The 70888-nt window shown below is 33.5% G+C and overlaps 8 protein-coding genes, 1 non-coding gene and 2 pseudogenes across 14 annotated transcripts; 8 read left to right on the plus strand and 3 right to left on the minus strand.

The window, feature by feature from the left end:
* The first annotated feature begins 2903 nt into the window (after nt 1–2903).
* LOC120275813 lies at nt 2904–6662 on the plus strand. 2 transcript variants are annotated; one of them, XM_039282523.1, is made up of 2 exons: nt 2904–2989; nt 3528–6662. In XM_039282523.1, the coding sequence occupies exon 2, from the start codon at nt 3599–3601 to the stop codon at nt 6548–6550; it is 2952 nt and encodes a 983-aa protein (XP_039138457.1). In that variant the 5' UTR covers nt 2904–2989; nt 3528–3598; the 3' UTR covers nt 6551–6662. The 2 variants fall into 2 exon arrangements, with proteins under 2 accessions (XP_039138457.1, XP_039138458.1); XM_039282524.1 differs by having other exon boundaries at nt 2909–2938.
* Nucleotides 6663–7020: 358 nt separating this feature from the next.
* TRNAL-CAA lies at nt 7021–7104 on the plus strand. The gene has a single exon. It is a non-coding gene; the product is annotated as a tRNA-Leu (tRNA).
* Nucleotides 7105–10832: 3728 nt separating this feature from the next.
* LOC120276454 (bifunctional L-3-cyanoalanine synthase/cysteine synthase 2, mitochondrial) lies at nt 10833–16003 on the plus strand. The gene is made up of 10 exons (XM_039283207.1): nt 10833–11069; nt 11611–11720; nt 13440–13497; nt 13659–13922; nt 14568–14705; nt 14823–14874; nt 14963–15042; nt 15131–15190; nt 15513–15593; nt 15715–16003. The coding sequence occupies exons 1-10, from the start codon at nt 10890–10892 to the stop codon at nt 15811–15813; spliced, it is 1122 nt and encodes a 373-aa protein (XP_039139141.1). The 5' UTR covers nt 10833–10889; the 3' UTR covers nt 15814–16003.
* A 2198-nt stretch (nt 16004–18201) lies between these two features.
* Nucleotides 18202–29149, plus strand: LOC120276453 (puromycin-sensitive aminopeptidase). Its single transcript, XM_039283206.1, is given in 35 exon segments — nt 18202–18278; nt 18549–18640; nt 19755–19829; nt 20450–20491; nt 20734–20874; nt 21174–21249; nt 21429–21505; nt 22198–22311; nt 22380–22454; nt 22647–22754; nt 22863–23075; nt 23165–23226; nt 23335–23362; nt 23442–23528; nt 23634–23659; nt 23882–23945; nt 24050–24130; nt 25165–25212; nt 25317–25335; nt 25501–25505; nt 25668–25679; nt 25802–25858; nt 25997–26106; nt 26190–26270; nt 26414–26588; nt 26965–27113; nt 27201–27339; nt 27418–27564; nt 27845–27926; nt 28029–28204; nt 28290–28352; nt 28354–28401; nt 28484–28600; nt 28668–28739; nt 28926–29149. Coding segments are annotated over 34 exon segments (2931 nt in total). The 5' UTR covers nt 18202–18278; nt 18549–18559; the 3' UTR covers nt 29007–29149.
* Nucleotides 29150–30578: 1429 nt separating this feature from the next.
* Nucleotides 30579–33138, plus strand: LOC120275857. Its single transcript, XM_039282576.1, has 3 exons — nt 30579–30916; nt 32619–32747; nt 32846–33138. The coding sequence occupies exons 1-3, from the start codon at nt 30593–30595 to the stop codon at nt 33005–33007; spliced, it is 615 nt and encodes a 204-aa protein (XP_039138510.1). The 5' UTR covers nt 30579–30592; the 3' UTR covers nt 33008–33138.
* A 1113-nt stretch (nt 33139–34251) lies between these two features.
* On the plus strand, nt 34252–36435 carry LOC120275750 (annotated as a pseudogene).
* Nucleotides 36436–36765: 330 nt separating this feature from the next.
* LOC120275753 (mitochondrial inner membrane protease subunit 2) lies at nt 36766–39308 on the minus strand. Of its 3 annotated transcripts, none has more exons than XM_039282442.1 (5): nt 39268–39308; nt 38353–38520; nt 38183–38255; nt 37928–38093; nt 36766–36873 (listed from the first exon to the last, which is right to left on the minus strand). In XM_039282442.1, the coding sequence occupies exons 2-5, from the start codon at nt 38516–38518 to the stop codon at nt 36766–36768; spliced, it is 513 nt and encodes a 170-aa protein (XP_039138376.1). In that variant the 5' UTR covers nt 38519–38520; nt 39268–39308. The 3 variants fall into 3 exon arrangements, with proteins under 3 accessions (XP_039138376.1, XP_039138378.1, XP_039138377.1); XM_039282444.1 differs by lacking the exon at nt 36766–36873 and adding an exon at nt 36907–37314; XM_039282443.1 differs by lacking the exon at nt 36766–36873 and adding an exon at nt 37334–37667.
* A 784-nt stretch (nt 39309–40092) lies between these two features.
* On the plus strand, nt 40093–42649 carry LOC120275748 (BTB/POZ domain-containing protein At5g41330). 3 transcript variants are annotated; one of them, XR_005541147.1, is made up of 3 exons: nt 40093–41597; nt 41881–41938; nt 42262–42649. XR_005541147.1 is itself a non-coding variant. In XM_039282437.1 (2 exons), exon 1 carries the CDS (start codon nt 40211–40213, stop codon nt 41549–41551), a length of 1341 nt encoding a protein of 446 aa, XP_039138371.1. In that variant the 5' UTR covers nt 40093–40210; the 3' UTR covers nt 41552–41597; nt 42262–42649. The 3 variants fall into 3 exon arrangements, 2 of the variants coding, with proteins under 2 accessions (XP_039138371.1, XP_039138372.1); XM_039282437.1 differs by lacking the exon at nt 41881–41938; XM_039282438.1 differs by lacking the exon at nt 42262–42649 and having other exon boundaries at nt 41881–42236.
* A 515-nt stretch (nt 42650–43164) lies between these two features.
* LOC120275752 (uncharacterized protein SYNPCC7002_A1590) lies at nt 43165–45690 on the minus strand. The gene is made up of 6 exons (XM_039282440.1): nt 45500–45690; nt 45230–45420; nt 45095–45140; nt 43813–43898; nt 43609–43725; nt 43165–43386 (listed from the first exon to the last, which is right to left on the minus strand). Exons 1-6 carry the CDS (start codon nt 45663–45665, stop codon nt 43315–43317), a joined length of 678 nt encoding a protein of 225 aa, XP_039138374.1. The 5' UTR covers nt 45666–45690; the 3' UTR covers nt 43165–43314.
* Nucleotides 45691–47434: 1744 nt separating this feature from the next.
* LOC120275751 (pheophorbide a oxygenase, chloroplastic) lies at nt 47435–51353 on the minus strand (the record flags this gene model as incomplete). The annotated part of the gene is made up of 7 exons (XM_039282439.1): nt 47435–47780; nt 48089–48367; nt 48696–48855; nt 49448–49584; nt 50413–50539; nt 50626–50861; nt 50934–51353. Coding segments are annotated over 7 exons (1614 nt in total), but the record flags the coding sequence as incomplete, so codon positions are not given.
* A 19162-nt stretch (nt 51354–70515) lies between these two features.
* The window catches only part of LOC120275583, a 3485-nt pseudogene continuing 3112 nt past the window's right edge, over nt 70516–70888 (plus strand).

Below are 70888 nucleotides of genomic sequence, written 5' to 3' on the forward strand. Positions count from 1 at the left end.
ATCTTCCAGCTTAGTTGCTGTACTTATTTTAAAACCAAGAGTTTATGGTTCTCATTATGTGGTTGACTGCTTTACAGATGTAGTCTAACATGAGAGCCACCACCTTCCAACATGGCTCAAGAACCAAGATATTAATCAATATATATATACATATTGGACTTTGTTTTTACATTTATATCCCTTGCTAAAAATATAACTGATATTTTAAGTATAATATTGATATGTCTTTCTACATATGTTTGTCAATTTGATGCTCAAACACAGGAAAGGTGAGTGAATTAATTTTTATACTAGAGAAATAAGGAGAAAAGTTTGAAATAAATAATCAAGTTTTGTGTTAGTTCAGGAATGATATATGATTGATTTTTCCTAATTTAGAGACTTAATGATTTTTTTTTAAGTGATAAGCGTTGTTAGTCAAAGAACATGCATGCACCGGTTTCAATGACTTGCAGATTTATTAGAGATAAATCCCTTTTATGCAAACTGGAGTGGAGGAAAAGTACTCTTTGGACAGTCTTTTCACTGGGTTTTTTGTGCATTGTGAGTTGAGGGGCTCGAACTCCAAAGTCATAATTCATAAGGCACGGTGGGTATCACTAGGGTATGCCCAAGTTCCTTAATGAAGGATTTCATGAACTAAGTTGATTAAAAAAATATTTACATTAACTTATATATATATATATATATATAATAGATATAAAACATTTTTAAACTAGAGAAATAAGGAGAAAAGTTTGAAATAAATAATCAAACTTTGTATTAATTCAGGAATGATATATGATTGATTTTTCGTAATTTAGAGATTTAATAAATTTTGCTTTTATGAAAGTGGCAAGCAATATTAATTATAGGATATTGAGGTACTAGTTACGGTGACTTATAAACTTTTTAGGGATAAATCTCCTATTATGCGATTCTGGATAGGAGGAAAAGTACTCCTTGCACAGACCTCCAATATTTCATGACTTAAATTGATTAAAAAGTTGTATATATATATATATAGAAAAATTCATAATTATTTATATTTAAAAATATTAGAGATACATTAAGCATATATAAGTACTCAAAAATTGATTTGATATCTAAAAAACATTATCATCAAAGCGAAAAAATAAAAATAAAAAGAGTAAAAAGAAAGAAAGGAGGCTAATATATATATTGTTATGAGAAAAAACCACTTCAATGAAGAGAGAAAAAATAGCTTTGTATATACATGTACCAATAAATAAATAAATAAATAAATAATCATCCAAGAATGGTGGCCATATGCATAACCTTATATTTTTAAGGGGGTATATAAGTAATTTTGTTAAGATTATTTTAGGTAGAACATTTTGAATCTCATTCAAGTATGAAGGAGATTAATGAATGAATAGTGTGTATGAAATTTCAAGGAGGCATACACATTTAGGGTTCTTTATTAGGGGACCCTCTTCCTAACTGTGTGCCATGTGTGTCTCTTAATCTTAAATTCATTGAGCTTTACTAGTGTACAAAAGATGCATGTGTTCTCAAGGCAGAAGCATCTTCCCTCCATCCTTAAATTGCTTGTTTTAGGATTTTTAAATTTTCAGTTGGATCGAAGAATACAAAGTATATAACACCTAAATATACACTATAATTGTAAATTATATCGTGCTAGTACATAACATATAATTCGAACAAATAATTAAGACTGAGTATTTCACTGATTTTTATAATTATTTTTTTATTAATATATGATTTTTTTCTCTCATTTTATTTTTATCAGACGAATGAATACTATGCATATATTTACAGATGATGAAAAAATATTTGTATTATCACATCAATAAGCATAATCATATAGGTGAAAAAAAAAATAATTTTTCCACATAATGTATTACAAATAAAATAAAATAAACTAAATAAAAGTATTGAAATTATGAACTTAATATTCTTAAAAATAACCATTTTTATTATATCTTCTTAATAAAAATATCTTAAATGACAACATGTCAAATATTCAATTAAAACATAAATAAGATACAGGATGAAATTAAACTCTCGATCTTGAAAAATAAGATAAAAATGAAATACCAACTAAACTAGATCAATTTTATGTCGATTTATTTTAATTTATTAGTTTAAAAACAGAAAACAAAAAACAAAAAACAAAAATTCTATCAAAAAAGAAACTGATGTTAGAATGTGAAACAAGAGTTTGAAAGTCAAACATTGTGGGAGTTAAATCAGAATAATGAATGCATATTGTGGAGTTTAGTGCACCTGTCTTTGTCCTTGCACTATATAACTTTTTTCACTTTTCTCTGAAACTTTTCTTCTGATCACTCATCCACTAGACTTTCTCAAGAGACAAAAACAAACATATATAACTGATTTCATTCTTTCATTGTGTTATGTTTCTTTTCAATGGACCACTGAGTTTAATTTTAAAATTTTTATATATTGTTGGTCAAAATATCAAAATAGCCCCTCTATTTTATATTTTTTTGCTTTTTTTAGTCCCTCTAATATAAAATATATTTTTTTTGGTCTCGTATTTTCACATTTTTATTTTTTTGGTCTTTATAATTGACGGATCTGCCTTTTGATCCTTCCAGCTGATAAATTGGAGAGACAAAAAAAAGAAAAATATATAAATATGAGGACCAAAAAGAGCGGATTTTACAACTAAAGGATGAAAATGTATAAATACGAGGACTAAAAAGGTGAATTTTATATTAGAGGGACTAAAAAGGATGAAATCGTAAAATAGAAATGACCATTTTGATATTTACACCCGTGAGTTATTGGTGTAAATTATTATTGATTTGTAATTTCTTTGTTTTTCAGGGGGGTTTGTGTAATATGGGATCTGATCTTGAAATATATATATATATATATAAAGAGAAGAGTTGCTTTTGCTTTGAAGGTTTGAGAGAAGAAGAAGAAGAAGAAGGAATTTTTCTTTTTGGTGAGTTTTCGATTTTATTTTTGCAGGAAAAGAAGGAATTGGAGAAAAAATGTGAGTTTATTCTGTTTCTTTTTAATCAAAATCTTAACTTTTTGCATGATTGTGAAGTTTTTTTGTTGTGTTTGTTTGAGTGTTTGTTTTTTGTGTGTTTGATTCTTGGAATGTGTTTGTTACTGCTGGGACTATTGAAAAGTTTGGATTTTTTAATGAATAGAAATGAGAAGTTTGTGATCTTTGAGTTTGGTGGTCTTTGTTTGCTGAAAAACTTCAGATCTGGAACTTAGTTGATGGATTTTTTTAGGTTTCATTGATGAATGTTCTGTGTTTCTCTTGTTGAATGTGAATTTCTGGACTGTAGATACCAAAAGATTTGATTTTTATTACTATTTAAGTGTTTTTATTTGGTGTTTATGTGTTGATTTCTTTTATTAGAATGCTATAAGTTTCAATTTGGGTTTATTATTTTTCTCCCAAAAATGCTTGTGAGACGGTGAACTAGATCTTTAGGGATTGGAAAACCTCAGTGTTTGCTAATAGAATTAGATCTTGTTCTAGTGTTTTCATTGAATGAATTCATTTGATGTTTCAGAGGGTATCCTTGTATAGAATGCATGGAAATTCCAAGATTTTGAGAGCTGGATACCGAATGAAAATGGATATATGGAGCTTGAACAAGAAAGCTCCAAGCTGCCCGGCGCTTTATCCGCCACGGCCTCAAGAAATCTCTCGTCGTCTTCTTCGGCATTTGTATCTGCAAGTCAGTCTCCGTTCTTCTCTCCACGCTCTCCCCAGTTCAATGTATCTGAGATAATCCGATCAGACGATGCAAACTCTTCAACCTGCAATGTTACAAGTGGTGATCCTCTTAGTTCCAGTGCTTTAATCCGACGATTGGAATCTTCGTCCAATGCCAAATTTCTGGCATCTGATTCCCCTTGTAATCCAATTTGCGATGCCGATGTTTGTAGTGGTCAAGGAACAAGTAATGCTGATACGAGGCGACGAGAGAAACAGAAGAAAATTTTGAGAAGTCCCGGGAAGTGTTCACTTGCTCCGTCTTCAACATCGGTTTCTTCAACTAGCAGGATAAGGAGTTGTGATGTGTACATAGGCTTTCATGGCCGGAAACCATCTTTGCTTCGATTTGTTAAATGGCTTCGCGCGGAGTTGGAAATGCAAGGGATTTGCTGTTTTGCATCGGATACAGCTCGATGCAGGAATTCCCGGAGCCATGATGCTGTGGAAAGGATGATGAATTCGGCTTCGTTTGGAGTTGTGATTCTTACAAAGAAGTCGTTTGGGAATCCTTACAGCATTGAGGAACTCAGGAACTTCTTGGGCAGGAAGACTTTGGTTCCTATATTTTTTGATTTGAGTTTTGTCGATTGTCTCGCCAGAGATATAATTGAGCGGAGGGGAGAATTGTGGGAGAGGCATGGTGGTGAATTGTGGATGCTTTATGGTGGAGTAGAGAAGGAATGGCGAGACGCTGTGGAAGGGCTTTCGAGAGTGATAGACTTGCAGTTGGAGGCGAATGATGGTAATTTGAGGGAATGTATATTCAAAACGGTGACACTTTTGGCTACAAGAATGGGACGGCGAAACATGGTTGATCAGGTGAACAGGTGGAGGGAGCAGTCGGAAAAGGAGGAGTTTCCTTTTCCTCGAAATGAAGAATTTGTCGGACGGATAAAAGAACTCTCTGAGCTTGAGCTTATTCTGTTTGGAGATGTCAGTGGTGATGCTGAAAGAGAATACTTTGAACTCAAAACAAAGCATAAGCGAAAGAGTTTGAAGATTGGGAAGGCTGAGCACCGGCGAGAAGAAGAAAGTACTAAAGATCAGCAGTCCGAGAGCAGTAACAAAGGGAAAGATCCGATCATTTGGATGAAGTCTGACAAGGAAATTGAGATGCAGAGAGTGGTTGGTGGCACTCCGCAGAGGAGTTTCCGAACTTTTAGAACGAAAAGTGGAGGGAAATATAGAAGGAAAAGATCGGTGAAAATCTTGTATGGGAAAGGCATTGCTTGTGTTTCGGGAGACTCGGGGATTGGAAAGACTGAATTGGTTTTGGAATATGCTTACCGGTTCTCACAAAGGTACAAGATGGTTCTTTGGGTCGGTGGCGAAACAAGATACATTAGGCAGAGCTATTTGAATCTTCGTACTTTTTTGGAAGTCGATTTGAGCACTGAAAATCACTCTCTTGAAAAAGGGAAAGGGAAGTGTTTCGAAGAGCAAGAAGAGGATGCCATTGCCAAAGTACGGAAGGAGCTCATGCGCGACATTCCTTTCTTAGTTGTGATCGATAATTTGGAGAATGAGAAGGACTGGTGGGATCAAAAGGTTGTGATGGATCTTCTCCCTCGATTCGGTGGTGAGACTCACTTCATAATTACAACTCGCCTTCCTAAGATAATGAACTTGGAGCCAATGAAACTTTCATACTTATCGGGTATGGAGGCGATGACTCTGATGAAGGGAAGTGTCAAGGACTACCCAATTATGGAAATTGATGCTCTCCGTGTGATCGAAGAGAAACTCGGCAGGCTTACACTTGGTCTTGGAATTGTTGGAGCGATACTTTCCGAGCTCCCGATCACTCCAAGCAGACTCCTCGACACTATAAACAAAATGCCAGTCAGAGATTTGGTGTGGTCTGATCGACAATCTGTAATTCTCAGACGCCCGCCTTTTCTCATGCAACTTATCGATGTTTGTCTTTCGATATTTGATCATGCAGATGGGCCGCGGAGCTTAGCGAGCAGAATGGTTCAGGTGAGCGGTTGGTTTGCTCCAGCCGCTATTCCAATCCCGCTTTTAGCAATGGCCGCACACAAAGTTCCCGGGAAGCATCATGGCGCTCGAGTCTGGAAAAAATTCCTCCGAGCAATAACTTGCAGCTTCACATCATCTCGAATCAAAAGGTCAGAATTCGAAGCATCTTCAATGCTGACAAGATTTGGCATTGCAAAAACCTGCACCAAACCTGACAGCGTCCAATTTCACGAGATCATAAAGCTGTATGCTCGGAAAAGAGGATCAATTCGAGTAGCTCAAGCCGTCGTTCAAGCAATTTGCCTCAGAAGCTCACTATCTCTATGTTTCGAACACCAATGGGCAGCATGCTTCATGCTCTTCGGTTTCAGTACCGATCCGGCGATCGTGCAGTTAAAACCATCAGAATTGTTGTTCTTTGTCAAGCGTGTCGCTCTACCTCTCGCCATTCACACATTCATCACATTCTCTCGTTGCGCTGCCGCATTAGAATTACTTCGTCTTTCCACCGATGCTTTAGAAAATGCCGCAGAAGCCATGGTCACACAAGCAGTAAAATGGCTTAAACGATCTTATTGCTTTACCGGACCGATACATTCCGATGTTCGATACACATATCTTTGGCAAGAATTGGCACTGTTGAAAGCTACATTACTAGAAACAAGAGCGAAACTAATGCTTCGAGGCGGGCAATACAGCATCGGCGAAGACCTTATTCAGAATGCAATATTTATCAGATCATCGATACACGGCGACCATCATCCTGACACGATATCGGCTCGCGAAACTCTTAGTAAACTCACTCGTCTTCTCACAAACTTTCAAGTTACTTGACTCTTTTTGTAAAATTTTCCTTCATAGTTAGCAATGTATTCTTTGATTCAGTTTCTCTTCAAATAATAGCAAAGTTTTCAGAAACATTTTTGTTTCATCTCTTTAATTGAAACTTATTTTTTCCTAAATTTGATTCAAAGTTGTATATGATCTTTTTGCATAGATGGTTAATTTCACTTTTTGAGAAAATTGCTTGCATAATCTTGTAGGAGTTGGTAATTGCTTTCAGGCTGTTGTAAGTATTATATTTGTGCATATACTGCTATAAAACACTATTAATTGTTTGTATACCTCTGTTGTTAAAAATCAAATTTTTTTTAAAAAAAATCTGTAACTATTAAAAATCAATTAATGTGCTTTGTTTTTGAAAAACTATCAATTTTATTTGATAGGAATTTAATTTTTTTAAAAATTAAATGGTATGATTTATATTTAGTTTTATAATTTACATTTTATCGTTAACCAAAAGAGTCAGGATGGCCGAGTGGTCTAAGGCGCCAGACTCAAGTTCTGGTCCTCGTGAGAGGGCGTGGGTTCAAATCCCACTTCTGACATAATTTTTAGTTTAAAACCTAAAGCTTTTTTGTATGTACATTTATATCAATTAAAGTTATTTTCTTAGTTTTTTTATTTCTTAATTATTTTAAATAATCATTTTTATTGTTTTATTTACAACATGGTCTTTTGTAGTTTATAGTTTTATTATTTTAAAAATAAAACATGTTTTTTTTAAGATAAGCAGTTAGACCGTTAAAAGAATTAAAGGCATGCATAAGTTTTAGAGAAGCAAATAAAGAGGTCCACGTACATGTGGATGCTAGAATTATCTACATATAACTATATTACTCATTTTTCCAAAATTGTGAAAAAACCATAATTCGAAATCAAACCACATTTGAAAGGTTTTAATAGGACTCAACCACCAATAAAACGATTTCCTCGTTATTTTAAAAATAAAATATTAGACAATGATTTCTATTGCTCATAAGTCAAACAAAATATTAGCACTTATAAATAAAATAAAAATTTGATGAGTTATTCCATCAAAAATAATTAAAAAGAAAATAATACCAAATCATTCATGTCTTTGATTTCTTTTTATGTGACATATGAGCCGACATTAATACTTTTTTTTTTCTACTCTTCAAATTTATCTACGTTTCTTTAACTAATTTAATGTTTTAATAATTTTATTAATTTATGTAATTAATGCAATTTATGAGTATCCATAAAAAAGTAATAATATAAATAATTTGAAGACAATTAAAAAAATTTATAATTAATATAAATATATACATATTTTTGTTTGAAAATTTAATGTAGTAGATAATCAAGTTTTTATTGCCTATTTGGTATTCATTAGATTTTATAACTTAAAGTTTGATATTATGTTGTTATATAAAAAATTAAATAAAATTTCTAAAGACTTACTTTATATTTCATTTTGAGGATACATTTTAATAGAAATATCAAAAATATCTCTAGTCCCTAGTGACGATGAGGGTGCGATGGGGTGACACTAAATGCAATCTTACAGATATAGTCACAAAAAAGACCGAACTAATTATAACTTAATTTTGATCATAAGGTTCTAAAACTACCCAAGCCTTTTTGGTTTTTTTCTATTCATTAATTTTAATGAAATTTATTATTCAATATCTAATAGTTAATTCAGTTTAAATTTAATTTGATGATATGTGTACATGAAATCATGTAAACACTTGATTTATATTATTATCTTCATAAAACATACCAGAATAACTCTAATAACACTAAAATATATTGATATTTTAGATAGAATTGAGACATTTGATTCCCTTTAGTGGGCAAAGCCATGGATTCTACTTCCGGGAATTAACTTGATTCAATTTAGACTTTGGGAAAATACTAGTGGAAAAAACTAGAGAAAAAAATATTTTAAAAATGATGGAAAGAAAAAAGTAAATGAAAAGGTTACAAAAGCCGGCTTTTAATTAGTCAAAGTGTCAAACACAAAAGAACAATCCCTCACATCCAAACTTAATACATATAAATAAAAATTTTTGGGTCTTTGCTTCATCCAAAGAAAATTGGATTGTAACTCTTTCATTTGGTTTGGATTCTTATTATTATTATTATTATTATTATTTGACAAATGCAAACTAGTGTGTATGCAGTCAGGGACATACATGTGCACGGGATAATATCAGTTTGCATGTACACCCTCACGCGGCTGACATGGTTATTGAGTTGTAAGCTCATTTTCACAGCTGGGGACCTTTGCCACTATTGCACATTTTAAATTCGGACAATAAAAACCTTAAAAACCAAGTCTTACACAATGGGTCAATACTTCTAGATCAAAGACACTAGGTAGTTGGTTTGTATTTAAAGTACGGACTTATTCTATATACTAAAATGTATAAGTTTTAATTAATAAATTTAAATAATTGGACTATGTCTAACTGATATTATTATTTTTAGTCAATTTAAACCAATTTTATTAAAAAAATCAGAAAAAAAATGGGGATGAGTTTTAAGGGATATGTTTTAAGTTTTGTATTATTAACCACAGATTTTGTTTATACATACTACTCTTATTTGTTGTCTATTGTTATAATAACCTAATATTTTTACTTCAACAATGCATCCAAGATGCTATTATCTTTATGCCAGTATATATATTTTTCCTAATTATTTATCTATAGTTTGGTTAAATGATATATCAAGCTCAAATCCTTAACTTTTAAGCACATAATAAATATTTTCCATTCTAAAATCAAGGAAAATAATGCTATGTGATTGGAAATAACTCCATATAAAGTATTCAAATCATCATGTGTTGAAATTACAGTCATAGCAGCCAACACTAATCATATAGATGAATCAAACTAGGATTTGTTGTCTTGTAAACCTTTTTTATTTCATGTCTAAGTTCATCCCCCAAGTTAGGATTTTTTTTTAATAAAAAAGAAATAATCACACCTACCATTGCATAATAATAGTCATCAAATCATTAAAAAATTTTTGATGAAATTAATTACTGTCACAAAATAGCAAGTGACCTAAGATAAACAACTCATATAATTTAAAATTCACAGTTAAATTGGTTATTGTCATATCTCGTCAAATGACATTAGAGAAACTAATAAAAGAAATTATATTTTTAATAAAACATTCTAATTTTACATATGATTTTTCTAACTCGCATAAATGTTTTATATCGGTTGCTAACTACTATGTCATCAAGTGACTAATTGCCTTGACCTTCATGCACTTGGCAAACGTTAACCCTTATATATAGTCTTATAACTTTATGAAAACATATTTTCAATAATAGCCACCCCAATCTAGTCACTGCAATTGACTTCTGGATCCATTATTTTTATTCAATGGGGCAAAGTTTATTATATATATATATATATAGAAAAGGTTCTCTGTGGACGTGCATACACGTCCACAGAGCGCTACAGGAATACTAATCTTTAGCTTCAGTGAGAGCTAATCCTAGATTAATGAATTCATTAGTTTTAATTTTTGGTTTCTATCTGCGATCCCACTTTTTATCGCTATTCTGCTTTTATAAAGTCGCGATAGCATGATGTTTATTAAATAGTGTCCGAATCAGCTGGATCGAAATCCAGTCTGTCCGAAAGAACGCTCACGATTTTTAATCATGAGCGTACGATGTAGGATTGATCCTCATATATATATATATATATATATATATATATATATATATATCAATTTTAATAGGACAAATGATAAAAAAAATTAAAAAAATTCATAACTATGTATACAATAATGACTTTATGAGCATAATGAATATTTTAAATTTTAGTGGAGGCAACAACCTCTACTAACTTCCATGTAGATCCGTCCCCTAATTGTTTTTATGAGAAGTTTACTTTTCTCCTAAAGTTATGAGTCTATTTTACTAGATTTTTTTATAAAAGATAAATTAGTCAATTTTAATATATGTCCACCAAAACGGACCAAGCCTCACTGGTTATTCATTTTAATTAATGTTGTAAGAAGTAATTGGTTCCTTAACCTATCACTTACAAAAGAAAGACTTCTTATATGAGGTGGTTAGCCTTATAAACTCTACCACTTAAGTTGATTTGATAGCCATAAACCAATAACAAGTACATGAAACATACACCATGTACAACATGTGGTTTACACAAAACTCCTTTCAAACAAGGGAAGCTGCCAAACTCAATGGTCCAAAATGCTAAAAAGTAAAGCAAGTTGGTTGTGAGTGAGTCCATAATAATTTCCCTTCTATCATTCTATAAATATACATTGTTTTTAGCCATAAACTCATCCACATCTCATCAAGAGAAAGCAAGAAAGAATGGCAAGGTTGATGATGGAGATGATTAGAAAGGGAAGTAGGAAGCTATGTCTCTTGGAGAGAAGAACAAACTCATCAATCTTCTCCTTCTCCACTGAGACAGCATCAACCACTTATCATCATCCTCAAAGTATCATCAAGGATCTCTCTAGAAGTAACATCAAGAGTGATGCCACAAAGGTAAGCTCTCTCCTCCCCCTTCTCTCTTTATATATATATATATATTTTTTTTGTAAAAATATAGATAATAAAAACTTCAACAAAGTCTTCAATCAACAAACAACTAGAGAGTACTTTATAAAATTATAATATTTTTTGGATCACTCATTGTACAATAAAAGAGTTGATATTTCATTTTTCAAATTGAATATAAAACTTTCGGATATGTAATTTGTCTATATTTAAAAAAAATTAAATAAATATATTTTTTCAATGGATATAATTTTTTTTTAAAATGGATCAATTATATATATACATATATAATTATTTATTATTTTCTTTATATTGAATATGAGAAAAAAAAACAGAACCATAAAATAATGGCAAACAAATAAAAATAACAAAATATAAAGACTAAGTTTTAGCTTTTTTTTCAAGAGGTAAAATATTATTTTTCTTTCTCTAGATTAAACTAAAATGTTTTAAATTGGTTTTTATTAAAACTTAAGAAATTTTGTATTTATATAACATATATATATATATATATATATTTTGATGACAGATGATTGGGAAGACACCAATGGTGTTCTTGAACAGAGTTAGTGAAGGATGTGAAGCAAGAGTAGCTGTCAAGTTGGAAATGATGCAACCCACATGCAGTGTTAAGGACAGGTAAATAAAATAGAATTCTTTATTTATTTATAAATATGATAAAATAAAATAAATTCACTGTTTATTTACTATTTTATTCTTTCTTTATTTGCCTATTGAAAAGAAGAATGAATTATTTAATACATATATGTATTTTTTATTTTTTACCCCTCATTGTTACCAAACCTACTCACTATTCTTATTCTTTTTCCTTTTAAAAATATTTCTTATGATAAGGACCAAAAAGGAATGGTTGAAGTGTTATTTTCATTAAAATTTATTTGGCATGTGATAATTGAGAAATGAAACATTCTTTACATACTTTTTTTTTATTTTTTATAGAAATCATATTTCTTACTTTATTTAGTTTCTAAGATATCATATTTGTAGAATTGACATGATAAATGTGGGCGTGCTTAATATGGAGGAGATTGTTTAGAATAATTATGTTAATAAAATTTTTCTCCCTAAAACTGTATGGGACTAACGGCAATGATTTTTTAATTTATTAGTACTAAGTCTTCTACGTAAAATATTTATGTTTTTGTCAAAGATGCGAGTTCAAATATGGTTGTTCATTTTAGAAAGAGTGATTTGAAGTGAGGAAATGGGGAAGTGTCACTTCTTCAAAGTCGGAATAAGTGATATCACTTCTAGCACTTCTAATGTTCATTTGTTAGAATGTGAGAATATAAATAAAAATTTAGGTGTTATATGAAGTTATATGAGTTTTAAAAAAAAATTTGGAAGTGAGAGGAAGTGCGTTTTTATAGATTGTCCCCTTTTTTAGTAAAAAAAAACTGTCAAAATGTATATAGTTTAAAATCCACTTTCGTCAGGAAGTGAAGGAAGTGTCACTTCCCCTATTTTCAGGACAAATGAAACATATAAAAGTAGGGAAGTCAACTCCATTTATTCTGATTTCCCTAGCACTTCCTCTCAAATGAAGAGTATGCCGAGATATTAACTCTTATCTATGTAAGTGTTGGTTTTCTTGCATCTCATCAAAAATAAATAAATTAAATTTTAACTAAGTCAAATAGTAGTCATGCAATCTTAAAGAGTCATTATTCCTTATGGGAATCAAATTTATTTCATGGAATGCAATGTATCTGACCATTTTTGCCTAGCACTATAATTGATGTTGGATCTAGATCCAATTATAAAATGAAAATAAATAAGTCCTAAAAAAAAAATGTTTTCAAGGCATATCTAGTGTAGGTTGACTCATTTGTAAAATTTCCTGATATACCCTTGGACATCTTTTTTTACCAATTTACACTCTAAAATAAATATTCTTGAAACTTTGAAATACCAAAATTTTTTACTTTTGTTTTGTTTTATTTTTTGTTTGCTTTTGTTTTTTTACAACATGAATAAACCACCTAAACACATTTTTAATCAAATGTTTTAACTGTTCAATTACTGCTCCAATGGCAAAATATCAAATATTTAATAATATTTTCAATTTATTAAATGTTTGCATATATTTGAAATTATAATTATAATTATCATTGTTATTTAATAAAAAAACAAACACAAAAAATATAGCACAGTAATAATTGAATTTTTTTAGTATAAATAATTATTAATTATTAGTTATTTATTTATTTAGAATTTTGGAGTTTACTTGGCTGTTCAATTTTAGGGTCCTATAATTTATCTTAAATAATATATACATTTGAAATTATTACACCAAATAAAAGTTATCTTATTAAACTTGGGACTATTTCATGACAGGCCTTCAGTTGCCATGATTGAGGATGCAGAGAAGAAAGGCTTAATAACACCCGACAAGGTGTGTTATTGCTAATTAAACATATAATTAGTAAAGTTTTTCGATTGAATTAAGTCAAAATTATATAAGTTTTTGTATCTGTACATCGAAGGATGTATCAAAATTTAGTTAAAATAGTAAATATGTTTGGTTTGCATCTAACAATGTGTATAAATAAACAGACGACGTTGATTGAACCAACATCGGGGAACATGGGGATCGGTTTGGCGTTCATGGCGGCGCTAAAAGGATACAAGCTTGTGTTGACAATGCCGTCGTATACGAGCATTGAGAGGAGGGTGACTATGCGAGCTTTTGGCGCGAATCTAGTGCTTACCGACCCGACTAAAGGTATGGGAGGGACAGTGAAGAAGGCTTATGAACTCATGGACTCTTATCCTGATGCTTTCATGCTTCAACAGTTTGAAAATCCTGCCAATGTCAAGGTACATTGTCTTAACTCTTGTTGTTTGTTGTTAGTTTTTTCTGATTAATTCAATGCAGTTCAAGTTCTTTAGATCAATTTTATTAGTTTTTCATTAATGTTAATGAAAATATAATGAATGACAAAACAAGAACACACAAATTTACATGAGAGACAAAATCGAGAAAAATCAAAATAGCATTATGTTGAAAATTGAGCAGAATGGTAAGCCGGGTTGATTTGGATTTAGTTTGAGCCGTCGCCCGTCGCTTTACTTTGTTGCTTCTTAGGAACAATATAATTGCTTGAATTCTCTAAACAAGTCCATACAAGTGCTGATCTCTCAAACTTTCATATTTCGCGGCGCAAGCTTTTCGAGTCAGCTCAAAAAAAAATTGGGGCACTTTAACTGTTATTATTCAATCTATTTTTAATAAATTCAATGTTTCGGTACATGTTAATTTATTGCCAAGTGAACATTTGTTTATTAACTGCATATAACAAAGTTCATTGGTAATTTTATGCAACCAATTTTCTTTAGATTAATATAATGGATTGATGTTAATTTATTTCAGATTCTAATTATATCCCAATCATCACTAGTTACATGCATCAATGGATGTTAATTTATAGTTCATATTGAACTAAAACACAATGAATGAAACAGGTTCACTTTGAGACAACAGGGCCAGAGATATGGAATGATACTTGCGGTGAAGTCGATATTTTTGTGATGGGAATAGGGAGCGGAGGAACGGTAAGCGGAGTTGGTCAATATCTTAAATCCAAGAACCCGAATGTTAAGGTATCAGCTTCATCAAATTCTTAGTCACATGAGAATTTCGTATTTTCTATGTATATATCAACCTAATCAAGATAAAAACGATAATAATTTAATCTGAAGTTTTATATCGGTGTTTAGATTTACGGAGTCGAGCCAGCAGAAAGTAATATATTGAATGGAGGAAAACCGGGTACGCGAAAATTGAGCTCAAGAGCTAAATGAAGTTCAGTAGAGTTATCGGTTTTCATCGTCTTGATGTCTAGTTATGTAAAACACAGGTCCTCATCATATTACCGGAAATGGTGTCGGATTCAAGCCGAAGATTTTGGATATGGATGTAATGGAGAAAGTTCTTGAGGCAAGTTAATTATCTAAATTTTTTTTCTGAAACTGTTTTATATCATACATAAAATTTCTGATTCTTTGCTTTGCACACAATCTTTCAGGTATCTAGTGAAGATGCAGTTAAAATGGCCAGAGAATTGGCACTCAAAGAGGGTCTCATGGTAATTTTCCTTTTGTCGGTTTCTCATTATTTATTTCATTGGTAATTAAATTTATCTAACTTGAAAGTTTAAACTGATCGTCTTATTTTTTGTTTCCGTTTAGAGTAATGCTATTTATCCTGAAATAGTATCCCAAATGCAACCTCGGAGGTGGGGTTGCTTGAATAGCATTACTCCATTTGTTTATAATCCAAATTTTATGCAATTTATTAACGAGCTTAATTACTGACATTTCTTCTTATAAATGAGCTCAAAGAGAGGTTTTCGATAACTATTTTTTCTTGATTTTTAACAATATATTTGTTAAATGAGTACGATGTAGGCCGGGATATCGTCGGGAGCAAACACAGTTGCAGCATTAAGGCTCGCAAAAATGCCGGAAAACAAAGGAAAACTTATTGTGGTAATTAACTAAACATGTTATGTTTATTAGTTTTTATATCTCGTGATATTAAAAATACGAAATATGAAATATGAAATACGAAATATGAAATACGAAAATTTATTCTGTGTTCTGAATGCAGACTGTGCTTCCAAGTTTTGGAGAGAGGTACTTGTCATCAGTGTTGTTCCAACAACTGAGAGAAGAGGCTGAGAAGATGGAACCAGTTGAAGTTAATTAGCCTCGAAACCGATTAATTATGATTGAGATTAAGATAAAATTATCGAGATTAATTTCATTGATCTCTAAAAGTTTTCATGGTTTTAGTGTTCCTTATTGTTTTGGTGATGCATTTTCTCTGTTCTTCAACTAGTTTAAATTTAAGTGTGCTTTGTATTGTGATGTAATTTAAATTTCAAATTAGTTTTTTTGCATTATATTACATATCAAAGTTTCTATTGATATGATTGACATATTTATATACCCATGCGAAAGACTAAATTATCTTTTTATCTACTCTTTGATACATCATAAAAGAGTGAAAATGAAAAGAAAGTATAAAGGGTAGATATGACTTTTTATGTATAATTTTTAAGTTGATATTTAATATAACAGTACTTAAACAAATATAATTTTTTATACAAATTGTAATAATTACCCACTTTTGTTGGGTTATACAAATAATTTTCTCTAATTACTACGATCGGTTTATGAACAGTTATTATCAACAATGTTATATAGTAATTACATACGTTATTTACATAAACAATAGCCATTGAATTATTATTTAATTATTGTAAATAAACATCTCTAGTAAACAGTTATCTATGTACGTATACAAATGACTTAAACACATTATATATATATTATATAAAGTTATTAGCCGTAAAAGTCTCAATCTAATAATAAATATAAGATTAGATTATGTGACATGACAATAATGACATTCACAAATATCATTCAATAATTTGCTATTATAAATTTTTTTCTTTTTTAAACCCAACATAAAATAAATTATGCATATGGACCTTGCTTGGATGTGTATACATATATACAAGACATGAAACATTTGAAAAAATAAAATAATTTTTTTATTATACAATTTCAATTAAATGATTTTTATTTTTTTATATAAAAAAATCTAAAATGATTTAAATGACAAATTTGAAAACTCACATCAGTTTTTTTTTTACTAATTTTAATTCTATTATATGGTTTTTTTGGGAGAATATTCCAACTAATTAACTACTTTTCTTAAAAATAAACATATTTTAAACTTTTTTTTAGCATGAAGTTAGAAACTTTTAAATTTACATAAATAGTATAAATTTCTCAAAAATAGATAAAATCCTAAATTAGTGATTTAATTCATACCCAAATTTTTATTTATTTATTTATTTTTATAATAATATATATATAGGGTTTAATCTAGAAATGTAAGCAAATACACAATTCATTACTTACAATCATAGGATGATGATTTAATAGTTATTATTTATATAGACGTTATGCATAATTACTGTGTATGATTATTGCGTGACATTATTCAATACTATTTTGTACTGTTTAATATTATTCATAAATGGATGATAGCTGTTAGATACTAATTCAAGTATTACTATAAACATCTCTAAATTTAAAATTTATGGATGTCATAGATATATGTGCATGTATATATAAACCTACAAATCATTAATTATAAAAATTGCAAGGGTATATATACAAAGAGGACCAATGTATGACAAATCTTCATATGTCCATCTTTGAATCCAAAGGCTTCAAATCATCCATTTTTGTTATTAAGAATAACTTCAACAATAACTATTCAAGTGTGTATGTAAATTGTAAACAATGTTATGAACAGTGCACTATTCAATGAAAAAAAAAGTGAGACAATATTTTTAAACATAACAATGCCCACCCAACCATTAAAGTGCATCAATAGAGTTTTGAGCACTATTTAATTACACTGTTTGCATATGTTTTAATAAAAAAAAATTGTTCGTATTCACTCAAACTTTCATAAAAAAAATCGTTAGACTATTTCATATTTCAAAAAAAAAAAAATTTTACACTATTTGACCGCTTATTTTTTAGTACTAAATGCTCTTTAGTATTTTTAAATAGAAATATAAAATAGTAAAACAAAATTAAAATATTAAATAAAAATGTTACATATTAAATAAAAATTATGTAATTACACATAAATATATAATATTAAATAAAATATATATTTTTAAAAATACGAAATATATTTCATAAGCAGATAAAATTAAATTTTTAAATAAAATAATTTGACAATATGAGTTGCATGAATTGAAAAATATCAAATATGTAAATTGAAAAAAAAGATTGTTTGGTAAAATTCAGAGAGATTTAAAAAAGTTACAAGATTAATAAATAAGTTTTACTTTAATAAATTTTTGTGTACCTGTCTCTTTACCCTTATTTTTTTTTAATTTTATTTTTTATATACAAATATTATACAAAAATATCCGGAGAGAATGGGTCCCATTATAAAATTACTCAATATGGACCCCACAGTACAGCTAATAAAAACTCACCACGTCATCAAACTATATATATAGATATATATAAAGTTAAGGGGTTGTTTTAAAAAAAAAACCCTCTTAAAAGCTCTTCAAGAGTTCAGCATTTCCCCCAAAGTTCTTATCTTTGGCCTCATCGCCGCTGAGTGATCGCGAGGTAATTCGAGAAATCGAGAATTTTAGTCTTCATTTTTGATGAAATTTATCTCTTGAAAGATCACATCTTCTGTGTCTTTTTGTGAATTTTTCTTGGATTTTTTGAAATTTTCTCGTCCATGATTTGAATTATCCAAAAATCGCTATAAAGGCTTCGCCTTTGGTCCTCTTTTTCTCCGAAGGTTGTTCGCTGTTTTTCGTCTCGTTGATCGGTGTTGGTCCCTTTTTGGGGTGATTTGGTTGTTTTCTCAGAGGTTGGTGAAGTTTTCAGGTGGTAATTCGATGGCTCGTTTGGTTCTGACGTGCAAAAGTTCGAGTTTGGTGAAGCGAGGGGTTTTCGGGATGTTCTCGTCCTTCCATCTGGTTATCAGCACCCATTTCTTTCTCTGATTGTCTTTGATACATTGAACCTCCATTCAAGTAGTTGTTTTGATGTGGGTTTTCGATTTTTTTTCATTGTTTTTGCTACATTTTTGTGTTCTTTGTTTTGTCACTGTAGTGAGATGAAGCTATTGTTATTGTTATTTGGAGGGTTTTGGTTGCATTGAGGAAAAGAAAAGCAAAGATGATGAAATGGAAAAATTGAAGAAAATTATATTTACTGGCGATTTTCTTACTTTGCTTATCCGTCTTGTTTTCGACTCTTAAAAAGTTCTATTTTTTGTTTCTCCCCCCTTTTCTCTATCTTCCTGGATCCAAAATACCCAAAATTGTGCCATTTATGAGTACTTTGACACTAGAAAGTTCCACATGCATTGGTTCCATTCTTTTGTTGTTTGAAAGTTGTTTAACGTTCAGATAATTGTAGACCATAATGCTACCATTTATTAGGCTCTTGAAATGCAATTTTTGATGTTTTGTTGTATTAGTTGACGCTTGAAGACTACTTGCTTTATGATACTTGAATGGTCCTTATGCATTTGATTCACTTTTTTTTGTCGGTAGAAAGTTGTGTAACGTTCATCTAACCAACATGATTCCCTCTTCAATGTATACCCCAAATGGTTACATTTATTAGGTTCTGCAGTGCAATTTTTGTCTCTTTAGAGAATGATGGTTGATTTTGGCTTATTGTTTAACCTTTTTTTGAAGATTACTTGCTTTGTGACCCTTGAAAGTTTGGTATTCATTTGTTTCATTCTTTTGTTAGTAGAATGTTGTGTCACGTTTACGGTTTATCTAACCCACATTATTCCCTCTTTGACATATGAACGTTATGGTAAATTTTGGATAGACATGGGTGCTTAGAAGGCCCAAAATGAAACATCCTTGATGATTGGTTCTCTGATTGTGATCTTTTATTAATTGCCTTAAAAATTTCATTAGGTAATTCATTGAAATGTTTTTATTGCTTCACTATGGTTTTCTCCCAAATGGTGGATGTCATTTTGCTATTCTACAGAAATCATAATCTCCAGATTCTTACTGCTTGCTCATACTGTTTGGTGAATAACATTTTTTTTTTTTTCTGATTCAGGGTGCTACGTATGCTTCTATAAGTTGCCCGAAAAGTATAAGTTTCAGGGGAAATTTTAACACCAAAAAAGAGGAGGTTAGTCACAATGATAATTCTCCTTTCTAATAGCAAAACATCTAGCTTGATAGCTAATACTAAAATAAGCTTCAATATCAGAAACTAGCAATGTTATAGAATTTTTTGATCTACAGGAAGCACGATTTGGTGTAATAGCCATGAAAATTTTGTTGTTTATTAGCCTCTTTATATATATGTATACATATTTCTTTTACAAAATTTATTTGCTAGAACTAAAAGTTGAATTATCTGATTATACACAAAAATTGTAGAAGTTTACTCTAGATATTCGAAAATGACATTACAAGATAATGGTATTGAAAGGGATTACTTTATTATTATTTAAAAATTATATTAAAAAACCATGCCCACTTTTCATATGAAGCGCATAGCTAAAAAGGATTTCTGGGACAGTGTGCTATTGTACCTCTGAGATCAAGATTCATTCATGAAAGTCATGCAGTAAGCAATATTCCTAGGGGGCCGTCATATAAATCCTGAATTATTATTGATTATAAATTCTGAACTGTTTATTTTTGCATCTATACTCTCGTAATCAATTCCTTTTAAATGATCATCGAGTTTACAGTGCTACAATCGGATTTTGGTGCTCACTTGCTTGCCTACATATTTTGTAGGCTGCTCATCGGAGAAGTGGTTTGTCATTTTCAGCTCCATCTGTAAGTCATCAACTCTGGAATGTTTGTGTTTATTATCACAAAAATTAGTTTGGTCTGGACGAGCAGAAGTTTGGCATGATATTCTCCGCTGGGTTCTGTTTCATCATCAATTTTCTATTTGTGAAATATTTTCACTTGTTAGGGGGATGCCTTTCTAGTGAAGAATCCTTCTATTCGTTGGATATATTTTCTTGATTACCATTTATGATGATGACAACAAAATGTTTCTGATTTTATTTCAGAAGATTAATTTGAACAGTAGAAGGTTAATTTGTTCCGTGGCCACTGAACCTCCACCAGCTCAAGTTGAAGATTCAGAAATGGATACCCCTAAAGAGGTTTTTCTGAAGGACTACAAGATGCCAGATTATTACTTTGAGAAGGTGAAATAATTATGTATCAGTGTCATGGTCACTTTCTATTTTGTGCTGTATGCTATTTGTGGTTGTTGCTTTCTGTAGCTTCTTTATTTCTGTGTTTTTTTTTATCTGCATTCCTCATATGATGACCAATTTAGTGCATTAATTGAATTTCTGATTAAGATCTGCAAAAAGATCTAAATTTAGCACCATTCTTTACCTCTTTGAATATTTGATTGGCTGTCTTTTTATTAATAAATCAGTCTTTGATTTTTTGACATTCGATTATTAATTTTTTAATTGTACTCTTTTCACTACTTTAGGTGGATCTAAGCTTTACGCTTGGTGAGGACAAGACAATAGTTGCATCAAGCATTACAGTATCTCCTCGAATAGAAGGTGCGTGATATTGTTTAAAAAAAATTTCTTGAAGCATTTTCTCTTATGATTAACATTTAGCATCTGATCTGTGTTTTTGTAATTAATTGGCTATTATATATACATATTGTCAGCTGTCCAATCTGTGTCATATGACATCTCTTTACCATTGCCGCTGATGCTTTGTTACATGTATTTAGGTACTCCTTGCCCTTTGGTTCTTCATGGGGTTGATCTTAAGCTATTATCAATTAAAGTTGATGGGAAGGAACTTAAGGTAATTATCTACACCCTTTTTTACCTGTAAGATGATTACTTTGTAGTTTTTTGCTTATTATTTTTTAAAAGTTAATTTAACATAGTGTATGAATTCACTTTGAGTGATAATTGCTTACTAACAAATTGATCATGTAAATGTGAACATCAATGAAGTAAATTTGTCATAAAAAATCCTAGCAATGTTTGGCAATGCTTAAAATATAGCATTTGAGAACAACTCATCAACCACATGTTGATTTGATTTAAGACATTTATGGCTAAGGTATAATATGCATAAAGTATATATACCTATAATGGCTGTATGGTTTGTTCCCAAGTTGAGGTTGTAGAAATGCTGAATGAAAGCCTTAGCAAGTGAACTTATTTGATCAGACTTATTTAGCTTTATGAAAGCTATGTTTGAATATTGAAAGGTGCAGCTTGCCACATCCTTAGCTCTTTGTTTGCACCAATTAGGTTTTTGGTTGTTGCCATATACTTTAGCAACTTAAATAGTGTCTCACACTCTCTTTATCTCTGAAATGTTTTGCCTATTACTCTGAATTTTAAACCCCATCACGCTTGATAGAAAGTCATCTAGCTTTTTCCAAAGGAACTAAATCTTCTGTTGAAACATGTTTGTTCTTTTCAACACAGACTGTTTTTATTTTGCTTTATTTATTTATTTGTTTGCAACTCTAAATGATGCAGAAAGAAGATTATCATATGACTTCACGTCATCTGACATTGTCGGCACCACCTACCACCACATTTACTCTGGAAATTGTTACAGAAATACACCCTGAGAATAATACATCCTTAGAGGTATGATAATTTTGATTCTATTAATTTGTTTGCCTGTTTGAAAAATAATCTGCTTTTGTTGTTTCCAGGGACTTTACAAGTCAAGTGGGAACTTCTGTACACAGTGTGAAGCAGAAGGTTTCCGGAAGATCACCTTTTATCAGGTTTTTTTCATGCATAGAGCTGTTAGTTAACTAATATCTTGTGGCAATTCCACAATTATCTCATGGGGAGCTTAGACAAACATTGTTTCATTTTCTCTTACTTGGACAAAGACCTGGAATGTTTTTTGCCTTACCAGCTAATTTTGCTATGATGTTTTTCTGACTGGTGTTAATACGCAATTGCTTTTTTAGGATCGCCCTGATGTCATGGCAAGATATACTTGCCGCATTGAAGCAGATAAAACCCTCTATCCGGTGCTGCTATCAAATGGAAATCTAGTAGAACAAGGGGACCTAGAGGTGAGCACTTTGTCATTTGAATTTATACTTCTGGTTTAGAATTTCCAAGATCTGTTGGTGAATTTAAAGTTTTATTAGTTGCATTCCTGATTGTTTCATGGCTTGCAGGGTGGAAGGCACTATGCTATTTGGGAGGACCCTTACAAGAAACCCAGTTACTTGTTTGCATTAGTTGCTGGACAACTAGAAAGCAGAGATGATTCCTTTATCACATGTTCTGGTAAGAATGTTGTCTTGAGAATCTGGACTCCATCCCAAGATGTACCAAAAACAGCCCATGCAATGTATTCTCTCAAGGCTGCAATGAAATGGGATGAGGAAGTTAGTATCTTTGTTCTGTTATTTCACGTCATTATTGCCTTTTTTCCATTAGATTTTCGAGTCATGGCTGATTTTTCATTCTGCAACAGGTCTTTGGTCTTGAATATGATCTCAATTTGTTCAATATTGTGGCTGTTCCAGATTTTAATATGTAAATTTCGTTGATTTAATCATCAACTGCCTTTAAAAGTTTCTGCTTCTTTTTTTTTTTTTTAATTATGTTTAAATTATTAACTAAATTTTCCGTTTCTTTTTGAAGGGGAGCCATGGAAAACAAAAGTTTAAATGTATGCTTGATGATAATTTTTTCAGCTAATGTATTCTTGCTATACTCCCCTTCACTGAGATTTTAATGTATGTCTGCAGATCTTCAATTCTAAACTTGTCTTGGCATCCCCAGAAACTGCAACAGATGGTGACTATGCAGCAATATTGGGAGTAATTGGTCATGAGGTAGCTTCTTTCACCAAATAACTCTTATATGGTAACTTCAATGGTCCTATTTTATTCTTATAAAACTTTTGATTCTATGCCGAAATGGTTTTGTTTCACTTGCAGTATTTCCACAACTGGACAGGAAACAGGTCCGAGTTACTTTCTCAATGCCATCATGTGTTTATTGTATCAGGGATATCGCAAGTATTTTGCATGAGTTATTTTAGTCCATATTACATGCATTGCTTGGAAAATTGCCAGCTATGTTCAGTGCACCTGAGTTGAAAATTTTGGGCCTTCCACATGAATCAATTATGGGTTTTGAGTTGCAGCACCTTTTTAATAGTCATTTTTTCATCTAATTATTATAGGGTGACTTGTCGTGACTGGTTTCAGCTAAGTTTAAAAGAAGGACTTACAGTCTTCAGAGATCAGGTTAGGATTTTACTAAAAGCAGACCTTTTTTTTGCTGTCTGCTTATCTGCTGTATATTCTTCAGTCTTCTAACTTTTGTATTTTACCATGGTTCATGGGCGCAGGAGTTCTCATCTGACATGGGCAGTCGAACTGTAAAACGCATAGCTGATGTTTCAAGACTTCGGAATTATCAATTTCCACAGGTTATTCTTTGGCCATTGGTTTGTGTGTTTTTCTTTTTCCTATTGAGCATTTTCTGCAATTGAAGGAAAGTGAAGGTGTCTCCTTTTGCATATATGATGATGGCTTGATGTGGATAAATATAGCCAGTCAGCTAATTGGGTTTGTATGTTTTTCTTAGAAAACCTCGTGTTTCTTAGGTATCTGGATTGGTAGTACGTTAAAATTTAGCACCAAGCACTTAATGGTTTTCAAATAAAAATTTTCACTCCTATATAGTATCTTTCTGCGATCAAATCTATCCAACTCTGAAAAGTTAAATATTTAACGGTTCAGATTTCTAGTCAAGGATATTAAATTCAATCTAAGTTTTTCTTTGTCGCACTTCATTTGTTAGTCGCATTGGTTGCTTATAATCAAATTGAAGATTTATCTTTCAAGTTTGCTTGAGCACATTGCTTAATATATTTGCTTATTGGCCGCTGCTGTTCTTGTAAGAATGAATTAGTCTTTTGATTTTGTTTTTAATGTAGAATGAATGAAACCTCAAATAAATACTATAGAATTGCAGAAAATATTCATTTCTCCAAATCTTCTGTCATTCCATACCTAGCTGAACAAGAAAAAGGGACGAGGAAGGGTGTATCTACTTTTTCCTGTCTTGTTTTTTTTCTTTGCTATAACTTTGCAGCATTGCCACCTGTAGCAGGCCTTTAATTTGCCACTGCACTTGGTTAATTTTTATTCCATGCAAATTTTGTTACTTTATTAAGTAACCCAAATCACTTAAGTGACTTAATAGATGAAAATTTATTCTGAGACCTTGCCTAACGACAGTTTCATTTGGAAACATGCTCTTGGCATATGAGATTGGCCATCTCAAAGATCATGTTCTCATTGCATGTGCTTATTTGTTGCCGTGGACATCACAGTATTACTAACAGGCTTTGCTGCTCAACATTTTTTTTCACAACCTTTGTTGGCTTGGTTGTTGATTTGTAATTTATTCATTGATAGCATGAGTAGTTGTTTATACTGGTTTTTCTCATATTCTCAGGATGCAAGTCCCATGGCTCACCCTGTACGACCACATTCATATATCAAGGTACTACATAGTTTTTGTTGTTATTCTTAAGTGAAAGAGTAAGTTTTCTGTTTTGATAAAGTAATTGCTGGAGCTAACATTGATTCTGTTTTTTCTTCTGACAGATGGACAACTTCTATACTGGTGTGTCTTGACTGTTCCTAGTCTTTGCTTAATTGTGTTTGAAACTCCTGCTTGGATTTATTTCTTTGAAGTACCTTTCTGTTCTAATTTTGGTGGTGTTATCTTGGCCTGCATGGAAACTTCATTTTATCATAATCTTCTGTCTGACATCTGCTCTCAACACAGTCACGGTATGTTTCTCTTTTTTTTTTCCTTTTTTTTAATAATACTAATCTTTCAGTTTGACTTGCATCTTTACATTGTAAAACTTGATACCTTTTCTAAACTAATGTCATCTTTGTTTGGGAAATTTGGTGTTTCCTTACATCTGGCCGGTACATTGTTGCGGACAGGTCTATGAGAAGGTTAATACTGCTCTCCTGTGTTTGTTAACTGTATTGTTTTTTTTATTTTTTTTATTTATAATTCCAGTGGATTTAATACTGGTCCTTTGATAAGAGTTTTCTACTTTGTGATGTTAAATCAGGGTGCTGAAGTTGTTAGAATGTACAAGACCCTGCTTGGAACTGAAGGATTTCGAAAGGTAAATTCATGATCACTTGCTGTATTCTTGTATTTCTCATCAGTTGTGGAGTCTTTGTCTTCTTGCCTGTCTGATTCAATGTTCTTTAATTAGGTTTCGTTCCATGCCATATTCATTTGAATTATTTTGTTGTTTCAGGGCATGGATCTTTACTTCCAAAGACATGATGGACAAGCTGTAACTTGTGAAGATTTCTTTGCTGCCATGCGAGATGCGAATAATGCTGATTTCTCCAATTTCTTACTATGGTATGCAGAGAAGACTCAGCCTTTTTATGCATGAATTTTTGTAAAATAGAGGGGCTAATTTTGACACTGTTATGGCAATGCAGGTACTCTCAAGCAGGAATACCTTATGTTACAGTTACCTCATCCTATAACCCTGATGCATGCACATACTCCTTGAAGTTCAGGTAATGTGTACGTAACATAAACTTGTGTGTAGTTTGTGCCCTTTCAAGTGTTACTACTATTTCCATTCTTTTTCGGCATTTATCAGTTAGCTCTGGGTTAGACCTGCATGTATAATTCTAACTGTTGTACACCACTTTTTCAGTCAAGATGTGCCACCTACTGCAGGACAACCAGTGAAAGAACCTATGTTTATTCCTGTAGCTGTTGGATTACTTGACTCCAGTGGAAAGGATATGCTGCTGACCTCTATTTATAATGAGGGACTGCTGCAGAAATTTGATCAGCCAACATCAACTATTGTTCTTAAAGTCACCAAGGTTGGTTTCAATTTTTGTTTTATTTGTTTCTTGGGAAATTTTATAGGGATCTATCTTTCTTGTATGTTCCACTGTGGAACCATTTGGATGTAATGGGTTTTGCCCAATTGAGTTAGTTTGGTAGATATATTAATTCGTGTATAATTCCCTGATATCTTTGTATGTGGCACCCTTAACATGTTCCCCTAGCCAGCGTTATCATCATGCATATGTTAGTACTTCTTCCAATTATTTTCGTCGTATATGAAAAATGTCTTCTTTTTATGTGTTTCTCCTACTTGATGGTGGTTTGTTATTGTCAGAATTCTATTCTGGTATTTATTATGTTTAATATTGTCTTCTCATGTTAATGTTAACTTAATTTTGTATTTTTCAGAAGGAAGAAGAATTTGTTTTCGCTGATATACCTGAGAAGCCAATCCCTTCCCTGTTGCGTGGTTACAGTGCTCCTATTCGTCTTGATTCTGATCTTACAGACAGTGATCTATTTTTCTTACTGGCACATGATTCAGATGAGTTCAACCGGTATGCTTTCCAAAAATTTGAAATATTCGTTTCATAATATCAAGAAATTTGATTTGATTTAACTTTTTCTCGTTGTGTGTGGTTCAGATGGGAAGCCGGCCAAGTATTGGCAAGGAAACTGATGCTTAACTTAGTGGCTGATTTTCAGCAGAACAAAGATTTGATCCTAAACCAGAAGTTTGTCAATGGGATCAGAAGCATATTATGTGACTCCAGCTTGGATAAAGTATGTACGATAATTTCCCTCTTGATTCAGAATAAATTATTATTCTCTGAAATGGTTGCATTGATTTCTTTTTTGTAGGAATTTATTTCAAAAGCAATTACATTGCCCGGTGAAGGTGAAATAATGGACATGATGAAAGTTGCTGATCCAGATGCCGTTCATGCTGTTCGCACTTTCATTAAAAAGCAACTTGCACTTGAGCTAAAAGAAGAGCTTCTTGCAACTGTAAGTTCTTTTTATCTCTTTAACTTTCTTCATCGAATATCAGCTTTTGTTATGATTTCTTGTTGTCTACATTTAAGCACTGCATGATATTTCGCCTCCATGAATATTCTCTATGTAACAACTGAGAAAGAAAAACATTACTCATGTTGCAAGTATTGTTTGCTGTCTTTTGCTTTGATGTGAAAATGCCTTTCCAAGCTAGAATTTCTTACTGTTTATTGCTCCAGTGTCTTGGGAAAACTGCGGTTTTTTTAACCATTTGATTTGGTACTGTTTTCAGGTGAAGAACAACAGAAGTGATGAGCCTTATGTCTTCGATCATCAGAGTTTGGCCCAACGTGCTTTAAAAAACACAGCTCTTGGTACCATTCATCAGAATCATGTTACAATTTCAGTTTTGTCGCTAGAGTTGAAATATATAAATTAGCTTCTAACATTTGGTTTATATGATATCTTCTGAGCAGTCTATCTTGCATCCCTCGATGAACCTGAAACCACTGAATTTGCATTGTCTGAATACAAAGCTGCTACAAACATGACCGAGCAATTCGCAGCTCTCGTGGCCTTATCTCAAAATCCCGGCCAAGTTCGTGATGAGGCACTCTCTGATTTCTACAACAAGTGGCAGCATGACTATTTGGTGAGATTCCAATACTTACCAAGCTTGAATCATTTTTATGTTTAATATTGTTTTAAACTCCTTGATCATGTTCTTTTCTGGACAGGTTGTGAGTAAATGGTTTGCTCTTCAATCTTCATCGGATATTCCTGGAAACGTCGCAAATGTTCAGGAAACTATTAGAGCATCCTGCATTCGATTTGCGCAACCCAAACAAAGCATGCTATAAATTCATTTTCACTCACTTATTTCAAAATCCATCCTTTTCATAAACCAAGTTCTGATCTGGTGTTTCTTCAGGTATACTCTCTGATTGGTGGATTTTGCGGATCGCCTGTCAATTTCCATGCAAAAGACGGATCAGGCTACAAATTTCTCGGAGGTCTTGTGTTGCAACTGGATAAAATAAATCCTCAGGTGAGTTTCATTTTTCCGAACAAACCCGATCCATGATCATCTGATCAATATGAGCTTCTAATAACAGGTGGCATCTCGCATGGTGTCCGCTTTCTCGAGGTGGAGGCGCTACGACGAAACCCGTCAATCTCTTGCTAAGGTATTTTCTCGAGTTAATCCATAAATTCATTTCGACTCGCTTAGACAATTGCGATGATGCCGCTGAAATTATATATATCAGATTTCTGATCTTTTCCGGCTAATTACATTCGATATGTTTCTTTTTCCGGCTTGATGTAAATTATTTTGTGGCTTATAATTTCGATGTCGATATTGTGTTGTACAGGCACAATTGGAGAAGATAATGTCTGCCAATGGACTATCTGAGAATGTGTATGAGATTGCTTCCAAAAGTTTGGCTGCATGATTTCTGAAAATGTCTGCAAGGGTTTCTGGCTTATTGAAATCTTTTTTAATCTTAAGTCTTTTATGTTTTAATTGGCTTTTTATATAATAGTTGTTATTATGTGAGACTATTTTGCCATAAATGCTGGATAAAGTTCAATTAAATGGCAATTGGGACTTTTTTTTAAAAAAATTTTAATTTTTTTTTTTGAGTTATTGATGTCTTTGCAATTGATTTTAATTGTCTGATTTGAATTGTTTTTGGCTTATAAATTATTATTGCTTTTTTTCCCTTATTGATAAAAAAATGATTTTTTTTTCTTTTGCATATATATATATATATAATATACTGCTGTAAAACCAAATAGTACACATTTTTTTTATAAAGTTAGTTATTAGATCGACTGAAAAATTGGCACCTATTAATGGTTTATGATTTTTTTTATTAAATTATTTAATTATCTAATAAATGAATGAATGATAAATATAATGATTATATAAATAAATACATGTGTAAAACTCTGAAAAATGAATAAAATACTTGAAAAAAAAAAAGAATGATATAATGACTTGGATCATAAAAAAGGAAGAATTGGGGAAAATTTTCAAATATATATATATATACACATTTTCTCAAAGCTAAATTTTTAAGACGTTTGCAGATTTTCAATCTGCGGAGGTCTCTAAGGCTGTTGAATATTAATCCAATAGTGTTGTAAATTCAGTTTAGTCTCACATCGCCTAATTGAGGGGGAGTCTATGTGCATATATGTGGGGGGCAATCTCACTCTATCAGGCCAGTCTTTTGGGGATGTGGGTCCCCCGCTGTGTGTAACATTAGTGCTTTCATTGAGAGCAGGTGGTGTCGACTGGGTGAGGGGCTGACCAGCGAAGTCTTCTGACCAGTAGAGGGGATGACCAGGGAGGGTTCTGACCAGGGACAAACCTGAGTGAAGCGCTGCTGAGTGAAGTGTCGTTGAGTTAAGCGTACCTGATCTGACAAGGACGTCGGGTCTGATCGGGGGAGCAATGTTGCAAACCTGGTTTAGTCCTACATCGCCTACTTGAGGGGGAGTCCATGTGCATATATGTGGGGGGCAACCTCACCCTATCAGACCGGTCTTTTGGGGTTGTGGGTCTCCAGCTGTGTGCAACAAATAGCCTCCAAAATCCCTTATTCTCTCACATATATATATATATATATATATATATATATATATATATATATATATGATTTTACTAAAAATACCTATATTCTCAAAACTATTAGATTAGCCTCCAATTAATTCTAAAATATTCACTTGTTCTCTCCTTCTCATTGATTACCTTATATTTTTTTTTTATTATCTGCAGATTTCTTATTCTATGTATATATAATTGCACCATATTATTATTTTACAATCACTGAGCTATTTACGGTGTAGTCGTTATGTAACGGAATTCACAAAACATGGATTTAATTAATATTAATAAAAAAATATTAAGCAAAAGAAATAGCTAATGAAATTAGTATTAATATTTTGTTTTAAAAAATTATTAAATTTATTTATCTCAATAATTAAATATATTATATAAAATATCTGGGTTAGAACACCAAGCCATGGTTTAATGGCGAGCGAGCTTCGTGCTAATGGAGCTCTCTTCTCGTTCCTCTCTCTTCTCCTTCTCCTCCTTCTCTTCGTCTCCATTGAGGTCTCGGAGGCTAAGAGAAGGGTGAGCATCCCTGATGAGCTTGACGACGTGGTGGACGACGAAGAAGACGAGGATTGGAAGCAATGGGGCCAGCCAAAGACCACCAAAGACGAAGCCTCGGAACCGCCTGTTGATTTCTCCAAGATGAGCCTGGAGGAGATGCAAGCTGAGATTTCCCGGAGCCAGACCGGACCTTCCTTCGGTTTCGTCAAGCTCCGCCTCGGTGTCACTCGTTCTAGGGTAATTTACTGTTTCTTTTTGTTCCTGTTTTGAAAATTTCTGATTTTTTTATTGTGATTTTGAGCATTTTTGTTTTTTGATGTTAAAAAGTTGGCATTTTGTTGTATGGATTGTGATGTTTGGAGAGGGATTATGGCGGAAATTAAAATTGTGACCTTGAAGTGCTTCATTTAAAGAAATCAAAGATATCTGAGGTTTTGTTACCATTGTTATCAATGTCGTGGCTGTTGTTTTGTTAGTATCAAAGTGCATTTTGTGGTTTTAGGAATTGTAATTTCTCTAGGGTTTGCAAAGAACGGTAAAAACTAAACCCTAATTAGTGTTAAGAAGAGAGCTTTTAAAATAAATTTTAGCAACTTTGTAATAGTTTTGAGTTTTGACTAGTTATTTTGCAGTAATAAAGTGCATTCTGGGGTTTCATCCGGGTAGATTTTACAAGATAAAGGACAATGTGGACTGAAGCTAAACCCTAATTAGTGTGAAGAAGAGTGCCTTCAAAACAAGTTGTTATTAGTGTTGTGATAGTTTTGAATTTTGACTGAAGCTTTCTCAGTCACAAAGTGCATTTTTGGGTTTTAGGTATTCTACTCTCTAGGGTTTCAATTGGCAAGATTTCACAAGAAAAGGGACAAAGTGGACTGGGAGTAGTCTGTCGTAAGTGTCGAAAAAAGAGCGTTTAAAATTAAGTTCCTATCAATGTTGTAATAGTTTGGGTTGATGTTTTCTTAGTAACATAATGCATTATTGGGTTTTAGGTATTCTACTCTCTCTGGAGTTCTCATTTGGCTAGATTTCACAAGAAAAGAACAATGCTGACTGAAGCTAAAACCTAATTAGTGTGAATAAATGGTTATAAAATAAGTTGGTAAATGTTAATTTGTTTAAAGAGTCACAGATTATGCAAATTACTTGAATGCTTTTGATATAATTTGTTCTTGGGTTTTCATTGGATAGTTTTCTCAAAGCAAGATCAATATCAACTTAAACCAAAGCCCTAGTTAGTGTGTGAGCAAAGTATTGTTATAATTGCTAGTTAAAATGTTAAATTGAAGAAAAAAAATGACAGATGATCCTGATTGTTGCAGTGCAATATCATGAAATACTCTTGTCAATGTTATACTATATTGTGATTTTTTCGGCAGCCATATCTGATGTGGTTAATGCAAAGAAAATTTTGATGGTTCTTGTGGTTACAATTACTTCCAAAGGACATCTTTCTCATAATTTGTCACTAATATTTGCTCAAACTTTTATCTGCATGTTATGTTTAAAATTTTTGTATTCTTCAGGGTTGCATAGCAGTAATTTGATGTTCTCAATGACTAGTTTTATAGCTGCTATTGTGCTTTGGTGCCTTTTGATTCCATATCAGTTTTATATATGCTGTTTTGTGGATAGAAACAAACAAAAGGAGTAATGCTTTTTGTCTTTCACATTTCATGGTGTGTTTCATTTCCGTGTTTTACGAATGTTCTCAGTTTTTTACTTTTTCTATGTATATTCCACGGTCATTGTTTGTTTTGGCTATTTTATTTGACCTTAGAGGGATGTTTTTCCATTTTCTTTATCTTCACTGTGTTTATCAGTGTTGATCTTATGCTTAATTTGAAGTTATGAACATCCGCACTAATATACAGTTTTTAAGTCATATGTTTACACTCAAAAGAAAACTTCGGTTTGATGCGGTGCTGAAAATTTTCAGGAGGATGTACCTTTAATAGCGATGAAATGGAGCAAGATACTCCGGACTGGATCTATCGAGGGCAAGTTCATGGCTGTTGATAAGAATACGATCATGTTCAGTATGGAGAAGGGACAGGACACAAAAGAGGTAACAATCAAATTCTATATATTGGAAATTAATTTAGTTCTGAATCACCGAAAGAGTTAAACATGGTATTGAATTCGTATTTTCAATTGTTTTGTCAGTTGAAGGATTTCATCTTGAGTCAACCGGAGGCATATGAAATAAAAATCGGTGATCAACTTCATCGAAGACCAGGCGATCCTCCTCTCGATGAAATTATCGGGTCATTGAATCGCGAGAAAAGTAACAATGGCATGCATGATTCTATTAAAGATGAGTTTTAGGGTTTGTTGATTTGGTGATGTTCTTCACAAGGACAAGAGATTGAAGAGAAGAATGCTTCCATTAACAATGACATAAAAAAGTTTCTTTGATGTAAACACCCCTGAAATATTTCATGATGTCTTCTCATTTACATTCTTTTTTTTTCAAAAAAATAAAAATTGTTGTATGGCCAACTTTCTTTATATTTTTTCAGAAATTTTCCATAATTGGGAAGTGTGAGTATAATAATTGGTAGAAATTTGCATATAAATATATATATATATATATATATATATATATATAGAAAGTAACCTCATAAAAATCATAATTGTATATATACATCCACATATTTTTAATAAATTTTACAAATCAACATTAGTAGGTGAGAAAAATAATGATGAAAATTAAATGCTAAAAACTTTTGTTTGATATTTTGTGAGGGTATAAATGGAATTTCATATAGGAATGTTTTAATATATATATGCGAAAATAGTAAGTGATTGAGAGGCAAAGAAATAGATATATAAACAGTATCAATAACAGTGTCAAAAATTTGTATTGATTTAGTTACTATTACTCAAAAATCGACAGTTCAGAAAATAAAATACTGTAATACTATTTTATATAGTGTAATTTAGATATGAATTACTATTTATTATAGTAAATTGTGATGTTGAACTGTTGTTTTTCAATTTAATAGTTTAATACGAACTCTACCGTAAATATTATACTGACATTTCTAGATGATGTGACTTTATATATATATATATATATATATATATATATAAAAGAAGATTAAGTATGAGGAAAAATTTTTCATTTAGAAGGGGCCCACACAGAGTTTCTCATCCACACACGTGTCACACAAAATCAAGCCTAACAAGAAGATGAGTTATGAGGATAAATTTTAATTTAGTAGGGGCCCACACAGACTTTCTCATCCAGACACGTGTCATACAAAATCAAGCCTAACACCACAAGAAACCAAGGAAATGATCTTCCATAGCACCAAATCAAGCAATCAAACGGCTGAGATCAAATCAGAGCATGCTTTAAGATTACTCCCATGACACGATAAGAACGTGGAGTAAGTGCCACTCTTTTTCTTCCTTCCAAGCCACCTCCAAATCATTTCCTTTTAAATCCATTTCCTTCAAATCTCTAAAGCTTTATAAGTTATAACAATTGAAATCCAAGAAAACCAGAGAACTTTTTTTATAATCATTCATTCATTCATTCAATCAATCAATCAATCAATCTTCAATGAATCACAAACAAGAAGAGATCACATTATATTAATCTTTTGGAAGAAGAACACAATACAAAAAGTTTCTCTCATTCTTTTTCTTCTTCTTCATTTTGATCTCATTGGACAAGATTGAGAACCAGACATGTTCATGAAGTTCATCTTGTCTCCATGCTCCAAACTTCTTACAAGAAAAGGTATCTACTCATCTCTTTAATTATCTATTTGTTATATATTTCTATATATGTACATAGTTTACATATGTTGTAAACATTCATTTTGATAAAATTATACCTTGTATTCATTTTTGATCTTTTCTAAACTTTATGCATGTAGGGATTTTGATAAGAAGTAATTTTCCTCAATCTATGTGATTAGGGTTTTGATAATATTGTTATATACTTGCATCTATGCATACTTTATATATATATATATATATATATATATATATATATATATGATATGAGCTTACGTTTTGAGAACATGTGTAGATTTTGAATCTAAGTAGATCCCCTTCTCTCATCGTCTCCGTGTCTCTCTCCCCCTTTGCTGTATCTCTCATATATTTTTTAAATTTATGGATGTTTTACTAACCTCAACAGATGACTTAAATTATATATATATATATATATATATATATATATATATGAGTGTGGACATACGTAGATTTTGAAACTATATGTAGATCCCCTTCTCTCTCTCATATTTTTTAAAATCTATGGACATTCTATTAAACATCAACAAACATCAATAGATAACTTAAATCTTACAACGAAACATCAACTTTTCAGTTGGTGAGATTCAAATTCAAGAAAATATAATGCCTCTTTTATTATTGTGATATTTAGATACATATACACGGAAAATATATTTTTATACCACGGTTATGACTATGACTAAAGAGTTAGTATTTTATTTATCTCCTAGCTCGATCATATAATTTGTCCATATTATATATATATATATATATATTGATTTATGATCTTGAACCGATAACACAGATACATGCGATAAAATCCCTCCAATACCTACGACAACAAGTAGTAATCTTCGTGAAGAATACGCGAATGCTTTTCGCACTGAATCCTACCTAGACTTCTGGTCTCGTGTTCTCGACATATCCTCCATCCCTCACTCCCCTTCCTCCTCCTCCGCCGTCCGTCTTCCCTCCTACCGTCTTTTTGTCGATACTCTCCTCGACCCCGACCAATCTACCGCAACTCTAATAATCTCCCATGCACATAAAGCTCCATCACCACGATGACCACCACCTCCTCCTCTCCGACTTTCTTCTCCGAAACCTCCAATGCTTCCCTTTTATGTAGTCTACTATTAAAAGACATCGAATCGATTCGAATAAATTACAATCACCTCAAAACTACCCTCAACACTTCTAGTTCTAGTCTCACCATTGACAATTCTCATCTCTTTGAATTCTCTAAAACTCTCTCACCAAGACCTCACTTCATCTCAGTCCAAGAAGCTGTTTCTAACCTCCTCAACAAGCTTGAAAAAAGCCGAAAAAAGGCGGCAACTAAACTCAAACTCATCAACAGAATAAAAAAAGCCTTAGGATTGATATTCATTGCTGTCACGGCTGCAGCCTCAGTTATCGGAGTTTTCATAGCTTTGCATGCATTGCTTGCACTAATTGCATTGCCGAGCTTTTCTCCGGTGAGCTCAAGGTGGCTCCGGCGAGCTCTGGCTCAGCTTGATGTTGCTACAAAAGGTGCTTTATATATTAAATAGAGACCTTGATACTGTTGGTAGGTTGGTGGATAGGGTGCAAGATGAGTTGGAGAATGTGTTGGCTTTGTTGAGGCTTTGTTTGGAGATGGCCGGAGATCGCCGGCGGCGAGTGACGGAGGAGGTTGTCCGGCAGCTCAAGAAGAGTGATGTTAGTTTTAAACAGAAGTTGGATGAGCTTGAGGAACACTTGTATCTTTGTTTCATGACTATTAACAAAGCTAGAAACTTAGTGATCAAAGAAGTGGTAGGGAATAAAGGTAGAGAAAAAAGGAAAGAATAATTTTTATTCTCAATATAATTTAATTATTTGTTTGTTTGTGATTTTTTATGTTTTATTCTTTTGATTTGTTGTAATTAATTTGTGTATTTTAGACAAAGTTTGTGGGGGTTGTAAAACTTGTATTAGTTATGTTATTTTTCTTAGATAAATTGCATTTTTAATATATGTATATATGTTGATAATTTTCAGGAGTACATAAATAAACATGATTTTAATCAATGTACAAAAAAACAGTAGTAGAGTTATATAAGCAAAATTTTTATTATAATTATTATATTGTAAATGTAAATAAGAAATGAACTAAAAAACCCTACAAATTCCCTTTTTCTCACCTTTTTTTTAAAAAAAACATTACACTGAGAAAATTACAAGGAAACAACATTCAATGAAGAAAAGAACTTGTCACCTTTAGAATTTTCGAAAAATGATCATCAATGCCCGAACTCGAAATACATGAAATGTCTATTATACAAGTAGCCAAATTAAAAATTATAACATCAAAATCAGTATGGAGGAGTCCTCCCTGTTGGTACCTTTCTCTCAATTGCACCAATTCTGTGGGGTGGCCAAATGACATGAGTCACTCTCCCTTTAACAAGCCCTAATGGAATCTGCAAACATGAATTCTAAGTCATACACAAGATGAAATAACTATCAATTCATTCATCAGTCACAGACTCACAAAAGTTTCAACATTTTTTCATTTCTTTTATCAATCCTAAACTCTTGCAAACAGAGTTCATTCAGTTGATACTTTACGATATTACTGTCAAACGGCACAAACGGCCGGCTCACAAAAGTGTAACAGTCAAAACACCCAACATTATAATTATCTCTGTGTGCATCAAATTTTACAACAATCACTTCAAGTGAATAGTGCACAAATGTTAATAGTAGCTTTGTATCAATCTTCAATTTCAGAATGATTTACAGTCATATTCTGTGTTACCCATCACTCATAAGGGCATTATAGCGCCGCCATGTACTCCACACTTTTAAAGAGACTTTGTATCAATCCTTAAATTCAGACAAGTTTTTTACTGTCGCATTATCTGCATCACCCATCACTTAGACTTAATAGAGAAGTTTAGTATGACATACAATCCACACATGTTCATAACAACAATTTTGGACAATCATTATATACTATCTGTCTGTTACATTCTGTGTGTTACTCATCACTTTGACATCCAACACTAGTGTCACATATAAACCACATGTTGACTCTGTACCAATATGCAATTTCAGATACTCGTTCTAATGCCACATTCAGTGTACCCATTACTTCAACATAAAAAAGCTTAAGAGTATTGCGTGTGATCCACACAAGTTTATGGGGGAGTTTGCATCAATCTTCAATTTCAGACAAACATTTCATTCTAATATATGCATTTGGAACATTTAACTGCACATTCAAACATCAAATAGGTTTAAAGAATGATGATATTATGATTAAGATATATAATAATTTCAGAAAATTCATGAGGAACAAGGTGGTTTTCTCAACATTCAGTCCGGTATCAATCACCCTATGACTTAATTGCCACAAACTTCTATCCTTTAAATAATCAAACCTAGACCTACATGATCGATTAGTATAATTAGCATTCATGCTAAGAAATAGGCTTTGTGACTAAAACAAAGGAAAGCAAGGTGCAAACTTACAGGACCAAAAGATCTCGAGTCCAAACTACAAGCTGAATTGTCACCCTCCACCCAGCAATGCCCTTCTGGAATTTTCAACATCTCAGAAGACTCAGGAATTTGGATCCACTGGCCAGGCAAAGCAATTAATCTCTTGACCAAGTTCCTCTTGTGGTTATCCGGAGCCCTATAATCAGAGCAGATAGACACAAAATTATTACATAACACAACATGTGAGTTACCATGAATAATTTAAAAGGAAATCCTGTACTTAACTGGAATATTATCACATCGCCTAGTGAGAATTTGTACCGCTCAAGACAGAACCTTTCGGCCAACACAAGATCACCTGCAGTCATTCTAATTCAGTACAAATAGATTAACTTGAGTCCTCCCCATTCAATTCTTCATAACCTTAATGACAAGCCAGATGAAACAAAATTCACCTTTCAGGGAACCCGGAAAAGTTGCAGGAGTTGTTTGAAATGTAGGATACATGGAGCTGCCTCTTATGGAGCTAACAGTCACATATCGATCTGAAATTGTAATCCCGATCAGAGCACCAGTCACAGTCCTCTTTGTGAGTTGCCACAAGAAGTTCTGTGATCCCATACCTAAAATTTCAGCCAGCGAACATGTCAATGTCGACAAGAAAACACAGCAGGAAAATAAAAACAACCGCAAAAATGAACAAGAGAACAATCATTTGGTCTAACTCAACAAATACTTGCTCTAACTCAACAAACACAAACACACTGCATTTCAAAAGGTGGGCAACTCCACATTTTGGTGCCCAATTGGTATGTTGTGACAAATTAGAGAGACTATAACCCAAGGAAGAATTACTGGATTGCTTCTTTCTTTGATTTTCAGTCAATATGCAATAAGAAAACCCTAAAATTTTATCATGATGGGTTATTAACCACAATCATCAACACTAAATTAATGGCAACATTTCTGAAAGAAATCGCTCACAGAGATTAAAAAACAGACATACTATGAACTAAAGAAGAATACCAGGTAGCTTCCTTCCCTGATTCACCCAATGTTCAATGGAAAACCCTAAAACTAATACCAAAAATTGAAAAGAAAATGCTTGAGAGGGAAAAAAAAAAAGGAATCAAAGCAACATTAAAATTCAATGAATTCAATTAAACAACTCTTGATCTGAAGATATCCCAAAAAAACATCATCAAACCCCAAAATTATCACAAAAAATCGAAAATTAAATCAGATGCAAACAACATTCGATCACTACTTGCAGACATGTCTACGATCAATGGAAACAAAATATAAACAACAATCAATCGAAGAATCATACACGAAAACTAAAAACGAAGCAAAAGATCGTTCCTTTGTACCTGATGATCGGAATCGAGAGTGAGTGAGAGAGAGAGAGAAAGGCGGCATAGGGTTTTGAGATGGAATGCTTTTATATGAGTTTTTCTTTTGCAATTACATCCACAAAATGTTTATATTTACAAAACTATTTGAAATCTAAAATGCATGTATTTGGAATAAAATGAAAATGATCTCACATAAAGAAAGGACTATAAAAATTTGTATGTATACATAAAGTTCGATGAAAATTCAGAATTATTTTAAAAATAATAAACATAATTGATTTTATATATATATATATATATATATATATATATATATATATATATATATATATATATATATATTTTTATAAGAAAGCGATAAGTATTAGGTATGTGCATGGATCAAGAATTGGTGATGCAACTAGTGTGTTTGACCAGGTGATATGGAGTTTGGACAATAGAAGTCTATTTTCAGGGGAAATGATCTGAAGTGAAAAACTGGAGAAAGTGCCACTTTCTAGTGGTGGACAAGTGATATTCCATCTATATTTTTGATATTTTGTAAGTTTTTATGAGTTTTTATAAATTGTTTCACTTCCTTAGTTCCTCTATAGTAAAAAATTACTGAATTAGGTTTAATTCAAAATTCACTTCAGTCAGAATGAGAGAAGTTTCATTTTTGTCATTTCAACACCAATAAACACTAGAAATGGGAGAAATTAAACTTTCCTACTTTTTTTTTCTCGAATTTAAAATTTTTTAAAAATCTCGCACTCTCATCTTGTAGTTGTATGGTGTATTTATATATAAATTTGGTGAATTTTATTATTTAAGCATTTTTATCAGGGACTAGAAAAGAATAATAAAATAACGCAAGGACTAAAAGGAGAATTTCCAAAAGAGATACAAAGTCAATGCTTTGGTCTTTCGAGTCTATCGCTTCCGAGCCCTAAAAACAAAACCGGAAGCTCGAGATCCAATGGCTGAGACATCGTCTCCGGCGATCGCCGGCGAATCCCAGCCGTCCATCCCCACCTCCTCCATCGTCTCCATCAACGTCGGCGGCGAGCTGTTCCAAACTACCACGCAAACCCTCTCCGCCGCCGGCGCTGGCTCCGTCCTAGCCACCCTACCCGCCGGCTCCGTCTCCTTCTTCGACCGTGACCCTTCTCTCTTCTCCTCCCTCCTCTCCCTCCTCCGCTCCTCCTCGCCGCCGGCCAACCCCTCCGACCTCCTCCCCGAGCTCCGCTTCTTCTCCATCGATCCCCTTCTCCTCCTCCCCAAATTTGATCCCTTTTCCCTCCAAAGATCCCTTCTTTTGCCCCTCCACGGCCGCAACCACCCCTCCGCCCTCGCTGCCGGCGCCGGCTCCATCCACGTCGGCCATGGCGGAAAAATCACCACTTTCGACTCCACCCTCTCCCGCCGTGCCACTGTGCTGACCCCTCTCCCCGCCATCGATTCCCTCCTCTCCATCTCCCCTTCTTTAGTCGCCGCCGGCGCCTCCGACTTCCCCTCCGTCCATCTCATCAACATCCCCTCCGGCCACGTCAACCAAACCCTAGACTGGTCCCCAACCCCTTTGAACTCTTCGCCTCCCTCCATCGTCCAAGCCCTCACCTCCTCATTGGACCACCTCTTCGCGAGCTTCGAATCCTCTCGCCGTACTTCCAACGCCATCGTCGCCTTCGACCTTAACACCTTCACGCCGGCGACGGAGATTGCACGCGGAGAGATTTACGGAGCCGAGCTCGACTCCGCCATTCCCGCAACCAAGCTCAAATGGGTGGAAAGCCTCAAGCTTTTGATGGCTGCCGGCTCACACGCCGGGCCCTCAGGGCTCACCGGGAATATCCGGCTGTGGGACGTGCGCTCCGGCGCCGCCGTTTGGGAGTCGCCGGAGAAAGTTGATTGCTTTGCTGATGTTACTGTTTGTGATGCCTTGTTGGGGATTTTCAAGATTGGATTGTTTTCTGGTGATGTGTTCTTCATGGATTTGAGGAAAATTGGAAGTGGAGAGAGTTCTTGGATGTGTTTAGGAGATCAGAGAAAGGGAATAGTGAATGGGAGGAAGGAAGGGAATGGTTGTAGGATTGAGAGTTATGGGAATCAAGTGTTTGTTAGTAGAGGAGAAGAAGTCGAAATGTGGTCATCGGTGTCGATGGCCGGAGCCGGAGAGAAAGTAATGAAGAAGAACTTGATGGGGAAGACCGAAAAACACGACCGGAATAGGATTGTGCATATGGCTTTCGGTTGTAACCGGATGGTGATTGCTCGGAAAGATGAGCATTGTGTTGAGGTGTGGCAGAGTTCTTGCTGAAATCTGTCGGAAAAATTCTTGGAGCTTTATCAAGCAGGCACTACTGGTAAGAACAATTGTTGTGTAATGTTCAATGTATGCTCATCAAATTCTTGATGCAATCTGAGTTTTGCTGCCATTGTACCATTCATGTGATTTGTTGTCATGTATGTGATCTGTATTGGAGAGTTCTTGCTGAATTCTGTAGAAAAATTCTTGGAGCAGTATCAGAACCTGGTAAGAAACAATTGTTGTATAATGTTGCTCATCAAATTCTTGATGTAATCTAAGTTTTGCTGCCATTGTACCATTCATGTGATTTGTTGTCATGTGTGTGCTTTGTATGGGAGAGTTCTTGCTGAAATCTGTCAGAAAAATTCTTGGAGCAGTTTCAAGCAGGCACTACTGGTAAGAACAAGTGTTGTATAATGTTCAATGTATGCTCATCAAATTGTTGATGTAATCTGAGTTTTGCTGTCATTGTACCATTAATGTGATTTGTTGTCATGTATATGCTCTGGTATGTACTTATCAAGTTCTTGATTTTACTTGAATTTTTGCTGCCATTGTGTCATTTCTGTGTTTTTCTGGGATGTATGGATTCCAATTTATACTCATCAACTTCTTGATTTCATCTTAACTTTGCGATGATTTTGCCATAAATGTGATTTTTGGTGAGGTATAGATTCAATATAATCATCAAATTCTTGATTTTTTTTTTTGGCCAATAGAGATGTAAGCTAGCAAACTACAACCATTGACACAGATCAAAACAAAGCAAGGACTAAAAAGCCAATCAAAAACTAAGCCCAGCTTCAGCAATCCAGTGAGGAAAGATGCTAACTTGTCCCGCAAAATCGTTGCAGCATCTCCGGGCAATCAAACAAGTGAAGGTCGAATATAATCCATGGGATTCTTCAGTCTCCAAGTTAATCAAGTACTTGATTTTGCTTGAATTTTACTGTCAATGTATCATTGATGTGATTTTGTTGGGATGCATGAATTCCAATTCATACTAATGTAGTTCTTGATTTGATCTTAACTTTTTTGCTACAATTGCACCGTTAATGTTGTTTTCAATGAAGTATAGATTCAATATACTCATCAAGTTTGATTTTACTTGAATTTTGCTGTTGTTCTAGTTCTTGATTTTATATGAACACTTTGCTATGATTGCACCATTAATGTGATTTTGGTGATATATAGATTCAATGTGAAATGTGCCCTCAGCCGAAAATCAAACTCTCATCATTCGGTGAAAGCTCTATCGGCGACCCGTGTACCAATTGACCCGAAGGTCGTTGGCAACTCATCAAGTTCTTTGTTGCTAGCTGAATTTTGCTGTTCCATTTCAATCATATGAATGGATTGATCCAATTCATGTCGATTTTTATGAATGTGCTTTGTTAATATTAGCAATTTGTAGATATTTGGTTGTAATTCTTGTCTAATATTTGAAACATCAAAAATTGTTCCAGTGGTGATAAGGAATATTTGAAAAATCAGAGAATGGCTACAAAACAAATTCATCACTTTCAAAGGGTGGCAAAGAAAAAACCTCCCTTAATGTAAATCGATGAATGGGAATAATGTTCAGAAGCATACTCACAGACATGTATTTCAAATGCTTGAAATCCCCATAAAAAGCATTCATTTAATTGATGGAAAAAACAAAGACGCGACACTAATAATGAATGTAATTACTATCACTAACAATTGATTAAAGCAGTGGTAATTTTAAGTTTAGAGATGCCTGAAACAACAAACATTATACATTAAAGACATTAAATTTTACCGGTACCAAGAGGCTGCCTTGAGGTATCACCTGAAGCCCATGCTTGATAGTCCTTCTCGAGCTGCTCGAGCAAATGCAAAATATCAGTTGTATTTCAATGGTCTTAACTTTTTTCGAGTAATAATAATTTCACATTGCAATGCTAGTCAGATTATCATATCCACTGGACCTTATTCAAGCGAAAACCTTTTGAGTACAAATTTTTGGAATAGCATGGTAGTGAGAAATTAAAAACATTGAACATTTTTTCGAGTGTACAATTAAGAGATTAAAACCATTGGACCTGACGCAGAAATCGTGGTAGCATTAGTCTTAGTAGTTGTTCCAGGACCTGAGTGCCGGCTGATTCTATTGCTCCCACTGGTATAGCTCTAAATGCAAACGGGATTTCGATAATAACCTGGAGAAAGACAATGATCTTATAACCAAACATATTGTCCTGATTATTATTTATTATTTGGGAATGGATTTGTTTGTTTGGAGTTACCTCAATTGTTGTGTCGGTTGTGAGCTGTTGCGATGAAGAGTTGCTGCTCAAACGCTTATTGCAGGAAATTCTATTCACCATCGAAGCTGCATTTCCCATGAAATTAAAGTCAAAGGACTCCTGAAAGGCATTCAGAAGTTGAATTCAGATATTAAATAAAAGAATTCACTTGTTGATGCCAAAAATAAAAGATTTCACTTGTTGATGCCAAAAATAAAATTCACTCGAAGTAAACAACCACTGGCCTCTCATTCAAACTAATCAATTGAAGCCTTGTTTAAGATGGAAAAAAATACAATCCAAATTCTAAAAACCATCATCAACTATCAATATATCACCCCAAGATGGTTTTCTGAACTCACAACCAGCCAAATAATCAAAATAAAAATCATATCAATATATCACCTCAAATAGTCAAAATCAAAATTTGTCATTATAGATATCTCAGACTTCAGCAACCTCTTTAGCCATGGTAGATAATAATCGTATCTCTATATTACATTGAACTCTACTCACCATTTTTCTGATAATTTGTTCAGTTCAATCAACCAACACTTCAACATCAACAGGCCAAACTACAAAAACAAAGCCTTTTCAATAAATAACATTGCCTTGCATTGGTATGTCCTTGTTCATTGATCACTAAACTTGAAGGCTAGGCCCTTGAACGCTAAGTAAACTTTTTAGTCATATTTTGTTTACATATTATTTTTTGAGAACTACCCCACAAAAAATCTCTACAACTTGCTATGAATATACAGAATGTTGAATTGCCTCTACCAAAGAGTCATATTTTCAAACCCTAAACACTAAAGGCTGAGCCTTTCATATTTGCTCACTAAGGAGTTCGATTTTGATGTTTTCACATGACACAAATAGACCACATTAGAGATCATCACAAATTACAATGCATATACTAAACCCAAACTGATTCACAAAACCATCAAAGTCATATTCTCAAACCCAAACCCTAAAAGGCTAAGTATTCAATCACTAAAGACTTCTATTTCCTTGCAAATTCACCCATATAATCCCCATGAGATCTTTACAAGTCACTAAAAATATACTAAACATCAAACTGATTTACAAAATCATCAAAGAATCATATTTTTCCAATCCTAACTTTGATCAATCAAAAGCTCTCTTTTTCTTCCAAATTCCCCCCAAATAATCCCCAATAAAATGGATATACAAAACCATCCAAGAGCAATGTTCTCAAACAAAAACCACTAAACATTTCAATCACCAGCAACGAAGAATGAATCTAAAAGCACAACCATACCTGAGAATTTCTCATTCTGAGCAACCACAATTGGCGAGCCCTCCAGCTACAAAGAAAAACAAACAACAAAAATGGAACTTTTTGAATCAAGAATCAAAGGAGAATGAAACAGAGAAACCGTCCAGTTGTTCATACTCGGCAAGACAAGAGGCGAATGCAGCAGCCATAGGGCTCCTCATCCACACGGACCACCAGCACAGGGCACACCTCAAAAGCGAAGAACTTGAACCGATAGACATAGCATCTGAAGGTATTATCATCGACCCGCTCGATCCGCTCCGCATCGAGAACCGAGTACTGGCTCGCTGGCAAGCTCATATACTCCGCTGAAACACCAAACAACATCTCAATCTCTTTCTTTTCGATTTAGAAGTAAGGATTGAAGAGAAGGGATTCGAGATTCACCGAGAGGGCGTTGGAGTTGCTGAACGGTGGTGGACTCGGAGCTGCGGGCGGAGAAGCGAGCACGGGGCACGGCGGAGGAGGAGGCAGAGGCGCGGACGAAGAGAGGGCGGCGAGAGGGGGCAATTGGGGCGGAGATGAAGCGAACCAGCGAGGAGTTGAGCGCCATTGGAGAGCTCTTCGAAGCTCGCGAAGAAGACGAAGAGAGAAAGAGAGTGAGAGATGGGGATAAAACGAAAGAGATGCGATGGAATGGGATCGGGTGTTTTATACTAAACAGCAAATAGATATTTGTAGCGTATCATATGCTGCCACGTTGCTATAATGGAATCTTCTTGCATGGGTCCCACCTTGTCAAGAAATTTTTCATTTGTGTCCTTCTAAAGGTTTTTAATTGGGATGGATTGAAAATTGGGTTTTTATCTTTGTATCCCTGCAAAAATAAAAATTATAAATCATTTTTATTTATTTTTACATCAATAATTATTTTTAAAAAATTATTAAAAACTAGACAATCATTTACCAATAAAATGAAACAAAAACACAAAATAAGTCTATCTTAAATGGAAGGAAGACAAAAAAACACAAAAAAACCAAACAGATAAAGCAGAAGGCAAAGGTAACCATTAGTCAAATGTCTAGAGCTTCAGTGTGCGAGATATGAGATCCACCCGACACAGAGGTCAGAGGTCCCACAAAAGTTGAGGCTTTTCTTGATTATCGGCAGTGACTTCTCATGTGTGGCTTTTGAGAATCTGAAGTTGTATTTATCCAAGCAATAATCATATGGTCAATTTTGCAAATCAATGATAGAAAAGAAGATTGTATAAGAAAATGCAATTATTCCGTTCAAGCTAAATATTTCACCAAATAGCAAGAACGAGGAGGTTTTCTAGGTCATAACAACCGAAGACTATATTGATGGCCCAGTCAGACCATGTCTCCTCTCGATTAGAGGACATATTAGAGATATTGAGAAAGACAATAGTGCAACTCAGTTCTAGTTGCAAAAGGGAATGCCATTATTGCAAAGCACACAAGTTGTTGTGGAAATTCTATTGCAATCCCTTTTAAGCAGATTATCTAAGGTGATGATCTTGTTATTTAAAGCTAATCAATTAAAGATTTTAATTTTAAGGGCCAGTCTCCTTTTGAGAGTAATTTGTTAAGCGAGCTTCCAATTTCATTATAATTCAAGAAGGTGTATAAGGACTTAACTGTGTCTGTGTGGTACCCGTTTTTTATCCAAACACTAGATTATGCAATCCACTCCTTTTGTAAGCATAATTGACAGCCAGCCCTGAAGTTTACGGAACTAAGCATTAAGGTTAGTAACTAATAGAGAGTTAAACTGAGCGTTAAAGTTACTAACTAATAGAGAGTTAAACTCAACTACCATGAGGTAATGATTCTGTCATCCAAGGAAAAATTTTAACCACACAAACCTTGGAGCTTTCCCTTCAAATTATCTATCAAGCCACAATAAGAAAAAACATTTCAAGAAAGCATCTCAACAATTAAGAATATCTGCCAACGACCTTCGGGTCTATTGATATACGGGTCATCGATAGAGCTTTCACCGAGTGGTGAGAGTTCGATTCTCGACTGAAGACACATTTCTGGGGAGTTATGAATAGTGATAGTGTATAGGTGGTTCCAACGCCCACGTGAGCGCGGCCCCATCCCCACTTGTTCCACCGAAGCTTGTGCATGTCCCTGGGATCTCTAGTGGGTTCGCCCCGCTCCTCATCCAAACAAAAAAAAAACAATTAAAAATGCCTTTCCAAAAGAACAATTTTCTACCTGGCAAAGTATTAAAAAAGCAAGTGTAGTATCTATTCTTGGACAGCTTAAATAATTAACAAAAATGAGATGAAATTGAATACAAACTCAATACTTAAAAATTTTCATCAAAATATCTATAAAGAATGTGCTTGATTGATGATATACAACAACATTAATTTGACTATTAAACATTCCATATGGTACAACTATTTGATCTAAAGTTACATATAAATACACCAATCAATCAATCAATCTCTGCATGAACATAGTCTACAAAGACGAAGTTCTTCTTAAGTTCATGTAACAGGTAGACCAGAGATGCGCTTACGATCGCAGCCGCTCCAAGGAGAAGCCGAAGCTGGATTTCCGAAGGGATTCCGGTCGTTGCGCAGAAGAGCACAGCACAAGCAATTAGTACTTTCTGCAGATTTTGGAATCCCTCATATGCTCCTTTGCATGATGAGCACTTGAGTGTGTGTTGTTCATATCTATCAAGCATCTGTGTGACAAAATGAATTTTCTCAGTTCATGCATAAACCCACAGAGAACAACAAAGCACTAGACATTATTAAAACTAATCATATGGACAAGTATCTAATATGTTTCAGCAAAATTGAAATATTCTGCACTTTGTCTTATTTTGCAAGCATGATTGTTGGTTAGAACCCATAGAAATAAGAAAACCAGACTGAAATGAAGAGTTCAATGTATTGATATTCAATCATATGACAAAAGCAAATCAGACTGAAATGTTAAACAGAACATGCAAGACCTTGAAAAAGTTAGCTTTTAGATTTGATTATTTACCTGTTGTTTAGATAAAATGGTGGATGGCAAAGGTAGTTGGCTGGTGGAGCCAAACCATTCAGGTTGGCTCTTTCCGTGTCTTCTTAGCCAGTTGCGAAATGCAAGAACCAAGCGATCAGCCTGAGTTGGAGTGAATGTGATTTTTGTGTACTGCTGATTGACATCAGCAGAACCCTGCAAGGTTTCAGAAAGAAATATTTTTTCCTGCCCTTTAAGGACTATCATGTCACCATCATAGACTTTGTTTGAAGTCCAATGTTCATGCCAACGGGGGATAATCTGTATCAGTTAGCAATGAAAAGAAACCACTTGTTAGTATGATTCAAGTCACAAGTAATACAAACTTCTTGGTTGGGATAACAAAACCATCCATAAAACTGAAAATCAGAATCCCCAGAAGACCAAAATGGTGCTTTTCAGTACACAATTTATAGGCACAATTAATCAAGTAGAAGCGGAGGAAAGCAACTAATTACTCCAAACTCACTGTTTGAAAAATTAAAATAAAAAGAGACAGATATGCGCTATACTTGAATCAGTAGCATTCATTTTCAAGATATTAAAATACGAGCATATTTTCATGTAATTTCCGCATGAATGTTTGTACCTGCCACCATGCAGGTCCAGGCATGGTGAATTGAAAAAAGTTTCGCGCACTACAAACAATGGAGCGAGTCTTCCCAGGAGCCATTGGTATGTTGAAAGAGCATATCCATATAACCCATTTCTGGTCTCCAAAAATTGGCAATTTTGTGTCTATCTCAATCCTGAAACAGAGAGATCACATCCAAAGAGAAAATATTTAGGAAAAAAATTTCAGATTAAAAAGGACCTGAGGTTTTATATTCAGCAAACAACTCGAAAAGTGGGAGGTAAAGGCAGGACAGCACTGTCACACATAATTAGTGCGCCCATGCCTGCGCCACAGTGGCAAATCCAAGAACACTGTAACAGCAAATCTGTGTAATTTGCAAGTTTGCAACTAAACACCTTTACATGACCTTTAGATATCAAGCCAAATGAATAAATACTTAGTGTCAAGTGAACACGTTTTAAAAACAACCCAGTATGCCTGTGAGGTTCTCCCCTAGAATTTAACTCCTTCCTATGTCTTTCAGCAAATAACAGTGTAATTTCTCCAGTAAATTATAACATATGGTAAAGCTGGATTCTTGCAAAAATATCATGAAACAATATAAGATAAGGAGTCAAATATGTTACATTATACAGAGATGCATAAACTTCCCATCAGAATCAGCTAATTAAATAAGGCATCTTCAACGAAAGTCAATTCACAAAGATGCAAGCAAATAAAGGGAATCTTGAAGCAACGATGGTGCAAATCCACTTGAAACTTACTTATTGATATAATAACAAGGAGCCACAAATTCAGCACTAATACGAGGATTAGCATCAGATGATGCAGCAAATCCAGAAACACCACTCGATTCCATCTTGAATGGCAATGGCTTAGCCCTATCCCTTCTTCCAGTCACCTGTAAGAGCATCATTGGAAAAAAAGGCCATGTTTAAATGCAATATGAAATCACAAATTACTTCTAATCATGATTTTAATTTCATGATTAATACATAGAAAAAGACACCATGATAAAATTTCAGTTTTTCATTTGCTATTGTGTATCACCAAAAGTAAATATAGCAGTTCTCATAACAAAGTCAAAAATATTTCCCATCAATAACAGGATTTATATTTGACATATTGATAAAATCTTGGAAGAACAGATACGATACACAAATGCTGTCCACCTGAAAAAAGATGGATGGAGGCAATCATCTATAGAGATTTAAAAAAAAAAAAATCCACAATCCACATATTTGAGCACCCAGAAACTAAAAATTTAGGTACAGAAGAGAATGAAACTGTGGTCCGGAAAATTACAAAGGACACTATGACTTGTTAAAATATGTCACATGATGGTAAAATGTCTACGAAACTTTTGTGATTATATAAACAGTTCTTATTAAAACAAGTCAATCTACAAGATCCACCATTGTACTCAAAACACAGGGTATGTTCTGATCTATTACTGAAAAGTGGAAACTTATTGTAATGCACATCCTAAGCTAATCATCTCTAACACAGCCTCAAATAATATATATTAATCGGTGAGAAATTTTACACGAAACGAGTAGTGAAGTAAAAATCAATCATGATCAGATCAGCATTTTGTAATTCAGTATAAAAAGAAAAATTTTGCAAATGATTCATTGGCAAGGATTTCTACTATAAATAAGTAGTTAAGCTAAAAACTATCAATCATGATCACATAAACATTTGTAATTCAATATCAAAAATGAACTACCTTATGGTGTGCAAAGTCAATATGTGAAGGATCGGAAACATTCTCCATTAGAGTATCATATCCATAGTATAAATCTCTCTGAATAGTCACTGTTGAGAATGAGGGATCAGCAAAGTCATCTGGCAACCTAACAAACAAAAACCATCCAAAAAGTCCATAACAATCTTTACAATGATCCAAACAAACAGCAGCAAATATTCACAAAGTACTCACATTGGAGGCTTGCAAGCAGCAGCCTTTTCCCACCCATTCTCATCAGGCCAAACAAACAACAAGCCCTGAGAAACTAGGGTTGGAAATCTAGCAACACAAGCTCTCTTCGATCGGGCAGCGTTCGCTTCCGGCCCTTCCTGCGCCGCCTGAGGGATCCGCGTGCACGCCCCCGTGCGATCAAACGACCACCCATGATACGAGCACTGCAAGCACCCGTCCTCATCGATCCTCCCCTCCTGCGCCAAAACAACAATGAAATCAATGAATTGCTCAACAATCTCAAAGATCTCAATTTGAAGATGGATTACCGAAAGCGGGGCAAGACGATGAGGGCAGCGGTCATCGACAGCAACCCATTCACCGGAGTTGGGGTCTTTCCAGAGGACGATGTCGCGGTTGAGGAGCTGGAACGGAGTGGGGCGCTTGGGATCGAGGTCCTCTATAAGGGAAACTGGGTACCAATGATCCCTCCATGAAAAAACCTCCGACGAAGAGCTCTCCAACGAGAAATCCTCGATCTGGATGGACTCTTGAGCATCAGCGACTGGAGAAGAGGGAGCCGCAACTCGGAGAGGCGGTGACCGGCGAGGGAGAGGAGCGGCGGCGTAGGAGAGAAGGACGAGGAGGAGAAGGAGAAGAGGAGATGGAGAAGAGAGGGCGAGAAGGGGAGGAGGTGGAGATGGAGAAGGATGCCAATGGAGCTGCAGGTGCCGCCATTGATATGGAGCTCAAAAGAATGATTTTTGTTTATTTAGAGGACTAACCCGAATAAATAAACAAATAAAAAAAAGTTTAATTACTATATATATTTTTCTGCTTTTTAGTCCTTGCAATATTTTTAGATATACTTAAAGTCCTCATATTTAGTCGAGTTGGGTCATTTTAGTCGTTGGTGTAGATGGACAAATGTAAATTATAAGGATTTAATTGTATCTAAAAATATTACCGTGGACCTGAACGATCCAATTCGACTAAATATGAGAACTTAATTATACCTAAAAGTATTAAAAGATTAAAAAAACAGAAAAGTATCTATAACAAATAAAAAAATTATATATATATACATATAACAAATAAATACTCTTTTTTTATTTATTATATATATATATATATATATATATATATATATATCACAATAAACACATTTCACAGACGTCGAGCTTAACTATAAACTCAACGAGCATCTATTCCTTCATAATTTTATTTTAAATTTTCTGATATTAACAAGTTAAGAGGTAATTTGATTTTTTATAAAATTTTGTGTACATATAATATCCCTTATAATTATATATTTATTTATTTATATCTATATTAAAGAATTTTAACTATGAAAACATTCTACAGTACATTCAGTTTTTATGTAGGATGTACACTTTTAGTCGTTGTTTATCCATATTTAATAATAATAATAATAATTTTTTGGAAAAATATAATTTTGCTTTTTTTACTCCAATTTCATTAAACTATAATTATTAAAAAAATCATTTGGTCTTTTTCACTATATATATATATATATATATATATATATATATATATATATATATATGACTAAACATCATCTGCGGATGTTCGTATAGCGTCCGCAGATGATATACAGTAATTTTAATAGGATTGGACGATCGTGATTGATTCGATTCTTGTCTTTGAAATTGATTGGATGGTTCGAGTTAAAATCACGTGCATCCCACTTTTTACTGTGCTTATAAATAGTGCACAGTGTTACTGTTCATAGAATGGTGTGCACCTGTGAACGTTCGCAGAGGATGCATCCTCTATATATATATATATATATATATATATATATATATATATATATATATATGGGGAGTAAGTACAATAAAAGTGTGAATTCACTGAACCAAGGAATCATTTTAAATTTTAATTAGTATTAATTAAATTAAAATTTGGAATGGTGAAATTTTTTATTTTTAATACACTTTGAATAATATGTTAAAATTAAGGGAAAATTACTATTTACCCCCAACACTATTTAAAATTTTCCAAATAACCCCTGCAAGTTATGAATACCGCAGACAACCCTTCTTTTATCATTTTACTTCCTTTTTACCTCTTGTAGGTCACTTGGATTGGGTCCATGTTGTGAAATTCCATCATTGCCCTTAAAAATGGTGGAAAAAAAAAACGTCTAATCACATCATGTCTAACATTTTTTACATTTCTTTTTTATTTTCTGAAACAAACTTTGGAAGACTTTTATCCTTGTCATGTCTGTTTCAGTTTAAAATTATACTGATTTTTTTGTTTAAACATAAATGTTCCGCTTTAAAATTATCAAGTTTACGTTTAAATATATCCCGGTTTAAGTTTAAGCGAAATGATTTTTAGTAGGTATTCGAATTCTACGAGCGTATCCAGTCCCACCTCACGGTCGGCAGTGTCGATTTAGTAGGCCTTCCTTACTCGTTAGATCATTTTTGAAGTTTTTGTCATTGCATGTCGGACAACGTTATGTAGGCGCTAACCATTTTAAAAAAACTTACTTCACTCTGCACGAGTCGGGAGACAATCGTAGATCTTGCAAAAGAAACTATCGCCAACTAAGCGTAAATGATAACTTCATATTCGATTACATATATTTGCCACAAACTATCGCATATTATTGTACATTTTGCTCGTTATTTATGAAAATCGTTTTCATAAACAAACGCAAATTTAAAATGAAACAATGATATTTAAACATAAACATAGTTGTATAAGTTAATTATTGATTAATTATCCCGGGTTCAGCTTAAAACTTATGTTTTTTTCTCAACTATTATTATCATACGCCCTTGTTTCGTTTAAAAATTATACTGATTTTTTGTTTAAGCATAAATGTTTCAGTTTAAATTTATCAAGTCTCTGTTTAAAATGTTATGTCTCTGTTTAAATATATCCGGTTCGGTTTAAGCGAGATATGATTTTAGTAGTATTCGCATTCTACGAGTGTATCCGGGTCCACTCTCGAGGCCACCTCGAGCGATTTAGTAGGCCTTCCTTACTCGTTAGATCATTTTTGAAGTTTTGTCGTTGCATGTCGAACAGACGTTTTGTAGGCGCTAATCATTTAAAAAAACTCACTTCACTACCACTGATGCAGACACGATCGTAGATCTCTGAAAGAAACTATCGCCAATTAAAAATAAATGATAACTTATATTCGATTACATATGTTTTGCCATAAACTATCGCATATTATTAGTACATTTTGCTCGTTATTTATGAAAATCGTTTTTCATAAGCAGGGACGTAAATTTAAAATGAAACAATAATATTTAAACATAAACATAGTTGTACAAGTTAATTATTGATTAATTATCTCAGGTTTCGCTTAAAACTTATGTTTTTTTCTCAACTATTATTGTCATGTCCTTGTTTCCGTTTAAAATTATACAGTTTTTTTATTTAAGCATAAATGTTTTCGGTTTAAATTTATCAAGTCTCTCATTTAAAATGTTATGTCTACGTTTAAATATATCCGGGTTTAGTTTAAAGCAGAAATGATTTTTAGTAGGTATTCGGATTCTACGAGCGTGTCCAGTCCACCCTCGGGGCCACCGTGACGGCTTAGTAGGCCTTCCTTACTCGTTAGATCATTTTTGAAGTTTTGTCGTTGCATGTCGGACAGCGTTTTGTAGTCACTAACCATTTAAAAAAACCCACTCACTCTACAGTCAGCGGACACAATCGTAGATCTTGCATGAAACTATCGCCAACTAAGCGTAAATGATAACTCATATTAGTTATATATGTTTTGCCACAAACTATCGCATATTATTGTACATTTTGCTCGTCATTTATGAAAATCGTTTTTTCAGTAAATAAGCATAAATTTAAAAATGAAACAATGATATTTAAACATAAGCATAGTTGTATAAGTTAATTATTGATTAATTATCCCAGTTTCAGCTTAAAAACTTATGTTTTTCTCAACTATTATTATCATGTCCTTGTTTCCGTTTAAAATTATACAGTTTTTGTTTAAGCATAAATGTTTCGAGTTTTAAATTTATCAAGTCTCTGTTTAAAATGTTATGTCTACTGTTTAAATATATCCGGGTTTTAGTTTAAGCAGAAATGATTTTTAGTAGGTATTCGGATTCTCACGAGTGTATCCGTCCCACCCTCAAGGCCACCCACCCGACGATTTAGTAGGCCTTCCTTACTCGTTAGATCATTTTGAAGTTTTGTCGTTTCGCATGTTGAATGACGTTTTGTGAGGCTAATCATTTAAAAAAACTTATTTCACTATCACGAGTGTGAACACGATCGTAGATCTTGCAAAGAACTATCGCCAACTAAGCATAAATAATTACTTATATTCGATTACATATGTTTTGCACTGAAACTATCGCGATATTACTTATACAATTTGCTTGTTATTTATGAAAATTGTTTTCGTAAATAAATGCAAATTTAAAAAGAAATGATGAAATTTAAATAGAAACTATCGTAGTTAAAGCGAAACATTGATATTTAAACATAAATTTTTGAAACTTAAATAGAACAATCGATAGTTAAAGCGAAAATAACAATATTTACATTCAAAAATTAAACCCCGGCAGTCCCTAGACAAATGTGGATCGAGTCGGACATCACAATGAAATTGCTAAACAATCGAAAAATCTCGTTCAACACAATATTATCGCTTTTTGATTATGTACACAAAAGCGAAAATGAAAAACAAACAAAACTCTTGCCGAAAAAAATCTTCCTACAAACTACTAAGATCATCCAATAATCACACCATGAAACCGAAAAAAATTTCTCTTTCTAATAGAATACTTTAGAAATCAAACTAAAAGAAACCCACGGAATATCAAAACAAAAGGAAGCTGCACAACATCTTGATCGGCATCCACTCGCCTCAATACCTTGGAGCGCAAACTAATGAAATCGCGAAAGAGTTGAGTGGGAGTTCTTCTTCAGGCGATGGTCAATCCTCAGAAGATGTCAGGAAATGTGACAACTTTGAAAAAAAGGAAAAAGTCGAAGAGATGAAGAGATGAGAGAGAGAAAAAGCAAATGACCAATAATGGTGTTCTACGAGGGATTAACCAAGAGCGGATTCCTCTTAAAGAGAAAAATTATTGCAGAAGGGACGTTATGAGTCGAAACCACGTCTCACTGCACAACTTCCTACGAAAAGGATAATTTCGTCCAAAAATTTAAAAACTAACTACTATTAAATCTTGAGGGTTTAATTCAGTTTGTATTTAAAAGGAAGGGGTTTTTAGGGATTCCCAAATTAATGGGGTGTTTTTGGAAATATTAGAAACTTAGAGGGTTATTTTGGCAATTTCCACTAAAATTAATATTCTATGGGCATATACAAAATTTTCTCTCTTTTTTCAATAAATTTATTCTTTTTGGTATAAGATAAAAATTAGTGAAGATCATGGAGCCAGACTCTCACATAAACTGAGAAACTTGGCGTGAAAGGAAGCACCAAGACATTTGTGAAGCACGCTAGAGATACACACAAGGCATGAAAAGGACACGTGTTGACCATCTATGTCATAATCAACCAAGGAAAATATCATGTGTGGCCTTTTTTTTTTTTAATTATTTATGTTCAAATATAAAGTCAAGAATTTTTTTGCAAATGAAAAAAATGTTAAAAGGACTTATTACTTCCCAAACAAATCCCCTTACATTTATATATAAACGCTGGTTCATTAAGAATTCGTAAGAAAAGCACTTCAAATTGTTGATTCTAAGATAATATATAATGAAGCCGCTCTCTTACGAACATCCGTAGAATTCAATTATACAAATATTATGATTCAATCGTTAGATTGAAATTCAACGATGATTTCAGATGGGATGCACGACACTATAAACAGTGCAAAATACATACATTACTTTCACCTGAACCATAACTCAATCAATAACAAACGCCCACAATTCCTACTAGTGCATGCTTTGATTACTGTTTAGATTACTGGTGCTATACCAGATTGTGTCCATATCTCTCTTTTCTAATTTTTTTTTGACATAAACGTACGTAAGTTGATGAATTCTCATATATAATATATACATAAAATATTATTTTCAAAATTTCATTTTTAGCAACAGATGTGTATACCTGTACTTTATAAAGTACATAGACATATACAATTATTATTTTTGTAAAAGCATCTACGAAAGTATGCATTTTCAGTATGATCTAATCCTGTCAAACAACTTTGTCTTCAAACAAAATGAACTCCCCAATTCCAAAAATCATGAAGAACAAACTAAATGATCAAGAGTAAACACAGACGTGAGACTCTTTGTTGCAAAATCAGTAAAACAAATACATACATTCAAAAGACTGACTATGCATATTGATGCTCAAATTTCGGTTTACAAGTACGAAAACGCATTTAAATCGATCTAATAATGTCTACGGCTACTCAAATAGTATGTATCATAATTTAGGGTAGTTAGTAGGATCGGGACCTATATCGCGGGATCCAGTGTTGATATAGGGCCCTCGAAAATGTTGCTTGAGGCGGAAGAGGCTTTGAGGAATCAATTACTGGTTTGTTCTTTGATGTCCTACAGAGATACACAAATAACACAAAAAGTTTAATAAACAATAGATGATATGATGTGCGAGAAGTTCATGTGGATTACTTACACAAAGAAGAAGGAAATGATAAGCGGCACCGCGAATGCTAATAGAGCCTGTCGCAGTGCGATATTGCGTTACTCGTGACATCTAAGGTAAAAAGAGAACTGTTAAAGGCAGTAGTAGAAGAAGAATTACATGACCAATGTAAACAAACAAAGCCACAAATATGGGGATTTGAATTTTTCCTAAATTGCGTCAGTGAGGAATGTTATTCTGAAAGAAACTGATTGCTTTGTAGCAGTATATGATTAATATCATTGTAAGATTGAATGAAGCAACGTCGATATTTTATAAAAAAATAGCTGACACAAAAGATCAACACAAACAATTGATTGCATTCACAGTACTACAGAACAATGCATGTAGTAGTAATGGTGAGTATATGCATCACGGAAGATCTATCCTCGACAAGGATTAATTGTTGAAGTCTTGAAAGACAAAAGATGAACAAAAAGCAAAATGAACCATGAACTCATTCCGCATTACTAAGCATTACGACTAAGTACGAAGGAAGCACTTGGAAAAACAAACTTGTCTCTAAACTTTGAGATGCTAATAAGAGAACGAGATTTATCGTATCTTTTAAACTCCAAACCTAAATACATGCTATGTCAAATATAAATCATCTTCAATGATAAAGCTTTTACTTGCAGGAAGGAAAACAAATCAAACCATTCCATACTTGCAGGAAAACAAATCAAACCATTCCATAATCCCCAAGTAAAGCATTCAGTCAATCCAATTCATAGAATTCTGGGCTTCAAATGGGCACTAAACCATCATAAACTACTTTCCATGAAAGAAACAACACAGAATCCAGTTCACAAACTATTTTGGATGAACAAGAAATAATTAGGAGTAATAACATGGAAAACTCATTTTGGATGAACAAGAAATCAACACATTATCTTATTCCCAACTAAAACATCAGAATCTGAGCATCCAAATGCATCAAACCATCACTGCAAGTAACAACATAGAATCAATCCATTTTCAAAAAATATGAAATCAAAATCCGATCTTGATCATAAATTTGACAAAAATTGCATCACAAAATCTTTCGGTCCATAGACCAATTTTGGATGAATTACAAATCAAATTGGAACTTGATTATAAATTTTGAGTAAAAGATCACAGAAAACTATAATTTTTCACAAATTGCACCAAAATAACTCGTTTCTGGAGCTGGATTAAGCGATACAAACAACCCTAAACCCTAAATTTTTTCTTTTTCCAAAAAAGATCATTGAAAACTATTTAATCCGTAAAACAAATGCAAGAATCCGAAGGAGAGCACGTACCTAAAGAGCAGGAACCACAAAGAGTGGAGAGAATGCGACGAGTGATAGATCGGCGACGAGATGCGACGAGCAGAGAGCAGTGCTCACAAACGAAGAGAATAAAAAAATTGAAAGATTAAATTGCTTATAAGTCCTTGTGAATTTTTATTCTCAGCATTTAGTCCTTCTAATTTTAATAACTTGATATAAATTATAATATCAAGATTGGTCGAGTTTATTCTTTCTAACTTATAATCCTCTCTTTTCAATACAGCATAGTCACTATCTTTTCGAAAATGACGCCATTTGCACTTCTTAGTCTCTTCTCAGTCGAAATCTCTATTCTTGAAAATCACGGCAAAATAATTAGCACGGAAGGATTAAATAGAATCGTTTTGAAAGTAGATATTTCTTGAGCGTTTTTGAGTTGAGAGGCCGAAAAAGAAAGAAAGATAGTAAGCCCGAATTAGGGTATTATACATAATAAATTGTATGGTTGATGAGAAAAACAATTTTTTAATGAAAAATTTTTATATTAAAATTGCACTAACATATTAAAAGCGGATAAATGGTTATGAGCTCTTCTTCTACTTATATACAGCGGTTTATATTGCGGGTTCCAAAACTTGATTTGACCTATTACAATCGACATGTATGTCATTTTTGGTCGAGCGTTGTCTTACGATAAATAAAAATCGAAAGAATATCGAAAGCTAAGCGATATCGAACATAACAAAGCGATGCGCGATGCGTTTTTAATAGACAACACCTAGTTATCTATTTTAATTTTTATCTATTAATTTAGTTTCAAATTTTTAGTTATTTATATTAATTAACTTATTACATTCTACCTACTACTACTTATACTTTATTATAAAAATGCATACATTATATTTGTATCGGGCATGGATACAATTCGAGGCTAAATATTGCGATAATTATCTCTACAAAGATAAATATCTTTTAGATTAATTCAAAGAAATCTTGTAAATGTCAGTGCGAGTGTGCTTGCGTAGATCTTTCTGTATGGGATATATTTAAATTTTCTCTTTTAGTTTTATAATAGTATATGAAATTTTCACATTCTGCCTTACTAATTTTTAAATTAATCATAGACTTTTAGCTAAATTTTCTACGATGGTTTTATATAATATTTTACGTTTTAGTTCTTTACTGATTTTTAAATTAAAATCTCACGACTCTTATTTACGAGTTATGTGAGTAGTAGATTGTCACGGTGCTGCGAAATTAGGAAATGGTGGATTAAGTAATATGTGATTATCGTGATCTTTTTATAATATATATTATCGTTTTCGTAGGTATGGAGTATGGTTTACGTATTCTAGATGATATATGTTAGAAAGGATTTAGATTAAAAATATATGTGAACTAGATGTAAAATATTATATTAAAGAAAACCTGTTGTGGAGTTTTAAAATGGGATTTGAGAGAAAAAGATTGATTTAAAAGATTATAAAGACAGATGTAAAGATGTATATAAAAAGCGGGATTAAAGATTTAAATGGATGATAGAAAAAGAAATTAATTTAAGGGGCCCAGTGTAAGGTAGTCAAGTATTATGGGTCAAAAAGATATAAAAATGTATACTAAATATCTTGAGAGTCTGGTGCAGTCTGTTGGATGGTGCTGCGCCTGATCATGTCTAAGATCTTTATTTACTGGTATATAATTAAAATCAATGTTATAACCATACAATTCACTTGCGTGATGAAAATTTTTATAAAACACCTTTTTAAAATAAAATAAACAAAAACAATAATATTTCCATCAATATTAATTCAACCATTTGATATTTGACAAATATATATTTATTTAAATCATTTCCGGCATAAATAATAATAGTATTTTATTCAATATTACTTAGAATTAATCATTTTAAAATTAAAAGTCTTCTTTTATAAATAATGGGAAGCATTTTTTAATTTACTAATTATTTAACTTACACTCCAAAATAAAACAATCAAAATTTCCGCTTTTATCCAATTTTATTCATAGTGAATAATAAATATAAATAAAAATTCTTCTAATTTCAACTTCCAACATCTTGCCTTTATCATCATGTTTCCATCAAATGAACATAATAAATGAAACAAAAACAAATTATTTCCCAATCAATCTAAAACGTTTAATTTTGATTGGGTTGGAATCATTGTTCTGTTCATTTATTATGGTCGTTGGATGTGATTTTGCAAAAATAAAGGGCGCTGTGGATGAATGGGGGCCTGTTATGTTATTGACCGCTATTTTCAATGGTGGATAAGGCTGATTGACCACGGGTGTGGTTAAATAGTGGGGTGGAGTGCTGTAAAGAGACATGACCAGGTGGTCTGAAGCCAGTGGGCCTGCTGTGTGTTGCCGGTGAACCGTGGGCTGCACGTTTTCAAATATAAAATCGGACAGCTGACTACAAAGGTGTTTTATAAATTTGATCTATGGTTATTACAAATATTGGCTGTTTTCAGTGTATCACCAAAAATAAATATCTGGGTGTTGTCGAAATCTGCGAAAAGTTCAAGATTCGATTGTCTTTCACGTAGTCTTTTATCCTCTTTAAATTTTTTAATTTTATGGTTTTTTATTTGAAATTTTACATTTACAACCTTACAAATTTTTTAAATTAATTTTTTTTAGCAGCTACTATTTAAATTTTCTGATGGTTTTTTATATAATATTTCATTTAATGTACTATAATTTTTTTTAAATTAATTTTTTTTTCGGATCTATTTAAAATTTACAATAGGGTTTTTATTTCTTCACGTTTAAGAAATCATATATTTTTTAATTTAAATTACTAACGTATATCAATTGCAATAAAAAAAAGCGATCATGCTCTATCTACGGATGAAAATGATAATATATATAAAAAGATTCAACCAATCCACGTATTACGAACGGCCCCTACTTGAATGAGGGTAGACGATTTGAACGACTATGATGATCGAAATAGATTTGTGAGGAAAAATTTTAATTTAAAAATTGTAATTAAAACGTAAAATATTATATAAAGCGAGACAGTAAATTTAAATAAAGTTGTGATAGATGATTTATTTGTAAGGTTGTGAAATGTTAAAATTTGAAATATAAAAGCTTATTATAAAATTAGAAATTTAAATACTGTCCGTGTCTTAATGCAATGCACTATCAGAACACTGTTTCAGAGATGCCTTTCTGCTGGTTGCTCAATCTAATCAGTATATTTATTTTCGTATATAATTATCGCAATATTTAGCGCGAATGTCAATCCATGCTGCATAATATAATGTAGCCATAGTAATAAAGTATATATATAGTATTAGAATGTAATAAGCTAATTAATATATAACTAAAAATTTGAAACTAAATTATTAGATAAAATTAAAATAGAGATTTATTATTTGTTATTAAAAATGCACGCGCAGATCGCTTGTTATGATGCTATCGCTTTAGTTTCGTGATATTCTTTGATTTTCCATTGTATCATATCTCTGATGTCGGTACATGACAGATGTCTGCGATTGTAATGAGGTCCGTGATTGTTTGGAAACCCCAATATAAACTCGCTTGTATATAATGCAAGAAGAGCTCATAACCATTTATCTCGTTTTAATAGTGTTGAATTTTTAATATAAAAATTTTTCATTATTGTTTTCTCATCAGCATACAGCTATTAGGGTATAATCGCGATTAGTTTACTCTTTATAACTTTCTCTTTGGCTCTCCATTCAAAAATCTGCTCAAGAGTCTACTTTAAAATGATCTATTTAATCCTTGCGGGTTAATTATTTTCTTGGTATTTTCAGGAATAGAGATTTTGATGAGAAGAGATTAAGAGTAAAAAGGACTAAATTGATGCGTTTTTGAAAGTATAGGGATTAGTGAGCGTATTTTTGAGTAGAGGTTATAGAGAAAGTAATGATGAGTGGATTCGGATATTATAATTTGCATGTCAAGTTGTCAAATTAGGACTAAATGCTGAGACTAAAAATTCACAAGGACTTATAAGCAATTTAATCTTTCAATTTTTATTCTCCTTCGTTTGGAGCACCTGCTCTCTCTCGTCGCATCGTCGTCCCGATCTCATCACTCGTCGCATTCTCCACTCTTTGTGGTTCCTGCTCTTTAGGTACGTGCTCTCCTTCGGATTCTTGCTTGTTTTACGGATTAAATAGTTTTCAATGATCTTTTTGGAAAAAGAAAAATTTAGGGTTTAGGGTTGCTGTATCAGCTTAATCCAGCTCCAGAAACATTATTTTGGTTGCAATTTGTGAAAAATTATAGTTTTCTGTGATCTTTTACTCAAAATTTATAATCAAGTTCAATTTGATTTTTGTAATTCATCAAAATTGGTCTATGGACCGAAAGATTTTGTGACTGAATGTCAAATCTATGACTCAAGATCAGTTTTGGTTTCATGATTTTTGAAAATGGATTGATTCTATGTTGTTACTTGCAGTGATGGTTTGATACATTTGGATGCTCAGATTCTGATGTTTTGTTTGAGGGAATAAGATAATGTGTTGATTTCTTGTTTCATCCAAAGTGAGTCATGTTATCTCCTAATTATTTTTCTTTGTTCATCCAAAATAGTTTGTGAACTGGATTCTGTGTTGTCTTTCATGGAGAAAGTAGTTTATGATGGTTTGATGCCCATTTGAAGCCCAGAAATTTATAGGATTGGATTGACTGAATACTTTACTTGGGGATTATGGAATGGTTTGATTTGTTTTCCTGCAAGTATGGAATGGTTTGATTTGTTTTCCTTCCTGCAAGTAAAAGCTTTATCATTGAAGATGATTTATATTTGACATAGCATGTATTTGGTTTGGAGTTTAAAAGATCCGATAAATCTATTTCTCTTATTAGCATCTCAAAGTTTAGAACAAGTTTGTTTTCCAAGTGCTTCCTTCGTACTTTAGTCGTAATGCTTAGTAATGCGGAATGAGTTCATGGTTCATTTTGCTTTTTGTTCATCTTTTGTCTTTCAAGACTTCAACAATTAATCCTTGTCGAGGATAGATCTTCCGATGCTAGTCATATACTCACCATTTCACTACTACATGCATTGTTCTGTAGTGCCGCGAGCAATCAATTGTTTGTGTTGATCTTTTGTGTCAACTATATATAAAATATCGACGTTGCTTCATTCAATCTTACAATGATATTAATCGATATACTGCTACAAAGCAATCAGTTTCTTTCAGGGGACTAATCATTCCTCACGACGCAATTTAGGAAAATTCAAATCCCATATTTGTGGCTTTGTTTGTTTACATTGGTCATGTAATTCTTCTTCTACTACTGCCTTTAACAGTTCTCTTTACCTTAGATGTCACGTAGTACGCAATATCGCACTTGCGGCAGGCCTATTGCATGTCGCGGTGCCGGCTTATCATTTTCCTTCTTCTTTGTGTAAGTAATCCACATGAACTTCTCGACATCATATCATCTATTGTTTATTAAACTTTTGTGTTATTTGTGCTATCTATGTCAGGACATCAAAAGAACAAACCAATGGTGATTCCCTCAAAAACTCTTCCGCCTCAAGCAACGATTTCGAGGGCCCTATATCAACACTGGATCCCGCGATATGGGTCCCGATCCTACTAACTACCCTAAAATTATGATACATACTATTTGAGTAGCAGTATTACTATTGAATCGATTTAAATGCGTTTTCGTGTGCTGTAAACCAGAATTTGTGCATCAATATGCATAGTCAGTCTTTGAATGTATGTATTTGTTTACTGATTTTGCAACAAAGAGTCTCACGTCTGTGTTTACTCTTGATCATTTAGTTTGTTCTTCATGATTTTTTGGAATTGGGAGTTCATTTGTTTGAAGACAAAGTTGTTTGACAGGATTAGATCTACTGAAAATGCACTTTCGTAGATGCTTTTACAAAAATAATAATTGTATATGTCCATGTACTTTATAAAAGTACAGGTATACTACATCTGTTGCTAAAAATGAAATTTTGAAAATAATATTTTATGTATATATTATATATGAGAATTCATCAACTTACGTACGTTTATGTCATTAGAAAGAGAGATATGGACACAATCTGGTATAGCACCAGTAATCTAAACAGTAATCAAAGCATGCACTAGTAGATTGTGGGCGTTTGTTATTGATTGAGTTATGGTTCAGGTGAGTAATGTATGTATTTTTGCACTGTTTATAGTGTCGTCGCACCATCTGAAATCGTCGTTGAATTCAATCAACGATTGAATCATAATATTGTATAATTGAATTCACGGATGTTCAGAAGAGGCAGTCTAATTATATATTATCTTAGAATCAACAATTTGAAGTGCTTTTCTTACGAATTCTTAATGAACCAACGTTTGATCTATATAAATGTAAGGGGATGTTTGTTTGGGAAGTAATAAGTCCTTTTAACATCTATTTTGCATTCTTGACTTTATATTTGAACATAAACTAATTAGGCCACACATGATATTTTTCCTTGGTTGATTATGGCATGGATGGTCAACACGTGTCCTTTTCACTGCCCTATGTGTGTATCTCTAGCGTGCTTCACAAATGTCTTGGTGCTTCCCTTTCACGCCAAGTTTCTCAGTTTATCGTGAGAGTCTGGCTCCATGATCTTCACTAATTTTTATCTTGTACCAAAAAGAGCCAAATTTATTGAAAAAGAGAAAATTTTGTATATGCCCATAGAATATTAATTTTAGTGAAAGTGCTAAAATAACATCTAAGTTTCTAATATTTCAAAAAGCACATTAATTTGACATCAATGCTACCTTCATCCTAGATGAATTTAGAGGCTACTCAAGGTTTAATGAGGTTGGTTTAAATTTTGGGCACAATGTATCCTTTTCGTGAGGAAGTTGTGGCCAAGTGAGGCGCTGGTTTGCCAGTAACGTCCTGCTGTGCATAATCTAAGAGGATACTGTTTTCTTGGTTAATCCCTGAGAGCACTTTGGTCTATGGTTTCTTTCCCTCTCTTCATCTCTTCATCTCTTGACTTTTCCTTTTTCAAAAGTTACTCAGTTCTTGAGGTCATCTTACGTAGGATTGGATGCGCTCGAAGAACTCACACTCAACTTCTTCTGGCGTTTCATTAGTTTTAACGGCTACGAGTGAGGCGAGGTGGATGCTGAGTTGAAGATGTTGTCGCGATTTCCTTTTGTTTTGATATTCGTGGGTTTTCTTTTTAGTTTCGAGTTTTCTAAAAGTATTACTATTAGAAAGAGATTTTTCGGTTTCGTGGTGTGATTATTGGATGATCTTGTAGATTTTGTAGGAAGATTTTTCAGTGAGAGTTTTGTTTGTTTTCGATTTTCGTTTGTGTCACATAGTCAAAAGCGATGATCATGTGTTGAGCAGATTTTTCGATTGTTTAGCAATTTCGTCTGTGATGTCCGACTCGATCCACATTTGTCTAGGGACGGTAGGGTTTAATTTTGAGATATAAATATTGTTATTCTGTTTAGCTATCGATTGTTCTGTTAAGTTTCAAAATTTATGTTTAAATATCAATGCTTTGTTTAACTACTGATAGTTTCTATTTAAATTTCATCATTTTCTTTTTAAATTTGCATTTATTTACGAAAACAATTTTCATAAATAACAAGCAAATTGTATAGTAATATCGCGATAGGTTGTGGCAAACATATGTATTGAATATAAGTAATTATTTGCTTAGTTAGCGATGGTTAACTGCGAAGATCTACGATTGTCAGTTCACACGTCGTGATAGTGAAATAAGTTTTTAAAATGATTAGCGCCTGCAAAACGTCTGTCAACATGCGATAGACAAAACTTGAAAATGATCTAACGAGTGAGGAAGGCCTACTAAAGTCGTCGGAATTGCGCGCTTGAGGGTGGAACGGACACACTCGTAGAATCCAGGATCCCTCACTAAAATCATTTCTGCTTTTAAACTAAAGCCCGGATATATTTAAACAGAGACATAACTTTTCATGAGACTGATAAATTTAAAATGAAAACATTTTATGCTACTGTATAATTTTAAAAGCGGAAACAAGGACATGATGATAATAGTTGAGAAAAACATAGTTTTAAGCGGAGACCCGGGATGATTAATCAATAGTAACTTATACAACTGACTATGCTTTATGTTTAAATATCATTGTTTTCATTTTTAAATTTGCGTTTATTTCGAAAACGATTTTTCGTAAATGACGAGCAAAATGTACTGATAATATCGTCGATGGTTTGTAGCGAAACATATATAGCGAATATGAGTTATCATTTATGTAGTTGGCGATAGTTTCTTTAGCAGATCTACGATTGTGCGCACTCGTGAGTGAGTGAAGTGGGTTTTAAATGGTTAGTGGCTGCAACGATTGTCTCGGCGTGCTGATACAAAACTTGAAATGATCTAACGAGTAAGGAGGCCTATAGTCGTCGCGGTGGCGCGAGGCGACGGATCATGTTCGTGAGAATCCGAATACCCTCACTAAAATCATTTCTAAACTAAAGCTCGGATATATTTAAGCAGGACAATAACGTTTTTAAAAGCAGAGACTATGATAAATTTAAGCGGAAACATTTATGCTTAAATAAAAATTGTATAATTTTAAGCGGAAACAAGGAGACGTGATAATAGTTGAGACATAAGCTTTTAAAGGCGGGCGGGATAATTAATCGATAATTAACTTGTACTAACTATGTTTATGTTTAAATATTATTAAAGTTTTTAAATTTCGTCTGTTATAGCTTGATTTTCATAAATAACGAGCAAATGTACTAATAATATCGCGATAGTTTGGTAACATATATATGAATATAAGTTATCATTTATTTTTAATTGGCGATAGTTTCTTTGCTAAGATCTACGATTGTGTCCAGATTACTCGTGTGGTAGTAAAGTAAGGTTTTTAAATGATTAGCGCCTTTCAAAGCGAAAATGCGTGTCTGACATGCAGATCGACAAAACTATATCGATCTAACGAGTATGGCGAGCCTATAAATCGCGGACACAGGCGCGTGGAGGCACGAGATACCTAGTACTCGATCATGATCCGTTTAAACAAAATGCGTATATATTTAAGCGAGATGACATAACATTTCTAACTGTGACTTGATAAATTTAAGCGGAAACATTATGCTTAAAGCACTGTATAATTTTAAGCGGAAACAAAGGGCGCGATGATAATAGTTGAGAAAAACATAAGTTTTAAGCGGAAGCGGGATAGTGTCGATAATTAACTTTCTCTGACTATGTTTTATGTTTAAATATCATCGTCATACGTTTAAATTTGCGCTTTGTTTGTGAAAAGCTTGATTTTCGTAAATAGCGGCGAAAACGTCTGATAATATGCTGCGATGTTTGTGGCGAATATATATGTAGCGAATAATGAAGTTATCATTTATGCTTAGTCAGCGATAGTTTACTGCGAGATCTCGCGATCGTCTCACTCTCGCGACTCTTGGTAGTAGCGAAATAGGTTTTAAACTGGTTTGGCCTTTACTATAACGTCAGTCTCGATGTACGACATAACTGTCAAAACGAGTCTAACGAGTGAGGAAGGCTCTACTCGTCGTCGCGTGCGATGGCCAGAGTGAGGTGGGACGGATCTCGCTCGCTACATGGGAATTCGAATCACTCTCGCAAAATCATTTCCGCTTTACTACTCATGATATATTTAAAGCGAAACTTGATAATTTTAAAGCCCAGGAACATTTATGTTTAAACAAAAAGTCAGTAGTAATTTTAAGCGGAAATGCAGTGGACGTAGCCGTAGGATAAAAGCTCCTCGAAAGTTTCGTTTTCGAGAAATATAGAAACGTAAAGTGTTAGGCAGCGTGACGTGACTAGGCGCTCTGCACCGCTTTTAAGGGCACGATGGAATTTCAGCGACATGGACGTCAAGTGACCTACAAGAGCAGTATGAAGTCAAACGATAAAAAGAAGGGTCGTTCATGCGGTGTTCATAACCTTGCGTGTATGTTTGGAGCATTTTAAAGAGTGTTGGGGGTAAATAGTAATCTTTCGCTTTAATTTTAAACTATATTGATCTGAAAGTGTATTAAAAATATTTCACTATCTCCAAATTTCCAATTCTAATTAATACTAATTAAAATTTAAATGATTCCTTGGTTCGAAAGGAATTCACGCTTTTTATCAGCTCGTACTCTCTATATATATATATATATATATATATATATATATATATATATATATATATAGAGGATCGATCCTCCTGCGAGCGCTCGCTGCGCCGCATGGCGATTCTCGTGAGCAAGAATAATTCCACGTGCCTCGTTATAGTGCTACGGTGAAAGTGATCTTGTGAGTATTTTAACGCGAGCCAGTCCGATCGATTTCATTGTGACGCAGTGAATCGAATCAATCGCGTCGCCCAGTCCTGTTAAAATTCTATGGCAGATGTCATCATCGCGGACGCTATACTGAACATGCGCTGAGACGATGCTTTAGTCATGTATATATATATATATATATATATATATATATATATATATATATAGTGAAAAAGACCAAATGATTGTTTTAATAATTATGGGCTAATATGAAATTGGAGTAGCAAAATTATATATTTTCCATTATTATTTATTTATTTATTAAATATGGATAAACAACGACTAAAGTGTACATCCTACATAAAAACTTGAGTACTATGTAACGTTTTCTATAGTTAGAAATTAACTTTTAGATATAGATATAAATAAATATATATATAATTATAAGGATATTATATGTACACAAAATTTATATATCAAATTACCTCTTAACTTGTTAATACTCAGAAAATTTAAAATAAAATTAAGGAAGCGAATAGACGCTCGTCGAGTTTATGCTAAGCTCGACGACGTCGTGAAATGTGTTTATTGTGAGAGAGAGATGTATATATATATATATATATATATATATAATAAATAAATAAAAGGAGTATTTATTTGTTATATGTATATATATATATAATTTTATTTGATATATAGATACTTTCCGTTTTGTCATCTTTTAATACTTGGTATGCACACCAAGTCTTCATGTTATTTAATCGGATACGTTGGAATCGCGTGATATTTCTAGGTAGATAATTAACCTTATAATTTATCGGTATGTCGCTACACCAACGTATTTAAAATGACGTAAACTCGACTAAATGTGATGAGTTTAATTATACGCTATATGTCTAATGAGGCTAGGCGAGGAAATACATCTATGGTCTATAGGGTTTATGTAAAGAATTAAATCCTCTTTGTTTCAGTGTCAATGGTCCTCTGCCCAAACACAAAATCATATCTTTTGAGCTCCCATATCAATGGCGGCACCTGCAGCTCCATTGGCATCCTTCTCCATCTCCCACCTCCTCCCTTCTCTCAGCCCCTCTCTTCTCCATCTCCTATTCTCCTTCTCCTCCTCGTCCTTCTCTCCCTACGCCGCCGCTGCTCCTCTTCTGCCGGTCACCGCCTCTCCGAGTTGCGGCTGGCCCTCTTCTCCAGTCGCTGATGCTCAAGGGTCCATCCAGATCGAGAGGATTTCTCGCGAGAGCGCTCTTCGTCGGAGGAGGTTTTTCGCTGGAGGGATCACATTGGTACCCAGTTTCCCTTTATAGAGGACCTCGATCCCAAGCGCTCACTCCGTTCCAGCTCCTCAACCGCGACATCGTCCTCTGGAAAGACAACTCCGGCGAATGGGTTGCTGTCGATGACCGCTGCCCTCATCGTCTTTGCCCTGCTTTCGGTAATCCACTCTTCAAATTGAGATCTTTGAGATTGTTGAGCAATTCATTGATTTCATTGTTGTTTTTGGCGCAGGAGGAGTGAGTGATCGAGTGAGACGGGTGCTTGGGAGTGCTCATGTATCATGGGTGGTCGTTTGATCGCACCTGCAGCGTGCACGCACGCGGATCCCTCAGGCGGCGCAGGGAAGGGCCGGGCGAACGCCGCCCGATCCGAAGAGAGCTTGTGTTGCTAGATTTCCAAACCCTAGTTTCTCAGGGCTTGTTGTTTGTTTTGGCCTGCACAATGCGAATGGGTGGGAAAAGGCTGCCGCTTCTTGCAAAGCCTCCAATGAGTACTTGTGAATATTTGCAGCTGTTTGTTTAGATCATTGTAAAATTATTGTGGTTTTTTGGATGGTTTTGTTTGTTAGGTTGCCAGATGACTTCGCTGATCCCTCATTCTCAACAGTGACTATTCAGAGAGATTTATACTCATGGATATGACATATGTTGTTTCCGATCCTCTCACATATTGACTTTGCACGTAAGGTAGTGCTTTTGATATTGAGTGCAAATGTTTATGTGATCATTGATTGATAGTTTTGAGCTTAACTACTTGTTATAGTGAAATCCTTGCCAATGAATCATTTTGCAAATTTTCTCTTTGCAATTGAATTACAGAA

This window comes from Dioscorea cayenensis, chromosome 14 (assembly GCF_009730915.1).
Source record: "Dioscorea cayenensis subsp. rotundata cultivar TDr96_F1 chromosome 14, TDr96_F1_v2_PseudoChromosome.rev07_lg8_w22 25.fasta, whole genome shotgun sequence".
Taxonomy (NCBI): Eukaryota; Viridiplantae; Streptophyta; class Magnoliopsida; order Dioscoreales; family Dioscoreaceae; genus Dioscorea; species Dioscorea cayenensis.

Coding starts and splice junctions, on each gene's coding strand:
- LOC120276454 (XM_039283207.1), top strand. CDS start 10,890: ATGGCAAGGTTGATGATGGAGATGATTAGAAAGGGAAGTAGGAAGCTA. Junction 13,498..13,658: donor GCTTAATAACACCCGACAAG/GTGTGTTATTGC, acceptor ATAAATAAACAG/ACGACGTTGATTGAACCAAC. Junction 14,706..14,822: donor CCAAGAACCCGAATGTTAAG/GTATCAGCTTCA, acceptor ATCGGTGTTTAG/ATTTACGGAGTCGAGCCAGC.
- LOC120275752 (XM_039282440.1), bottom strand. CDS start 45,665: ATGGCGCTCAACTCCTCGCTGGTTCGCTTCATCTCCGCCCCAATTGCC. Junction 43,899..45,094: donor TCAGAATGAGAAATTCTCAG/GTATGGTTGTGC, acceptor TGGGAAATGCAG/CTTCGATGGTGAATAGAATT. Junction 43,726..43,812: donor CAACCGACACAACAATTGAG/GTAACTCCAAAC, acceptor GTCTTTCTCCAG/GTTATTATCGAAATCCCGTT.
- LOC120275813 (XM_039282523.1), top strand. CDS start 3,599: ATGGAGCTTGAACAAGAAAGCTCCAAGCTGCCCGGCGCTTTATCCGCC.
- LOC120275753 (XM_039282442.1), bottom strand. CDS start 38,518: ATGGGATCACAGAACTTCTTGTGGCAACTCACAAAGAGGACTGTGACT. Junction 38,256..38,352: donor TTTTCCGGGTTCCCTGAAAG/GTGAATTTTGTT, acceptor GAATGACTGCAG/GTGATCTTGTGTTGGCCGAA. Junction 38,094..38,182: donor GGCGATGTGATAATATTCCA/GTTAAGTACAGG, acceptor CTCTGATTATAG/GGCTCCGGATAACCACAAGA.
- LOC120275857 (XM_039282576.1), top strand. CDS start 30,593: ATGGCGAGCGAGCTTCGTGCTAATGGAGCTCTCTTCTCGTTCCTCTCT. Junction 30,917..32,618: donor TCGGTGTCACTCGTTCTAGG/GTAATTTACTGT, acceptor GAAAATTTTCAG/GAGGATGTACCTTTAATAGC. Junction 32,748..32,845: donor AGGGACAGGACACAAAAGAG/GTAACAATCAAA, acceptor TTGTTTTGTCAG/TTGAAGGATTTCATCTTGAG.
- LOC120275748 (XM_039282437.1), top strand. CDS start 40,211: ATGGCTGAGACATCGTCTCCGGCGATCGCCGGCGAATCCCAGCCGTCC.